Source organism: Pinus tabuliformis, chromosome 3_1 (genome assembly GCF_031772625.1).
Source record: "Pinus tabuliformis cultivar Carrire ecotype Pingquan chromosome 3_1, CPIR1, whole genome shotgun sequence".
NCBI classification, from domain to species: Eukaryota; Viridiplantae; Streptophyta; class Pinopsida; order Pinales; family Pinaceae; genus Pinus; species Pinus tabuliformis.
Genome location: NC_142301.1, coordinates 184,884,712 through 184,956,800, shown reverse-complemented (window position 1 = coordinate 184,956,800; position 72,089 = coordinate 184,884,712). Strand labels below are relative to the sequence as shown.

Sequence of the window (72,089 nt, the reverse complement as noted above, 5' to 3'; positions counted from 1 at the left end):
CAAAGAGAAGAGAAGCCCCTAGGTGCTTGCCAGGTTTGGAAACTAATTCAGTGTGTGTACGGAAAGGACAAATAACAAAGATAGAAGCAAAGAATTGATTGAAAGATACGTATCCGTATTTTATTTCAGTTTTTATTATGCATGGGATCTATGATTCTGATTTATGATGGTTGTGTTTGAGCTAATCAGATATGATATGTTTATACATGATGATTTGATCAAGGAGCTAATTTGATTTGCAAGTGACAGGAAGTGAACAGAATTGTAGGTGTACCTTATTGACGAGCCATCAATGAGGTATGATTTAAATGTACTTCAATTCTTTTTAGTCTAATGGAAATTATGTGCTTGGTACAAGAAAGTAGGGAAATGCATGATTTGGGTGGTTGAAACTGGCTAAAAGAATTAGAAGCAACAACAAAAAGGAATTGGAACAAACAACAATATGTTGGTAAAGCACTTCAGGTGTAGGGCCATTATGGGACACTGGTACCTAATAGTTTCCATTGACTTCCATGAGCATGCTATGACCGATATGATGGTTTTGAGGGAGGGATATGCCTTGTTTTTTGGATCTTATGATGTGAGGAAACCTTGCCAAGGGATGTGTTTGACAGATAATTTCATTATGTGGACAAAAGAAAACTCCTTAGATCTAGTGGCTGGATCTAGAAACAACATGGACAAAAGACTATGCTTTCCTTAGAGAAGTTTAGAATATGGAAGAAAGACTTACCTGGAATGCAATGCAATATATCTTCTTCTTCTCGCTTGTAAGCTCCAAATCCAACTCCAAATGTTATAAATGGAACCTGCAAAACAACTAAAAAAAGCAAGAGAACCAATATATATAAATAACATACACCAACACCTCTAAACAATGAGTCAAGAAGGCATTGTTCTACATATGCATAAATGAAACATAAGTATAGGAAAACAAATCACTTTTTGTATTAATGAATGTAGGAGAAGATACAACCCTTGCAAATCTTGACCTTGTAGATTTCTCCCAACTATCTTATCCTTCCTTTGCCAAAAGCAAGCCTTCAAACACAACTCAAGTGAATGGATGGATAATGGATTCCTAAGAACAAAGCAGCATCATGAAGGCATAACTAAGAGTCTCCAAAATCCAACCCAAACTCTATGGGAGGTAGTGAATTTATAGGGTAAAAGAGGTGGTTTGGGAATTACCATTCTAGGACTTGGATCCACATTAGACGGAGGATAAGTTCTAGGGATAAGAGATAAGACCTCAAGGGTGGGAGTTTAAGATCTGATTGAACACTAAATAGTTAAAACCACTCAGGAAGCTTCCAGAAAGAGAAGATTCGAAATTATTTTTTATTCTTACCGAATTCCAAGGGCCATCACACTTGCAGTGGAGGCAACATGCGCTAGTCAGTGCAGTTCCTCTGTGTACAACTTGCAATAATGTAGTTTGAGTGAAGGCTAAGTGTGATGGGGCCAAAAATTAGGGTTTTGAGTTGTTTAACCCATAATTCTTGGAACTTTTGGAGAGAGGATGCTCTTGGATTTGTAGGGGATGAATACAAAGTGTCAATGGATGTTGATTGATCTGGTTTCAAGGTCATTTGATTGGATGTGACAAAATGACTTGTAATAGATTGCCCCCTAAATTGAAAATCTAGAAGAAGTGGTTGAGGATTGAAGTGCTTTACCATGTGACAAGTCTGGATCAAGAATAGATTCGTTGAGATCATCAATTTTCTATTACAATACATAATCATCATGATATCATTGTTGAGGTAGGCATACCCATACTCAAAATATGAGCTAATTTACATGTATATGTACAATAATCATAATCATGTCCACTGATGACAAATTGTGGACCCATGCTTGGATAGATTTTTGAATGATCATATCCATCATACTTTATAATCTTGTATGAATCCTAAAATCACAACCCGGATGGATGAAACTAGATATGGAGTCTTCTACCTCGTCACTTGATAGTACAAGTCTAACCATGCGAATAAATGTGTTAGAGTCGAACATGGTAGACACCATCTGATTACTAACCAATGATGTAGGTCGTTAACAGATGCGAGAGGAACCACCGATAATGAAAATGGCTCTCAAGGTACTGCAATACAATCTATGCAGTGCAAATAAATGAGTTGAATTCGAACACCACATAGAATCTCCCAATCGAAGGAAAATGATGAGAACATGTCACTGAAGGCAAGGAAACTTTCCATTGACGTATGCAAGCTCCAAGGCATTGAAGGGAGTTTCTAAGTCAACTTCTTAGATAATGTGTTGATGTCGACAAGAAGCGACCCGTTGCAGGAGGGCCTTAAAGTATCCCCCATCAATGACACAAAACATGTATCAATATTTGAGACATAATGTGATGATGTAGAGTTGGTTCGAGAGCAATAGACATGAAGTAAGGATTAAGGGTATTTTAGTAGATGTAAACTGAGGGAGGAATTTATCTTAAACATATCGGTGACACTTTATGGAGTTGGTGGCATTGTCTCAAAGACCCAACATGAAGGATTTCAATGAGGTGTGATCAATAGAGAGGCAAGTGAATTCCCCAACCCAAAGCAGTCACAGAGATGAAGTGAAATAGTGTCATGTTCAAGAGCGACTCACTGCCATTAATAGGTTTGATGCCCTATTTTCCCAATTTCCTAACCATTTCTAGTCAGTACCTCTTTATTTGTGACAAGCTTGAGGAGGATAATGTATGCTTAATTGATAAGTTCATGCTTCAGATGAATCCTTCTGAGTAGTTTTAACGAACCCTGAGAAGGAGTGGTTCAGTCTCATCATGCTTGACAAGTCCAACGCTATTTAATAATTTTACAAGTCCAACGAAGGCATAACTCGACTTCTTTTTCATGTTTAGATAATTTGAAAAAGAGGTGAAAAAGAAAACTCCAAGATGTTCCTTTTCATAAATTTGTCCCTTGGGGCCGAAAAGGCATAAAACAATACCCAGGTAAACCTTTTAGCCATGTTTGACTAAAGTATTCCTTTTTTGTAAATATTCCATCCAATTTGGAAAGGGTTAAACTTATATGGGTAGACATATTTTTATTTACTTTAATGATTTTGAAAAGACAAGTGCTTGACAATCTTTTCATGTTTTCAGAGTATGAAAAGAGCTTAAATAAGACTCCACCTGGAGGAACAAGTGGTATAAAGGAACTACTCAAAACATATAGAGGTCAAGAGGCAAGCTAATAATACCACTCATCACAACAGTTCCTCAAGAAAGGCTAAAACACCAAGTGAAAGCAAATGATCGACCAAGCAGATATGTGATGATGGAAAGAGAAAACACTCATCTTGCAGAAACAGGCTGATAAAAATGGAAATCACAAGGATAGGTTTCATTTTTATAAAAGCTTGAAACAAAGGAAAACTATGCTTGAAAGTGATATATTTCCCCCAACATAAGGGTAGAGGCATGCCCCCCAAGCTTCGTTTCATCCATCAATTGTTCTCATGGACTCAGAAATATTGTTGGTTACTAATAGGGCAATGAAATGAAGGTGCATTTATGAGATCAAGTGAAATATTCGACTCAACATTTATGAGATCTAGTCAAAGACTTGAATCAATTTGAGAAAGATTTGCTTAATTTTTTAACGAGATTGACACAGGAAAAGAACCATGCTCAAAGGTTTGTTTCATTTTTATCCATGCTTAAAACATAGAAGAAAATATGTTGGTAGTGACTTGACACAATAAAAGAACTATGCTCATATCACCTTCATCATAACCTCTAGAAGCCCATGGCTTCCAAGAGGTTCTCATTATATGGGATAACAACGCTCTTCCTATGAGGATTGTAATACTCCAAATATGTGATTGCAGGGAGTAAGTACGCATGACTTAGCCTAATAACAAGTTTAGTCCTCCTAGGTTGCTATTTTTCTTTTTTATTTTAACACTTGAATGAATGCTCCTTGCTCATCATTATTCTAAGAATTTGGAGTTGGCTTAGAAAATGGCGAGAGTTGCATTTTAAAGGAACCTGCTCATAATAAAGTGACTAAAGATGGCTCTAGCCATCTAAGTTAAGTTGTAACGCCTCAAGCAATCCCTTTGCAAAATCCATTTCCACACAAATTCTAGCACATTTGAAAATATTACCCCTAGGCTCTGTATCAGTGATATATTACCCAAACTACCTTTGATAGCTTTGAAAATACCATCACCCATAAAATAATGGGTAGCTACGCAATCTAATCAAATAAGGGCAAACGAAGTTTCCATTTTATGGTTAAATTTTTTGTGTGTTTTTTTCTTCAACGTTTTAATGTTTTTAAATTTTTTGTCCAGGAATTAAACAACTTGAAAAATAGTTAAATAATCAACATTTTAAAAAAATTGTGTCAAAAATATACCTTAAAAAAATGTTGATGCTTTTCAAAATCAACGTGAAAATTACCAAAATTAAAAAAAATATATCCACACTTAATATATTAGAAAATTTAAAGTGTCAAAAATAAGCCTTCTAAAAAACGAGGTTGATGCCTCATCAAGTCTTTTCAAAATTAACATGGAAATCATTAACATTTAAAAAAAATGTTCATACTTGATACATAAGAAAAAGTGTCAAAAATATGTTCCAAAAATAAAAATGTGTATTTTGAATCAACACTTTTCAAAATCAGATGATTTTTTTGCTACCTCAAAAAGATGGATACTCAGTGTAGTTCTCGTTTCAAATTTTACATTGTTTTAGGCTAAAGACCTGTAAACTTACTAACTAAACCTCTTTCCTGGAGATCAATTATGTCGTTTCTTGCCAAAAAGGGCCCCAAATCAAGATTAGGGTTGGATTCATCCGCTTTTTGCAAATCTATCTTTCTCAGGACAAATCTAACCAGTTGAAGAAGAACCATGAGGCAAAGAAGCATAAGCATCCTTATTGGGATCGGGATGACCATCCATTGAGAGGCTTGAAACCAATAAAAGTAGGCAACTAAACAATCCACAAGCAGACATAAAGATCCCACCAGTAGATTGCTTCCTAGAGCACGAACAACTAATAGCAAACCGACAAACAAAATAGTCAAGACGAATTTGTGGAAATGGGTTAAGGAGATTAGTGCACTAAAAATGTACCTCTTGACTCCATCCTCCAAAAACTTTCTATAACTTTCACATTGAGCAAATTTGACCATAAAAAACTCTAAGACATAAGTTTACTATACACTTTAAAATCAAAATAAAATTGATAAAATTCAGAAATTCTCTAAATGATAAACAAAACTTATTAAATTTACAAACCAAAAAATTGTGTTTATAGTAAAAAATTCCATAACCATTATCAATCTCCAACCATTAAATATATCTCTCTATTACATAAATTTCTCCACACCTATTATGAATTATGAATTAAGACAAAGCATATCACAAGCTTCCTCATTAATCTTGCCCATTCAGTGATACAAATATACACGTACAAATATGATATAAAAAAACTATAGAAACAATATAAACATCCTAACTAAAGGGTAAACATAATTGTTTTCCAACACATTATAAAGCTATATGATTTTATACCTACAATATATGGATTTGCATTTCAAAGTGTATAACCTATTTTCAAATCAAAATGTGATAAACCATGCTACAAAGCTTTATAAACATTTGACTTAGATTGTTCATTAAAAAGCTAACACATAATAAAATAACTATATTACAAATATAATGAAAATTCCAAAACTTCACACTATGACTTCCCAAACTTCACTGATTACTAAGCATGACACACTATAGGATGCAATTTTGGAAATAATATCAAGACCTATTTCCACTAACGGAATTGTTTTTGTGTGATTTTTTAGATTTTTTGATGCTAAAATTTAATAAAAAAATTTAAGTAAAATTTTGATTTGTATTATTTAAATTAGTTTTTTTACTATATAGATTCAGCGCCCTAAAAAATCTCTAAAATACTTGGATTATGCAAAAATTAACCATCAAATTTGTTTTTGCCAATTTAGAAAAATTAAAACAAAAAACCACCAAACTTTTTTCAAAAAAAACTCCCCCTAAAAACAATTCTATTTTTAAAAAATGTCTTGTGTAATATTTCCAATCTCTCTTCATATAGCTTTTGCCTTCTGACATCTACCATGACGTATTCCACATCGCACTAGGTCCACAAGGTCATGCTTATTGCGTGTGTATATGATGTCCACGAACAAAGGCCTAACGAAATTAAAATTTAATCCAGAACGCATTAATAAGGCATTACCACAATCATTCATTTTCTTTATGGCATCTATCAATAAGAAGAATAACTTTAATTCCACAACCATAAAGGTGATATAGACATATGGTTGCTTTCTATGGTATTTGGGTGGATACTTCACAATTATGGTATTTGGGTGGATACTTCACGATTATGGTACCCATCATGATTTTTTAGATTTTGTGTGCTTCATTATTTCCTGAATGCTTGAATTACTTTGGTTCACAATTTTTGGGATGCTTTGTGCATGATATATGCTTTAGGGATTTTACAATATTGCATTGATTTATTTATTTTTAAGATATTGACATTTTTTTCATTAAGATTTTTATATTAATTGCATTTTATAGGTAAACAACTTGATTTGTGTTTTGATAGATAAATATTTTTTATTTTTATTATAGGATTGAAAAATATAAATTATGATAAAATTAGTATTTGTTTATTTAATTATATAAATATTAAGCATAGAAGAATATTAATATATAATTTTTAATGTTTATAATTTTAGATTAAGATAAATTTATGTTAATTAATTTTAAATTATATAATTATAATATTTTTAGTGCAGTTTAATTATTTTATGTTTTAGTTGTTTAGTTGAATTTGATGATACATTTTTTACTAAACTATAAAACTTTCCAAAAACAAAAAACAAAAAAAATGTAATGATAAAATAAACTTAAAATTTATAGAGATTCAATTATATCAATATTAATTATGCATTTTGTTATGGTCATGGTGTTTATTAACATGAATTAAATTATTCATGTCATTATCATGTACATTATATTTATTAAAGGTGCAATTTAATTTATAGATAAAATTACCTTTTTAATTAGAATATGGTGATACAATTTCAAGCAAGATTATGATTTTTTTGTTATTTAAAATATATTTTTGAATGCATAAATGGATTTAGCCCCTAGAAAACCCTTGGGGCACTTGAATTCTACAGAGTAAATAATTTAAAATCAAGTTTAAAAATTTTAACTATAATTTTTTTTATTTTTTCTATATATAGATATATATGAGGTTGATCTCAACATAAATTAGTTGACATAGATCTTCAAATAGTTTATTTTAATCTCTTGTTGAAATATTTTTGAAAAGTATAAGATTTAAACATCTCATTCACACTTTTTTTTACTTCTAATTACTTTACAACATATTCACTTCTTTTTTAATTATAGCCGACATTATTTTTCAATTTAGAACGTAATTTTTGTTGTTCCTTCTGCTGCTGTTAAATTTCGAAAATCTCCAATAATCATCAAATTATTGTATTTTTTAGCAAAAGGTTGAGATAGACCTTCGAATAGGACATAAGCCTTAACTTAATTATTTATTGTATTTTTTTAACCCATGCATATAAATCTCTCGACAAAAAATACTCATATATATATATATATATATATATATGACTCAGTCTAACTTTAAACAAAATGATCTTTTCACTGGAATGACATCACGATTTCAAGCAAGATTGTGAATTTTTGTTGTTTAAAATATATTTGAATACATAAATGAATTCAACACCCTAAAAAATCTTAGGGGCACTCAAATTCTACTTAAACAATTTAAATTCATTTTTTTATATCTCTATCAGATTTCGGTGAAAATTAACCAAGAAAAATGTTTAAAAAAAAAACATTTCATGTATTACTTAAACTAGCATAGATCTAGCATATATATATGACTTAGTCTAACTTTAAACAAAATGATATTTTCACTGGAATGACGTCACAATTTCAAGCAAGATTGTGAATTTTTGTTGTTTAAAATATATTTGAATACATAAATGGATTCAACACCCTAAAAAATCTTAGGGGCACTCAAATTCTACTTAAACAATTTAAATTCATTGTTTTATATCTCTATCAGATTTCGGTGAAAATTAACCAAGAAAAATGGTAAAAAAAAAAAACATTTCATGTATACTTAAACTAGCATAGATCCAGCATATATATATATATATATATATATATATATATGACTTAGTCTAACTTTAAACAAAATGATCTTTTCACTGGAATGACGTCACAATTTCAAGCAAGATTGTGAATTTTTGTTGTTTAAAATATATTTGAATACATAAATGGATTCAACACCCTAAAAAATCTTAGGGGCACTCAAATTCTACTTAAACAATTTAAATTCATTTTTTTATATCTCTATCAGATTTCGGTGAAAATTAACCAAGAAAAATGTTAAAAAAAAAAAAACATTTCATGTATTACTTAAACTGGCATAGATCCAGCATATCCGCTGTCAGTTTTCAAGAGTTGTTTGGTCAGTGGCCCTCGGCCCGCTTTGTTGAAAATGCAACTAGAAAAATGCAACTAGAAAATCCTAATTTAATTTTGTCCTTGAAAAATTGTAATTCCAAATCTCATGACAACTTGTAATAGTTAACTAAGTTAAGTTGACTTAGTTGGCTCAGTTAATTCGAGTTGAGGGTCTAACTAGAGTCATGTAGAGTGCCTCCTACTTTTTAGGAGCCCTGGTTGATTTTATTTTGAGTTGTAATTATTTAATTCAGTCTAACTGAGTGAAAGTCAGTTAAACTAGTTCCAACTAATGGAGGAATTAGTGGGAGATCGAGTAGTGGGGTGTAACTAGTAGTGATCAACCAGTAAACTGAATATTCACTCATAATTAACTCATGCATGTTAGATCAGAGAAAGACCTAATTGAGATTGGAGTTCAGGGACAATGTATTATTAGTTGTATAATCGTCTGAATTGTACAGATGGTGCATGCAATTAGAGGAAAGTCTATGAGGATTGTGCAATTCATATTTGTGGAATTTCCCAATTAAAATGGGCTAATTCCCAAGGAATCTACGCAAGGAAATATGAGCTTGACAGGAAACAGAATTGGCTAAGTATTGGCTTCAACTTGTCTGGGAAGTAGTGAGATATATAGAGATAGTGCAAAGGTTGCTCGGGCTTGAGTAAAGCACTATAATCTTCTCATATTTTCTGATTAATGCAATATACAAAGATCAAGGGTTTTTAGTTGTGGCTTTCCCGATAAAATTATTGTGTTATGTGTGATTGAATTCTTACTCTTGTATGCTTCGTGATTTCATCTATTGTTGATTGTTTCCACTAATGAGTAGAGTAGATTCAAGTCAATTGTTTTAGCATATTACAATATGCAATTTGAATCTACAAGGAATTTGTACATGGTATCAGAGCTGAAATCACTATAGAAGAGGAGAATATGAGTATGTCTTTTGCAGGAAAACTCAAATTTGCAGTATCGTACTTCAGACCCAGCAGGATGTCATTCAACAGATTGAGACTCAAATATGTCCTTAAGGGTAGTTCAAACTATATTTTTTGGAAGGACAGGATGGAGGCAGTGTTAGAAGACAATGGGCTTAAGGAATCATAGACAAAGATATTCCTAAGTCAGTTGATGCTCAGGATCTGACAGAGTGGAGAAAATGTGTGGCGAAGGCCAGAAGGATTATCCTAGAAGGAGTTCGAGATCATATTATCTTGAACCTCCACGGTAAGGAAAATCCATTTGCAATGTGGAAGGCCTTGACAAACCTATTTCAAAACAGCAGTGACCACAGGAAGCTGTCACTGAAGGACAAGCTCAGAAAAATCAAGATGGAGAAGGGCAACACAATACCAAAGTACTTGACCAAGTTCACACAATGTCAGGATGAGCTTGGAAGTGTCAATGTTATAGTTACTGAAGACGATCTGGTGAGCCTAGCACTTCTAGGCCTTTCTAAGAGCTGGCACAACTACTGAGACTCAGTTAATGGGAGGCAGAAGCTACCAGAGTGGGAGCGATTGTGGTTTGACTTGGTACAAGAAGAGATTTGGCGGAACACTGGAGATGGATGCTCATCTAAGCATGATGATGAGGAGAAACGTGCCTTAGTTCGAAAGGCAAAGAAAGGGAAGGGGAAGTCATCCCATTCCAAATCAGATTCCAGTCAGGGCAGCAAGAAGAAGGACATGTCAAAGATTAAATGTTTTCACTGTCACGAGTTGGGACACTATGCCACAGAGTGTGCGCATAAGAAGGCCAGTAAAAAGCCCTTAGGAGGAGCGGCAAGTGAAGCTCTTGTTTCACAAATTGAGCTGGATTTCACCTTCACCGCTTCCATGGTGACGTCGGTGATGGGTAGTGTGCGCTACCTGGATAGTAGAACCTCATTCCATATGACTGAAAACAAAGATTTCTTTAGTGACTTTGAGGAGAAGGACCTCCAAATGCACATCGAGATGGGAGATGATGTGAGGTATAGCGCGACCGACATCAGTATTGTTACCTTTCAGAAGGAGTATGGTTCTCCTCTCACATTAAAAGATGTCATGTATGTTCCAATTTTGAAGAAGAATTTGGTTTCAGTTGCCATGTTGGAGGATCGTGGCTACGATGTGATATTTAGCAAGGGAAAGTCTTTCCTTCGTCACATAGCCTCAGGACAGGTGAAGTGGATTGGGGCTTGGGTGAAGAACCTCTACAAATTAGATGTAGAATACTACGCTGCTTTGAGCACAAAAGCAGAGAAGGTGTAAAGCTGAGACATCGGTGAGTTGTGGCATAGAAGATTGGGTCACTTGCACCACAGAAATTTGAAGATCATGCAACAAATTTCTACAGGACTTCCCAAGGGTGCACTGGAGCATAGAGACACACGCAAAGGGTGTACATTGGGGAAGTACACCAAAGCATCCTTTCATGACAAATATAGTCAAGTGCAAGCGATCCTTGATAGAGTTCACTCAGATGTGTGTGGACCGTTCTCGACAGCATCCACGACCAAGCACAAGTATTATGTAATATTTGTTGATGATTTTTCTTGTAATTGCTGGATTTTCTTCATGCAGCAGAAAGATCAGACGTTCACTAAATTTTGTAAATTTAAAGCACCTGTCGAGTAAGATACTGGCAGGGATGTTAAAGCTCTAAGAAGCGATAACGGTGGAGAATATGTGTCGAATGAATTCAATAACTTTTGTGCATCAGAAGACATTTGACGAGAGTTAATAGCACCTCATAACCCACAACAGAATGGGGTGGCTGAAAGGAAGAACAAAAGTATTGTGGGAGCGACACAGGCGATGTTACATGATCAGGGCTTATCGTTGCACTTATGGGCTGAAGCATGCAACACAACTGTTTATTTGCAGAACAAAAGCCCTCATCGAATTCTCAAGATGAGTACACCAGAAGAAGCTTTTTTAGGTAAGAAACCAAATGTGGCACACTTTAGGATATTTGGTTCATCAGTCTACTGTCATGTTACCAAGGATGCACGGAAAAAGCTAGAGCCAACAACTGAGTTGGGTATATTTGTGGAGTACACTGATACACCTCACAACTATCGAGTGTACTTTCCATCCAATAAGATGATAATGGTTCGTAAAGATGTGAAGTTTGATGAAGAGAAGGCCATAATATGTTCCCTTGAGAGGCAGCTTTAGTTACATGCATATGAGGAGATTTTTGCTCCAAAGGAGGAACCTCAAGATGATGTGGAGCAACCACACGCAGAGGAGTCGAGAGTGGAAGCACCCACTCATGCAGAGACTTCCAGAGATGGAAGGAAGCACACAAGAGAGGCTGACAGATTGATGCATTATGACAGAGAGAATGTGGGAGCACCCACATCGCAACACAAACATAGGAGGTCACCAGATTGGTACGCTGGCTACATGGCTCTGATGAGCAGGAGTGTAGAGGTTGATCCATCCTCATTTGAGGAAGCAATGTAACAACCAATATGGGTTGATGCCATGGTTGAGGAGTATGACTCCATTATCAGAAACAATGTTTGGGAAGTGGTCCCAAGACCAACAGACAAGTCAGTGTTGAGTTCCAGATGGCTTTACAAGTTAAAGCAAGAAATAGATGGGAGTGTGGAGAAACACAAGGCCAAATTTGTGGCCAGATGTTTCTCTCAGGTGGAGGGAATTGATTGCGATGAGACCTTTGCTCCAGTAGAAAGGTACTGTTTAATCATATCTATTCTAGCACTGTTAGTGCAGATGGGATGGAAGATACATCAGGTGGATGTGAAGACAACATTCCTCAACGGTGTGATTGAGGAAGAGGTGTATATTGAGTAGCTAGAAAAATTTGAGACCTTCAACAGAGAGTCGCATGTGTGCAAACTCAAGCGAGTGTTGTATGGACTAAAACAAGCCCCATGTGCTTGGGACACCAGGATTGACAATTATTTTATCGGGTTGGGCTTCACCAAAAGTGAAGCAGATGCGAACCTTTACTAGAATTGTAGTTGAAAGTAAATTGTTGATTATAGTATTATATGTTGATGATTTGATTCTAATAGGTGATGAGAAGTTGATAAAATATTGCAAAGAGGATCTTGCAAGAGAATTCGAGATGAAGGACCTGGGGCTCATGCATTACTTTCTTGGTATGGAAATATGACAAGGAGATGATGAATTGTTTGTCTCTCAAGGAAAATATGCTAATGAGATACTGAAGAAGTTCCACATGGAGAGCAACAAACTGATGGAGACTCCTCTAGCAGGTAATTGGAGGAAGGAAGATGCTACTTCAGGTGAAGTAGTGGAGGCTACTATTTATAGACAACTTGTGGGTTCACTTATGTATTTGGTGAACACACGAATGGACATGTGTTTTGTAGTTAACTAGCTTAGTCAAGCCATGATTAAGCCAACCAAACTCTATTGGAAGGCAACTAAACAATGTGTTGAGATACCTTAGAGGCACCACTCAGTTGGTCTTTGGTACAGACAGACAGAGGGAGTGAAGCTTCAAGGCTTCATAGATGCAGATTGGGAAGGGAGTCCATCCAACAGAAAGAGCACATCAGGGGGAATCTTCAGTATTGGGTCAACAACAGTTTCTTGGTACAACAGGAAGCAGAGATCAGTTGCACTCAATTCAACAGAAGCAGAGTACATGACTGCTAGTCAAGTAGCTTGTGAGGCTATCTGGATGAGGAAGATCCTTGTTGGGTTATTTGGTTAGCAGATGGATCCTACAGTGATTTACTGTGACAATCAAATTTGTATCAAACTCTCTGATAATCTAATTTACATGATCGGTCCAAGCATATTGACATTTGGTATCACCATCTACGAGATTGTGTGCAGAGGAGAATCATGTTGCTAGAGTACATTCCTATAGAGGAGTAGGATGCATATATTTTGACAAAGGCATTGTCAAGATGCAAATTCAAGTTTCACAGAGGCAGGATCGGGGTAACAGATAATCCCTTTCTTGTTGAGAGAGAGTGTTGAAAATGTAACAAGAAAATCCTAATTTAATTTTGTCCTTGAATTAAATTGTAATTCCACATCTCATGATAGCTTGTAATAATTAACTAAGTTAATTTGACTTAGTTGGCTCAGTTAATTCGAGTTAAGGGTCTAACTAAAGTCATGTAGAGCATCTCCTACTTTTTAGGAGCCCTCGTTGAGTTTATTTTGAGTTGTAATTATTTAATTCATTCTAATCGAGTTAAATTCAATTAAACTAGTTTCAAATGATGGAGGAATTAGTGGGAGATCTAGTAGTCGGGTATAACCTACAGTAGTGGGGTGTAACCAAAAGTGATCAACCAGTAAACTGAAGATTCACTCATAATTAACTCATGCATGTCATATCGGAGAAGGACCCAGATGAGGTTGGAGTTCAGGGATAATGCACTATCAGTTGTATCATCATCTGAATTGTACAGGTGGTGAATACAATCAGAGGAAGGCCTATGAGGATTGCGTAATTCATATTTGTGGAATTTCCCAATTAAATATGGGCTAATTCCCAAGGAAACTGCGCAAGGAAATAGGAGCTTGGCAGGCAATATAATTGGCTAAGTATTGGCTTGATCTTGCCTGGGAAGCAGTGAGATAGATAGAGATAGTGTGGAGGTTGCTTGGAATTGAGAAAAGCATTAATCTTCTCATATTTTCTGATTAGTGCAATATACATATAGCAGGGGTTTTTAGTTGTGGCTTTCCCCACAAAATTATTGTGTTATGTGTGATTGAATTATTTCTCTTGTATGCTTCTTGATTTCATTGATCGTTGATTGTTTCTGTTGATGAGTATAATAGATTCAAGTCAATTGTTTTAGCATATTACAATATGCAGTTTGAATATATAAGAAATTTCTACACGCTTTTCCTTAGAACTAGGTGGTCTGTTGATCTCCTCCAGTTCTTTGGTTCCTAGCCCAATTTTTATGCGGGCTCCCTTCAGGCTAAAAGCACATCAAAGAGCTCTGGACCGCTCTTCCCAAGTATGTATGCTGGAACATATGGTTATCAAGAAATAAGGCGATCTTCAACACTGCTTGTCCTTCAGCCAAAATCATTGCTCTTAAAGCTCTCTTGTCTTGTTTTGAATTTCACAAACCAGCTATGGAACCCTTTCACGACCCTGATGAATATACTTAGATCTCTCCTTGGGCTTGTCCCCCTCCCTCCTTGTCCCCATCGAAAATACCTCCTCCTCGCCCCTCCTGGATCCTCAGATTAACTCAGGAAGGGCTTGCGAAATGGATGCAAAATTCAAATTCACGGACTCTTCAATTTGATGGTGCCTCAAAAAGAAATTTTGGGGTGGTAGGAGGGGGAGGGATTTTCATTAATCCCGAAGGAATAATTGAAGATAGATATGCCTGGGGTTTGGGCAAGAAGACAAATAACCAAGTGGAGGCTTATGGATTGTTTCTTGGTCTCATCATAGCTCAGCAAAAAGGAATCACATAAATGAGTATCCTAGGGGGTTCCCTCCTGGTCATAAAACATATGAAATATAACTCTGCAGCCTAGAACTACAAACTAAATCAGATACTCAAGAGAGCCAGGGCATGTTTCCTCTCTTTGGGAATCTAAAGTTTTTTCACATCCTAAGAGGTCAAAACAAGGACGCGGATATGCAAGCCAACAAGGCTCACCAAACGGAAAAGGGTGCATCAAGGTCAACAAAATAGACGAACACTTTCCCATTCCCTAATTGCTTGTATGAAAGTCCTAAACTTAATAATTATTCTCAACTCCTATTCAAAAATTTGGAAACATAAGTAAAAAATGATGGATTCAATGGCATTACTTATCCCTATTACCCCTCTTTCTTACATGGTTCATGGATTTAATGGTTTCGCTTGTACTTTCATGGTTCCCACCACCCGTCCACCCCTCTTCCATCTCACATGCCACTTCACCCCCTCACCGAACCCCCTCTCCCAACCACCTCACACTCTATCGCAACTATTCCTCCTTCACCCTCCCTCTCGAGCTCCTTGTCCCCATCACATCCATTCTCGCATTAAGTGCCCCTTCTCCCCTCCCATATGGTGACTTTAGAGCCCTTCCAGTCCTTCTTAATTGCCCTATGGCTACAACCCTCAGCATGACAAACCACTTTGCACAAAGATGTGTATAAGTGTGGGAAATCTACATTACACTCCTCGAATATGGATATGTAACAGGAACATTCAAGAAATTACCATGCGAAATCCCTTTGAACGAGAACCGCATTTAGTCCCTTTGGGTTGGATTAGAGTATTCACGCGAGGGAATGAGAATTTCCACAAGGTGGAAGTTGTTTCAGAAGCCAGGTTAATCATGGTGGAACATTGAGATCCAGGAGGTAAGCCCACACTCTTTCAATTCCTCATAAGACTTAGGTTGAGAAAATTCTATAAATGATGGCATAATGGTTTTAACTTCTGCAAAATGAGAGAGTCAGCCTCTATCCTGATTATCGTTGATGCAATGACCCTTTGGCAGAGCTAGAGTAGCCAGGGGATAATTTTGGTTGTGGAGGGTATACCCTTTACTTAAGCTGAGGAAATTCATTTTCTGGAGAGTGTGTCAATCACCGGTGAGGGTGTCAATTTTGGTTTGGTTGAGCAGGGAGAGTCAATTGTGGGTGAGTGGGAATAATTATGCTTTTGTGTGCTCAATCTGGGTGTTACAGGGTTCTTTGCTCCTTTGGGTCAATTAAATCATTGGTTAATTTCCGCGATGGATCATTCTCTCCATGATGTATCAGTCTCTGGCTCTTGGGGTCGACGATGCCCACGTTCGGGAAGGTTAGCCGACCGTTTAGAAAAGAGGTGGGAGAAGTGATCTCCTCTGGCAACATTCACTCCTCCTGACTACGAGTCCTGTGACAGAGATCACTTTGAGCTACGGGAGGGCATAGAGGATCTTCAGAGACGTCTTTAGCAACAACATGAGGAGTCATATGTAACGCAAGAGAGTAAAATTCAGAAGAACCAAAAGATTCAACAATTGGAAGATGAAATTGATGCTCCGCGCAATCAAATAGAGGACCTCCAAATTAAATTGGAAAGGAAGAACCCCCAGATTGCCGATGAAACAATTGGAATAGACCTTAATCGACCAACTGTCATGGAGGACTAGCCTGCTTCTTGTGTCTGTTTTTTGATGATGAAATATAAATGTATTTTGCTTTTAAGCCAGTTCTGCAAGATATATAGTAGTAATCATGTAATAGCTATGTTGTTTTTTGTAGTTTTGGAAGGGAATTGGGTCTGGATGAATTGTCTGCAAACATTGATGCCCAAGGTTGGCAATATACTTGAACTATAATCCTCCCTGTTTTTGCTGTGAACGGGCGTGAATTAATACCAACTTATTACTCTTTACTGTTAAAAAAAACTATCATAGATCCATATTAACTTCAGATCTACCAAGCACTAAAAGGGATCAAATCTCTTGAGATGCAAACCTCTTTTAGAGTGAAAAGAAAAGAGATTTGATTTCTCTCAACACTTGGTATATTTGAAGTTAAGATGGATCAGATCTCTTGATATGCAAACCTCTTTTAAAGTGAAATGAAAAGAGATTTGATCCCTCTCGGCGCTTGGTAGATCCGAAGTTAAAATGGATCAAATCTCTTGCGATGCAAACCTCTTTTAGAGTGAAAAGAAAAGAGATTTGATCTCTCTTGACACTTGATAGATCCAAAGTTAAGATAGATCTACACTAGTTTAATTTTCCCCTTTAAATAAACCATATCCTACATAAATACCATGAGATATCATAGGTTCTCAAACCATGAGTGAATATCATAAAGTCATTTTTAGTATCATTTATTTTTATTTTTTTAATGTAATTTGACAAAAACAAAATATTTACAAAACTAAAAATTACATCATCTCTTCCAAATGAAAAATACCTCTCATATAACTAAACATATTTTAATTATTAAAATAATAATATATATTTTAAAAATTACTAATATAATATAATAATAATAAGATCGCATACAAGATACCTTATAAGGGTAAAAACTAAGCGGCAAACATAACGACCACAAACTCATGACATTCGAACAAGAAAGCAAAATATCTTATCCAAGTACGACTATGTGTTCTCATTTATATTATTTTACTTTTTATTCGTATAGATTAACTTTTTAATTTATTATACGTGCATTATCATTATTGAGTTATCTTTAATTTCATTATTGAATTTATAATTTTAATTATTTAGTTATCTTTAATTTCATTATTGAATTTATAATTTTAATTATTTAGTTATCTTTAATTTTATTGCTGAATTTATAATTTTAAATATTTATTAATGTTTTTTTTATTTATTTATTGTAATAAATAAATATACTTTATATTTATATATATATATATATATTTTATATTTATTAACAAAATATTGCCCCCATATACCACCACAGAAAAGCTTTTAATTTGTCAATCTATAACCATATACCACCACAGAAAAGCTTTTAATTTGTCAATCTATAACCATATACCACCACAGAAAAGCTTTTAATTTGTCAATCTTTATTTGCTCTAAGGTCACCCATTAAAAACAACCATGTACCGCCACTCATAGAATCAGTAAAGAGCTTTTGATTTGCCCATCTATCTTTATTATGTCTAATTATTTTTGGATTATTTTTAATATTTAATAACGAAATATATCTATAAGTTTATGAGAAAATACTGCAATTTTTTTTTAAGAATATAAGTATAATAGTATGATTAAGGTTAGATTTTAGAATCAATAAAGAGTATTCAATTTGTAAATTTTTATTATGTCTAATTATCTTGGGCTATTTTTAATATTTAATAATGAAATTTATAAGTTTATGAAAAACTACTGTAAAGTTTCTAAGAGCATAATAGCATGATTAAGCTTAGATTTAAAACTAAAGGAGTAAAAGAATTTGTGGTCAAATCTTCATTTGTGTTGTTTAAACTGGTTTTTTCATATATGGATTCAACACCCACAAAAATTTTTGGGCGCTTCGATTCTAAAGAGTTCACACGTCAAACTTGTGATTTCAAATTAGATTGAAAAATAAACAGGAAAGTGAAGAGTTCACCTATCAAACTTGTGATTTCAAATTAGATTGAAAAATAAACCGCAAAGTGAAGAGTTCACCTGTCAAACTTGTGATTTCAAATTAGATTGAAAAATAAATTCACCTATCAAACTTGTGATTTCAAATTAGATTGGAAAATAAATTCACCTATCAAACTTGTGATTTCAAATTAGATTGAAAAATAAACTCGAAAGTGAAGAGTTCACCTGTCAAACTTGTGATTTCAAATTAGATTGAAAAATAAACTGGAAAACTTGTCAAAAAGTCACACTTAAAGACTACTTGAAAACTAAGTTCTAAAAGAACTATATGAATATAATTTATAGAAAATATCATTAACACAATAATTAACACAGTGACAATAGTTGGCATCAAAATATTTTTCTGGTAGTGTTGCTCTTTATAGGATTATGTTGACTCTCAAAATTATAGGACAAAGTGATAAAGATTGATTAGCCAACTTGTGTGCTACCTTGTTTAGGTGTCTTAAAATATGTTTGACTAGAATGCTAAGAATCCAAGGTATTAATCTTAAATTTTGTATGTATAGATGGTGAAGAGTGGAGTCCAAAGGAAAGGTTCCTAAAGCAAGAAGACAAATGGAGTTATTAGAATAATCTATTCTTGTATAAAGATGGTGATGCTGGGGTCCAAAAGAAAGATTCCAAACCAAGATGAGAGATGGAGTAATTAAAATCACCTATTATAATTAGAGAGAGATTTAATTTAACTATGATGCCTTGGAAGAGAGCACACATTTCATGAACATTCCAATTTCATCTGTCACTAAAAACTAAAAGAAAAACTCCACACGGTGCCACCCCTATTTATTTATATCTATATTATTTTTATAAATATAAGATGTTCCAAAATTTTGTTTTTTCAAATTAATATGAAATTTTGTTGTAGTTTAACTAATAAACAAAATGACTTTTTGCCGTGAATACCACAACACAATTTTTGGTAAGATTGCGATTTCTTATTGTTTAAAATGCACTTTTGAATGCATAAATGAATTGAACGCCCTAAAAGAATCCCCAAGGCACTCTATTTTTGTATATTAAATATCTTAAACTTATAATAGATTAAAATCTTTACTATATTTTCACAAAATTACCCAGAAAAAATGTTCCAAAAAATACCATTTCATCTTTTAGTTAAAATAAGCCAATTTTTTTTTTTTTTAATATTGTAATTTTAATCATCAAAATAATTATTTCCAAATAAAAACTAATTCAACATCTTAAATATTTTATTATTATTTAATCCAGTAGTCTTTAAGTGCAAATTTTTTGAAAGTTTTCTAATCTAATTTGTCTAGAATCATTTAAGTGAAATTTTTTGGAAAATTTTCTGATCTAATTTGTTTAGAATCAGTTAGGGATTTATTGAAATCACAAGTTTGGCAAGTGAACTTTTCCAAATAACATATTTTAAATTCATAATTTTTATCATTCAAAATAATATATATAAAAATTTAGTAATTTTATTCGCCCAAAATAATATATTTTAAATTCTTAATTTTTAGTCATTCAAAATTATATATTTAAATTTTTTATATTCTAAAAATAAAATATAATTTAAAGACAATTTTGTCTGAAAATTCAAACATTCTCATTATTTTACTAATTTTAATTGGAAATATATATGCATTTAATAATAAAAAATACCCCTAAACAACCATTTTCACCCTTTACTTCTCCAAAAAAGTATAATCCGACTTGACAAGTGTATCAAATAATATTGATATGTGTCTATATTCAGTGTATCCAATTTACCCTTAACCACGCATTATTATAAGCGCCGATCAGATATTAATCTTAAACACATGTGCCCACTAATTAAACCACTAATGAGTGATGCTGGTCATAAAAGTCGGGAGGATGGAAACATATGAGAATGAGGCCTATTTATAGAAGTCGGAGATGGCTATGATATCCATGCTTAGTGTAGCTTCCACTTCGTCTCTCGCTGTAGCAAAGAATCTGCGCTGCGACTCTCTTGAATCACTGGTTTTGTATCGTAGAGCCTTTAATTGCGGTCTCGTAACCCATCCGTTTGGCGAGAAAGGGGTTAGATCCAGGGTCTTGCTTCAGAGGAGGAAGATTGGCAGTACACGAATTGTGAGCATGGCTGAAGAACTGGAAGTCTGTGTTAAGGCTGCCACAGGTGCACCTGACAAGCTTGGGGACTGTAAGTAATTTTTCCTGTCATTTTCCCCTGTTTTAGCAGGACGATTCAATGTTGCGTTTCCCGTTTTCGTCGGCTTTTATTTCATCCTTTTTTGTCAAACAATTTGTCGTCTATTGGTGCATTTCGGGCATTTTGATGTATGAAGTAAAGCTTAATGTATTGAACACATCTTTGCTCAGGTCCCTCGGGGACTGTAAGTAATTTTCCTGTCATTTTCCCCCTTTTTTAGCAGAACGATTCAATGTTGCATTTCCTAGCTTTTATTTCATCTTTATTTGTCAAACAATTTGTCGTCTATCGGTGCATTTCGGGCATTTTAATGTATGAAGTAAAGCTTAATGTATTGAACACATCTTTGAGCAGGTCCCTTCAGCCAGAGGGTTTTGCTTACTCTCGAGGAAAAACAGGTCCCATACAACATGAAGTTCATTGATACCAGTAACAAACCTGACTGGTAATTTTCTGGTTCCGAGGCCCATATATTATTTTTCGTTTTCATTGTAGGCCATTTCTTTATGGCTATGGTTAAAAACTTGTGAGACTGTGCCTATGTTTATGTGGGAAATTAGGGGGAGCTAAGTTGAAGATGTTGGTGCACAGGTTTTTGCAGATGAACCCTGAAGGAAAAGTTCCTGTCATCAAGATCGATGATAAGTGGATTCCAGACTCCGATGTTATAACCCAGATATTGGAGGAAAAGTACCCGGAACCACCTTTGGCAACCCCACCTGAGAAGGAAACTGTGTATGTATTCTCAACTCTTTTCAATCTTACATTTTTCCATAATCTATAAGTTAATGCTGGAATTATGGATCTATTGCTTCAGAAGTGAAAAAGACGTCACAAACCAATCAGAAAACAACCCAAAAAATCTATGTACTATTTGTTGCTCCATAAAACAACCCAAAAATCTGCATCCATACATCAAAATACAGTTCCAGAGTCCAAAGCTGCAGATAGAGCCTTATTTTGGGTAAGATCACTGCAACGTGATCAATATAACAACCAAGAAATGAAGCAAGTCCGCTCTAATGATTTTGCTTCACAACATTTACTGGGGAGGGCCAACAACCGAGTCCTTTCATATAACTCTTGTGTATTAATTTCTCCCAAGTTTGCTGAAAATGCATCTGCGCCGTCTGGTTTTGCACTTGTTACTGTTGTTCTTACCGGCTGCTCCTTTGGGATGCTTGCGGGTTAGAAGATGTATTGTCAGCTGTGATAGACTGATTAATTGCTCCAAACTGCTCCTTGAACTCTGAGTCTGCAATTTGTCTATTTTTTTACTTTATCCGTCATCTGTGAGGCTGATTAATTGCTACAAACTGCTACTTAAACTTTGGGTCGGCAATTTGTCAATATTTTTTTGGCAGCATAACCAACTCTTCATGCCACTCGAAGTTGGATGTTCATATGATATATGGCTTTAATTCGCTATGCCATACTCTTTATCCAACTGTTACCAACACACACGTTCATGGTGCTCGCTGTCAATCTTTATGAACTATCTATTCGGTATTGCATGAATTACTACCATCAAGATTTCCTCACCTTGATTGCTTTCACAATGCCTTTCCACATAATTTGTCTGTTCAGAGGCAGGCATAGAGTGTGAGCAACTCTTTGTCTATTATTCTTCAATAGCCATTTCAAATCTTAATAGCTGCCTCTATTATTCCTCAATAACCATTTCAAATTTTAACAGCTGGTCGGTAAGGATAGCTGCTTCCAAACAAAGACTTTTTTTTCTCCACAACATTCATTTAGGAGGGCTAAAATTTGCATATACACCCTTGTGTATTAATGTCTCCTTAATTTCCTGAAAATATTTCTACTTCGTTTGGGTTTGTAACTACTACTGTTGTTCCCACCATATGCTATTTTTGGATATTTGTAGCTTCGAAGATGCATCTTCCTATATGATAGATTTATTAATTGCTGCAAATTGCTCCTTAAATTTCTTGATTGGGCAATTTGTCATCGTGTTTTTCCTTCGCTGGTTAAAGGATCTATCTTTCAGCATACCCATCTCGTTTATGTTACTTGAAGGTATAGATCTTATGATATATCTCTAATTCACTTTTCTATTAAATTTCTTTCAACATACGTTGCCAGAACACGGAGCAGAGTGGGAGTGCCATTTACCAAGAAACCTCATAAGTAGAGCGTCACAGGAACATCTATTATATTTATGTGTATTTATATTATATTGCATTTACATTCAAAATAGACATGTAGAATGCTAAATTAGTTGCAGAATAAATGAAAACATGCATATTGTACATTAATGAAGATAGTGCATTAATAATTAATTATTCAAGCATGCTTCTAGTATAACAAAAAACATACAAAATTTTAAGCCATATAATAGAAAGTATACCATTAATTTAGAGAATTAAATACATTATCCAACAATTGTCAAGAATAATATGACCGAATAGTTATGTTTACAAAACAGGCCATTTGTAATAGTGTTGCAAATATCTTGATTTTATTGCAAAAAATATGGAAATTGTGATTTTTGGCCTAGCTAATGTTTGCCGATTTGTATCGATATTTTGGTGGTATATTAATTTTGTCGATGTTTGCTTATTTTTACTGATACTTTTTTGATCTTTATGAGTTTTTGGGTATTTGGACCTTTGCTGATTTTATCTTGATGCTGATGTTCGCAACATTGATTTGTAACCCAAAGTATGAAGATCAAAAAGTCCTAAACAATAAATTGAGCTAATTGCTACATACTATGAATCTATCATCTATGACATATAAAGTAGTGAAAAAGAAGTAGTAGTTATTCTGATATCTATGATTTCATCTACTATTCCTTCCTCTTTGCACCATTGTGATTGCTCTGTGGCCTCCATGTGGTGGTAGTGGAGTTGGAGCAAGGCGTAATTGTGTAGAAGATTTAGGTGGAATTGAAGATGAAGCCCCTATTGTTGTAGCTAGAGTCTTAACATGGTAGTGGATGGGGGTGGCATCTCAACATGATCATAATCTATAAGTCTAATTGCTCTAGCACAAATACTCCATCCTCCAAATTATCCTCCTTTGGATTTGTTGTCCCAAGTCTTCAAGGTTTTATCCGTCTTTGCCTTCCCACAGTGATTGCAAATTGTAATGAACATAAGTTGAGCTCTCTGACTTGTTTACAACCTGTTTCTTTTGATGCTATTGATGAAATTGTAGGTGCTCTAACACCTCTTTGCAGAAGAAATGTTCACACTTCTGAAAGCACTTGTGTTGCTAAACATTGTAGTAGTGGGGTAGCATAGTCATGTAGGTTTCACTACTCAAGAGAAGTTAGATTCCCTCAATCTGTAATTACATGGTTGGTCCCAAAGGTACCATTGCTAAGGATGTAGTGGCTCAATTTTCTTCATATGATATCACACTCCTCATCATGGACCAATTTTTCTAATGCTTTCATATAGCCTGCTTGACCCTTTGGATTTTGGTGTGGTTTTTTCCTTGGACCCATCACCAGGTGTTGGTGATGAAAGCCATGATACATGATAGTATTTAGGTGTAAGCACATCCTCATCATGGACCAATTTTTCTAATGCTTTCATATAGCCTGCTTGACCCTTTGGATTTTGGTGTGGTTTTTTCCTTGGACCCACCACCATGTGTTGGTGATGAAAGCCATGATACATGATAGTATTTAGGTGTAAGCACATATGCTAAGGCATGTAGTGGAATATTGAACATTTTCCACATGTACACGAATATAATTATATAAGGTGACATCTGTAGGTTGGAACAATGTATTTAATATGCCCTAACTTGCTACCCACTTGCTCATACACCTCCCTAATGATTGGCCGATCTAAATTGCAAATTTGATCATCTGATAAATTGGCTTAGTGAATTGCAAAACATATTGAATCTGTGACCAAAATGTTTGTGAAGAGCAATCTCCTTCACAACATTAGTACCATTTGTGTCAATGCTCAATTCATCCCATGTATCACTCATCACCATCTCACCCAAAGTTTGTCTCACCTTCACTAGGTGCTTGAAGGTGAGGAAATAACTAGCAAATCTCCTTTTTTCAATCTTAAGTGAGTGCCTAGTGACAAATTTGACGAGGTGCTTCCCTCTCTTGTACAAAGCCATTAAGCCTCCCACATTCTTTATGCACCAAAAGTTTCAAGGTGTGCACCAAACACCTAGACCAAAACATGTGGATGAACTTGCTTAATAATTTTACTGGCTCCCTTGCAATTTGTTGCATTATTAGTGATTAGTTGGTAGGACCAACATCATTAATGGTTTTTAGTAGGAGTTTTGAAAATTTAGTAAATGCAATGATTTAGAAGGAGTCATGCACTAAAAAAAGCATTGCACCACTATCAGAAACACCAAGAACATTTATGAAATGTTGGTTTCTAATATTTGTCCAACTATCAAATACAATGGATATCCCAAAGTCCCCCTACTCATTTGTAAACTGTGTTAGAGCTCTTTGTTTTTTTGCTCCTTCCCTGTCTCGTAGCACAGTTCTAGCTTTCTCATAGTTGTGACTCTTCTATCCTTTAGGGGATTTGTTAATGGCTTTAAACATATCTTGCCAATATAGGGAGCAAAGCACGTTGAATGGTATACTATAAACATAGAAAAACCGTACCACTTTTGCATCCACATCATTCTTGCCATCAATATCAAGGTAATCTGTTATTGTTCCTCTAGATCTAGAGGTTTGAGAACCATGAGGAGATGGAGATGTGTTGCTACGAAATCTAGATGATGTATTAGATGATTGAAGCTTTTGCCTTTTTACTATGCTTTCTTAGTGCAACTTCCTCTATCATGATGTATTTTTGTCTCTCTTCCTTTGATATCTTAGGGCAAATTGATGCAAATTGAGTGATTGGCATAGTAGAAAGGGGATTCAAAGAAATAGTCATTTGACTAAGCTGTCCACTCAACTAGACAATAGCAGCATGTGAAACAAAGCCTACCATGCAATCAACATGGGGTCCTAGGCTGGGTCAAAGTGAGAGTAGATAAGATATAAATGTCGGCTTGTGCTATCTTGATGTATTCATGTTTTTCTCCCTTTGATATCTTAGCACAAACTGAGATTCCGATAGTACTCGTATTGTCATCATTCTCCATTATCCCACAAAGATGTCTCCTCACACAGGTAAATAAATCAATATAAGGTTTTCCTTGATGACAATCACCACCCTTGCCCCCTTCAAGTTTTGTCACATATCTCCACAAGGGTGTCATTGAAGCTTTGCCACCTTCATTGCGCTCTTCATTGTCAACTTCATCCCCTTAAAACCCTTCATCATCTTTATACATTGGGTTACTATGAGTATGACCACTATCATCTTCTTCCCTTTCTTCCCTTTTATGCCTATGCCCCACCATCACCATGGGAACCAAACATAGAATGATAAACCACAAGAAGACATTTTTTCTGAAGTCTTAGATGAACAACCTGCAGTAAAATGAGGGAGTAGAAGGAAGAGGAGAGCAGGAGAATAGGAAAAACGCAAAAATAAACAACACAATGAAAATAGGGAGTTGTGGTTTGAGCTTACCTCTTTAGCTCTTGAGATCAATGTTGCGAACATCGCGATCATGATTAAATTGGCGAGGGGAAAAAATCGGAAAAATCTGGAAAAAAATGGTAAAAATCGGGAAAAATCGACAAATACAAAAATATTCATTTTTTTCTTTTCAATTTTTTAAATATCTAAAGCATCTACAACATAAAATAAATGCATTGACACATAAATATGATAAAAAAACTAATATATAAGATGTGTAATATCAATTCTAGTGCTACATAACACATAACAATGAATCATGTCCTGAATAGTAAGTTCTGAGTCCCAACTCAGCCTCAAAATATCAACAAAAAATATAATAATGTATCTCATATGATGAGTCATAATCAGTGTTTTACGACTCCGACTTCGACTCGGCCGAGGATCGACTCCGACTCCGACTCCGAAACGGTAATGACTCGGCCGGCTCGATTTCAATGACTCGGTCGTTGTAAAAAATACATTAAATATTTATTTTTTTTTATAAAAAAACATAATTTTAAAGATTTTAAACATAATTTTAAAGAAAACCATTCCTATCTATGTGATATCCTATCTATGTGATGTCCCATTCCTATCTATGTGATATCTGCAGCTATCATGCTATGACAGCATATCCATTGATGGGATTCACTCTACATTAATACTCTCCTAACACAGTTGGCACAGGAATTGCAAGCCTAAACTCCAATTTTGAATCTCAAAAACATGACTGTGACAATAACACTTTAATCCCTTGCTTACTTCTGAGTCTTAATTGTGTAAGGAGCTCAAGCCTCACATGCCTCTGTGGTGGAAGGTATCATAGAAAAATAATTGAGGCCGAGACAGTATTATGCTACAATACCAGTTAAATTAAGTGTGTAGGCCTGTCCAAGTTCCTTTGAGTTTGAAAGGCTTAATAAGTTAATACTATTGAAGACCTAAGTCTTTTAGTTTGGTTCGAGCTTCTTAAAAATTGAAGCCTCCTTCTCTGAGCATTATTTGAATTTTGAAGTATATTGATCACAATTTCATGTGCGAGCATCTCTGTGACATTGAAAGTCCAACCTTAGACATGAAAGTGGCTCAGCACATTGTCAACAGAAGATACCCACAGTCTGTTTAGGGCTGCATACTATTTGTTATTGTCTCACTCATCCAGATTCCAACCTAAAACACCTCCATTCCACTGCGGCTAACCCAGGCATATAAGAAACTGCCCTTCTCTGGTCCAGACTCCACACTGCACAGGGCTGATCTGGATCCAAGATAGGCTATTTGGCTCCTTTATCTATACAAGTGCAGAGTTGCAGCCTTTCCTGAAGCAGCTGATCTGAGGTATGGCGATGCATATGGGGAGAATTTCCATCCCAAAGACTACATATAAAATCGGCCTCATAGACTGTATTTGAATGTGGTCCTGTAATAGCAAATAGACCTATACACGTAGCCCAAAAATTCCCTTAGAACCAAAGGAGCAGCCATCAAAATGCTTCAGATATATAACACAGTGATTTAAAGGAAGGCTTCTGAATACCACTGTAAGATTCCCAAGTAGAATATCTCTGGTATGCTTCCTTTGGGAGATTTAAGCAAACAATTAGAAGACAATGTCCTGTAGGCTGTAGGTGATTTTTATGAATTCTGTTCTCAGGACAGTTTATAAAATGTTCCACATATATGAATAGATTTCTCAAACAGACTCATACATCTCATATCAAACCCAGAAAATTTAGTTATTGCTAGTAAATGACAAAAGTATGATCAGAAGAAGTCTTAAAATATCAGTACTTAGTGAATACAAAAGGAAAATTTCACTTGGAAGAACACTTCAGCAAGGAAACACAGCGAAACAGTGAGGTATAGGAGCAATGGAACCTGATTATACCCTGGAACAAAGCTAAAAATTCCTAGACCAAGACCCTGTAGCCGTCCCCTTGTGACTCGGCCGAGTCATATCAGACCCGGCTGGGTTGACCGAGTCACACATGACTCGGTCCACCGGGCCGGTTACTTGGCCGAGTCACTCCAGCAGGTAATGAACCGGTTCGAAACGGCCGAGTCGGATTCGAAACGGCCGGCTTGTAAAACACTGGTCATAATGTCATATACAATGAAATGAACCAAATAACTAATACTACTGATTTCCTCTGCCCCTCTTGCGAGAAAATGCAATAGCTTTCTCTCTAGATGTAGATGGCGATGGAGTTGGCAGTGGACTTTGCTGTGCTCTAGACGCTGAAGAACTAGGAGCTATAGGAGGTAGATCACGTCCTCTACTGGTGACAGGAGTAGCCTGGGTAGGTGGTGTTGCCTCCTACTATTGCTCCTCGTCCTCGTCCTCCTTTACCCCCTCCACTATCTCCCGCTCTAACCAATCAGCGACCAACTCCATGAGAGGCCTCTTGGCCTCAACCCTCCATGCAACAGTGGTGTCAATCCCATCCAATGAGATGGCCTCAACATCAGGTGTCTTCTCAAGTTGCCTCACCCACAATCGAAGATTGTAGTAGATGTGACCATGTCATTAAGTTGCTGGGACTTTCCCTCTAGATGTAAATGGCGGTGAGTTGGTAGTGGACTCTGCTGCGCTCTAGAAGCTGAAGAACTAGGAGCTATAGGAGGTAGGCCACATCCTCTACTGGTGACAGGGGTAGCCTGGGTAGGTGGTGTCACCTCCTCCTACTATTGCTCTTCCTCCTCCTCCTCCTCTATCCCCTCCACTACCTTTGGCTCTAACCAATCAGCGATCGACTCCATGAGAGGCCTCTTGACCTTAACTCTCCATGCAACAGTGATGTCAATCCCATCAATGAGATGGCCTCCACATCGAGTGTCCTCTCAAGTTGCCTCACCCACAATCGAAGATTGTAGTAGACGTAGACCATGTCATTAAGTCGCTGGGACTCCAACCTGTACAAGGGTCATAAATTAATAAATTATAAATAATAAAATAATAATTATAAAAAAATATTATTTAATGAATTCAAAAAATTAATTGGAAATTTGGAATATTTTAAGTTTTAACCTGTTGCGCTTCTTGGTGTGTATTTTTTCAAATACACTCTAGTTGCACTTGCATCTTGAGGAGCTACATGTTTGGCTGAGCACTCGAATGGCAAGCCTTTGCAGATTGGGTACCTTGCCACCATAGCTTCTCTACCATGCATCTACAACAAATAAGATAAAGTTTAAACATAAGAAAATAAATGAAATTTGAAAGTTGAAGCAAAGTATGAAGTTATGAACTTGAAGAGACAATGAATTTTGAAACAAACTAAAACATACTTGGCATTTTAGTCTTCCTATCAACTACAACCATGTCAAAGCTAAATGTGCCACCTGCCATCTTGTATATTTCCATTTCTTTGGAGATTTCTGCATGTTCTGCTGGAGATGACACCATCCTCTGAACATAAGTGAAGAATCCATCCATGACCTCGATATCAAATAAGAAACCACAAGAGTAAGCAAATGCGGGGTTTAGGTATATCCTTGCAACATGAATGGGACGATGGAGTGTATTGTTCCATCGCTGATCAATCACTTCTTATAGGAGGAGTTGTTTCTGAAACCCCTCATCCCCGTTATCATCATAGTAGGTTCGAATGGATTCTTTGGCCCTATCCATGGCTTCATACAAGTAGCCCATTGTGGGCTTGTCTCCATCAACTAATCGAAGAACCTTTACCAAAGGTTCAGTAATGCTGCACACCTCCTGCACTCCCGCCCAAAAGCTTTCTTGGTATGAAACTAATCTGCGTATGGCCTCTCCTTCTAGTTTGCGGCTAAATGCCAAAGCACACCACTCATCTGAGAGAAACATTCTCTTCACATCCCACATAGAATTCAAGAGGGATTGAAGAGATATGAAACTAGTGGCAAACCGTGTAATGGCAAGGCGTATTAACTCCTTGTTGTTGGTGAATGTTCTCATCAAATGAAGCACAAATGCATGATTATATATAAATTTTGTAATGTTTTTTGATGAGTCAACAATATCCATGACAAAAGGAATTTTTCCTATGTCCTCTAACATCAAATCAATGCAGTGTGCAGCACAAGGTGTCCAAGGTGGTTAGCGACAACATAATTTGCAGCATTGTCCGTTATGATTTGGACAACATGTTTTGGACCCACCTCCAAAATGAACACATCCAACAAATCACATAATAACCGTGCATCTTTCATATGTGCAGATGCATCAACAGATTTCATAAATGTTGTCCCCTTGGACAATTAACCAAGAAGTTTATAAGGCTTCTACCCTTTTGATCGGTCCAACCATCTGACATCACAGTGCATCCTATGTGTGCCCATGATGCCCTAAACTCCTCCAATCTCTTGGTGTAGTCAACCTTTTCATTTTGAAGAATGCGCCCTCTGAAGTCATCATAAGAAGGGACTTTGTACCCTGGGCCAACAACTGCGATAACATCAACTGCGGGTTGGAAAATTGATTGTTCCTTGCACTCCAATAGAAGAAATTTGCCCAACAACTTGTCAGCTTCTTCTTTCTCCTCTTTTTTAATAATTGAAGAGAGAGATGGTCGTGAACCAGGGGTGCTTCTAGGAACAAAATATGATGAGGCAGCTACAGGGTTGGTTGTAGATACTGATGCTGAAGTAGAACCAGTACCACTCTCATGTTCACCTCCCAATCCTAACACTCTACTCCCAGTCCCTGCTAGTTGACTCTTCAGAGCTGCCTTGGACAATTTGGTTTGCTCTATTTCTTCCAATGATTTGAGGGCTCTTCGGATGATTTTTGGATTTGTATTTGTGCAAGGCCCTACCTCATGTCCATGGATTTGTGCAAGGTGATGCCCCACATATGATGTCCAGGGATTCCATCTATATACCCCCCTTGTCATATGATGCCCACATAACTTGCAAGTCAAGTTTGATCTGTCAAACCCTCCATCAGCTTCACCAAATTTCCATAGAGGGTCTAATTTTTTTGGTATGTTTGTAACTTTGTTGAACTCTTGAGTTTTAATGTAAGATGAAGTTTGAAGTTTGAAGTTGAACCTAGGCCACAAGAAGAATTGCAAGTTAAAAAAATAAAATTAAAACTTACATACAACAAATTGAATTTTTGACAAAAAAAAGAACTCAACTCAATGCAATAGTAATGGAAAAAATACACATTCAAACCCAAGCAAAAATGATAGAAAAAACTAGGGCACAAGAAGAAATTAAACTTATAAATCTAGCAATCAAGTTTTTGCATTTTTGACCAAAATAACCCTCTCCACTATATGCAACAAAAATGAAAAAAAAAACACAATCAAATCCAATCGAAAATCCTTGAAAATCAATGGGTGATAGAAACCCAAGGAAAAACAAGAAAAAAACAAAAAATGGCCAAATTTGATGCCCATACCTGAAAACCACGCTTTGCTGAAGAAACTTGGTCCAAACTTGAATTTTTCATGCTTGGGATGCTAATTTCCTTCACTTTTCTCCTCTCTTGGCTTGTAGATGACTTATCCTCCTCCTTCGCTCTCACTCTTGCCCTATGTCTGAAAAAAATGACAAAAAAACTTCAAATTGCACTTAAAAGTCGCTATTTCCACTGCCCGCGATTTTTACCGATTGGATCGCGTGATTTTTTCGTGATATTTTGAAAGTAAAAAAATCGCTGAAAAAATCAGCGATTATATAGTCTTGGCAAAATAATCGCAATTTAATCGCGATGTTCGCAACACTGCATGAGATAGATGGCATCATTTGTTCTTTCTTCCAAGCTCCTCTTTGCTCACTCCTCCAAACTTTCCTTTTTCCTCTCCTCTAAGCTCTCACAAATCTGTCCTCAAAAATCTGTAAGAAGACAGTCACCAAGCTGCCCAATTTATAAGCTCAAGCAAATAAATATGAAAGATTGAGGAAAAGAAAGGGGGACAAGCTCTTTTATTTTCATCCTTATTTTCCCCTAAACCCTAAACCTACCTTAGGTCCCCACCTCCACTTAAAAATTATAAAATGAAAAAAAATGTGTGGGAGTGTCCAAGTGAGCCAAGGGAGCACGCTAGGATAATTGGGGGAGTGTCTAGGGAGCAGTTTGGGAGCACACTCCCTGTGTTTTGGATGTGTGCTCCCTGGCTATGGGAGAATCTCAGGGAGTGCCACATTCTCGAATTGGTAGGCAATGTCTCTAAAATGTTTGGAACACGTTCCCAGGGGTGCTCCCACTCAGAGCGTGGTTTTGGCCCTGGGACGTGCCCCTTGTAACCTTTGCTTTCAATAGTTGCCGACGTAGACGTGCAATGATGTTTACCATCCATCTATATAATCTTTGTAATTGTATTGTTGCTCCGTGATTTACTACCATTAAGATTTTGCATTGATTTACTACTATGCATTGCAGGTGCTTAATGCATAGTTATAGAACTGTTAAGTTTGTACATGCAATAGTTTGTAAATGCAATTTGGTTTCTCTTGTAATACCTTACCACATAACATGGTTGGTTATTTAGGGGTAGGCATACAGTCTAATCACGTCTTTCTCTAATGCTCATTACAAAATCTCTAACAACTGGCGGGTAAGTTTCGCTGCTTCCAATGGCTTTGTATAAATATTAAATCTGAAATAAGATATAGGAGTCATAAAGACAAATGTGTATAGACATAGTAATGGAAGAGGACAACAAACATTTTTTAACAAAATCCAGTGCATTGCTTGTTTTTTTGTGTAAATGCTCGGCTTCCATTACTGCATCAAAGGATTACAAAAGGTTACACCTGTTGTTAAGGGCCTAGGGAGCAGTTTGGGAGCGCACTCCCTGTGTTTTGGATGTGTATCATAATGCCAACAATCTTCCCCTTTGGACTTGATGGCAACTACAACACCAAGACACTCTCCCCCTTTGACATCAAGGGCAAAGGGCGGACCAAGATATTCTTCCCCTTTGACATACATTATGCTGTCCATGCTTCCCCTGAGTACATGCTGAATTCTTTGATTGAGCTTCCCTTTGTACATGCTGAAATGTACTAAAATCGTCCATGCTCCCTCTGAGCACATGCAGAGTCTGCAAAAATATTTTCCAAAAGAATAACATGACTCTATAACTCAACTATGTGAGTATGACCTTCCTATCACCAAAGACTCATACATACATCCATCTCCCAACCAAGTGGGGATATACCAAATTTGACTCATCCACCCAACCAAGTGGCGATATACCAATTGTTTATACATGACAAAAATACAATAAATATTACATCATCCATCCCATGCAAAGTGGGGATACAAATTACATCATTTGTTCAATAGGACTCATTCAAATGTATGAGAAGACATATCACACCCTAGACTTTTACATGACTTAAGCAACAAAAGGTATAAATATCTGAAGCCATAGCTGGACTCAGCAACCATAATGCCAACAATGCAGAATGCGTGTGAAGGCTAATGCTCCCCTTGAAACTGTGCTACCTGTGTATACGCGACTATACTTCATGAAACCCGCGTTTAATAACCTTTTTCTGAAAAACTGGATTTTAACAGCAGGATGATGCAGCGACTACTCCAAGTTTTTCTCTGAGATATTCAAATGTTTCTTTGGGCAGTGGTTTAGTGAATATATCAGCAACCTGTTCTTCGGAGGGAACATACTCCAATTTGACCTTTTGTTCAAGCACTTGTTCTCGTAGAAAATGGTACTTGATGGGTATGTGCTTGGTCTTGGAGTGCATGACTGGATTCTTTGAAACACTGATGGCACTTGTATTATTACATAGAATGGAGATGGGTGGAGTACATGTAATCTGAATGTCTTGCAAAGTTTGCATCATCCAAAGTAGTTGTGTGCAGCAATATGCAGCATCCACATATTCTGCTTCAGTTGTTGATAAAGCAATTGAACTTTGTTTCTTGCTGAACCAAGACACTAACCTGGAACCCATATAGAATGCACCACCACTAGTGTTTTTTTCTACCATCAGCACTTCCTGCCCAATCTGCATCCTGTATATGCATGAAGAGTAAGATCTGCATCTCTAGGATACCAAAAACCAAAGTCCTGAGTTCCTTGAAGATATTTGAAAATTCTTTTCACTGCTTGAAGGTGTGATTTCTTTGGATTTGCTTGGAATCTTCCAACTATTCCTACTACATGCATGATGTTAGGTCGGGTACCTGTTAGATAAAGCACACTGCCAATCATGGATCTATAAGTTGGTTGATGTACTGCTGCTGATTCATCATTTGAGCTGAGACTGCATCCTGTTACCATTGGGGTACATGCAGGTTTAGAATCTTCCACTTCATACCTTTTAAGATCTGTTTGAGATATTTGGTTTGTGAAAGAAAAATACCATCTTTATTTTGTTGAACTTGTAGACCAAGAAAATAGGTAAGTTCACCAAGCAAGGACATTTCAAATTCTTGCTGCATTACTGAAGCAAAATTCTGACTCATGGATTCTTCATTGCTACCAAAAATGATATCATCAACATAAACAATAATAATTAGCAATTTATCAGTTTCAATCTTTGTATATAGATTGCTATCTGCTGAACCTTTTGTAAAACCTTGTTGGTGTAGATATTTGTCAAGGTGGTAATACCAGGCCCTTGGAGCTTGTTTCAGACCATAGAGAGCCTTTTTGAGTCTGCATACAAGTTTTGCATCATTTTCAAGAATGAATCCTTCTGGCTGTTCAATATAAACTTCTTCTTCTAAATCTCCATTAAGGAAAGATGATTTTACATCCATTTGGTATACTTTGAATTTCTGAAAGCTAGAAAGAGCAAGAAACATCCTTATGGCTTCAAGTCTGGCAACAGGTGCAAAAGTTTCTTCAAAATCTATACCTTCTTGTTGAACATACCTTTTGCAAACAAGTCTGGCCTTGTTTCTAATGACTTCTCCATTTTCATTCAGCTTGTTTTTGAATATTTTTTATCATGAGGTCTAGGAACTAATTCCCAAGTATCATTCTTTTCAATTTGCTCAAGTTTTTCATCCATGGCCTTGACCCAACACTCATCTTTGCATGCTTCATTTACATTTTGAGGTTCGGTGGAGGATAGTAATGCTAGATAGCTTGAGGTCCCTGTAATGGTTCTTCTTGTCTGTACACCTGCCTCTTTTTCCCCTAAAATTTGAGTTTCTGGATGATTTTTCTGAACATACTTAGACGGAGTCTTTTCTTCCTCCATTATCTCTTCTTCTGGTGCTTCATTGGTTTTTTCTTCAATATCATTTTGATTTGATGTGGGTAAATAATCCCAATCTTCTTCATTGTCATAATCTTTTGTTTTTATCTGTTTTGGATTTTTGCATGCTTCATCAACTACAACATCAATGCTTTCAACAATTTTCCCAAGTCTTTTATTATAACATTTATATCCTTTACTTCTGGAAGAATAACCAAGAAGAATACCTTCATCTGCTCTGGGTTCAAACTTACCAAGTTTTTCATCAGTTCTTTTGATAAAACATTTGCTTCCAAAGACTTTAAAGTGTTTTATAGTAGGAGTCTTACCATACCAAAGTTCATGTGGTGTTCGAGTGCTATTTACTCGAACATTTGCTTTGTTGAGAATAGTCACGGCAGCGAATGCAGCGTCACCCCAGAAGGTTGCAGGAGTTCCAGATTCATTTTGCTGAGGAGTCCTTGCTATGGAGAATTGCCTTTTTATTCCATGTTGTTCACAAAAGTCAAAGAATTCATCCGATGTAAATTCACCTCCTCGATCAGATCTGAGGCATTTGATTTTTTGATTTGATTCATTTTCAACCAAGGCTTTGAAGGCTTTGAACTTTTCAAATGCTTCATCTTTATGCTTTAGAAGACCTATCCAACACATTCTGGAAAAATCATCAATAAAGTATTCTTCTCCACGAGGTGACTTTTTCCTTGACGGTCCACATAAATCAGTATGGACAAGTTCAAGAGGCTTCAAGAGGCTTACTAGTTGACCTTTCTTTTTCCATGAAGTGAACTCTAGTTTGCTTACCGATTTGACATGGTTTGCATATTGTATTTTATGGGATGCATATTGTATTGTCTTGGCCTCTGCTTCCAAGAGTTGCCCCAAAATAAAGCAGTTTTGCCATCTCTAATCTCCCAAAATATGTGGTCTTGGATGAGGGAGCTATTGTTGCAAGCTGCATTCCAGATGTGAGAGCCAGAAGGAACGTTGGTCATGCGAGCCAAAGAAGAAAGAGGAGCATTGGGGGTGTAATTGTTAAGCCACATCCTGCTCCATAAAGCTGTCAGAGTCTTGAGCCAACACCACCAAGTCTTGGCTGAAAGGGTCTTACTAAGGATTTTTGGATCTCAAAGGCTTAGACCTCCCATTGTTTTAGGCATGCATAGTTTGTCCCAGGCAATGAGCGCCCATTTCTTTTTGAGGTTGGCAGACCTCCCATTGTTTTAGGCATGCATAGTTTGTCCCAGGCAATGAGCGCCCATTTCTTTTTGAGGTTGGCACCCCCCACAAGAATGACCACTGAAGATTGTAGATTTTGTTGAGGACTGCTTTTGGGGTGGTAAGAGCGGAACGCAGATAAGTGGGCACAGATTGAAGCATTGATTTTAGCAGAGTGAAACGACCAACAAAATTTAATGCTCTAAAAGTCCAGCTCGAGAGTTTAGATTCCACTTTTGGGATGAGATTCTTCCAAACAGAGATACAGAGATGGTTAAATGCAAGAGGGGCATCGAGATATTTGGATGGAAGGGAGCTCCTTTGAAAACCCAGGAAATGAGAGATATGCAGTTGAATGGCTAGAGAGGTGTTGAAAAAGGAGACTTGGGATTTGTGTTTATTAGTTTCCAAGCCAGAAGCAACAGAGAAAATTTCAAGAATGTCTTTAAAGGTTTTGGCTTCCTGGAGTGAGGGGTGGCCCGGTGGCCCATCAGGAGAGTGTCCTCCACGAACTGCTGGTGGGAAGATTTTTGTGAAGGAGAACCAATGGGGAGACCTCTTAAGCGTTGGTGGCATAGTTGCGGGGGAGCGCCCCCCCCCTCGATCCCGCTCCCAATCCGCGCTCCGGGCGGGAGCGACTCGGGAGTGCGCTCCCGAAATCGCTCCTGAAAAGGGAGCGATTTCGGGAGCGCGCTCCCTAAAAAAAAATCGCTCCCTGCCTTTTTGGGAGCGTTTTGCCTTTTTTGCAAATTTTTTTTTGCAATGATGTTCCAAATGCAATTGTTTTTCAAAGAAACAAATAAGTTTTTAGTGGGGCAGCTTAATGATCAAGTCTATGGCCCTAGTATTGATATGCGATTCATGGTAATGTTAAATTCTTAAAGTAAAAGTGACATTCTCTTTAATCTTCATTTTCATCCTTTTACTTAAATTTTTAACATTACCATGAAATGACTCAGGATGTTTGAGAGTGGTTCCGACCTCATTGGATTTCATATGCAAAAAGTAGAATTTTAGATTTCATTCAAAATCCAGCAGACTTATCAGTTTTTCAGGATTTCAGGATTGCATTGTTTCCATTGAATTTTGTCATGTATTAGGGTATGGAACTCGTATTTAATCAAGAGCACCAATCCCTCTATGTACCTTGATGTTAGTGACATTGGTTGTTGAACTCCTCTATCATGACCCTCCTAAAAATGTACGCATCACTCAAACAAAATCTTGACTTGACATGCTATGCTTTTTCTATCTTATGTTAATGCTTAGAGGGTGATATTAATGACAAAGATCCCTATACAGATACAGAGGTAATGACAAAGATACCTCTGGATATTAATGCTTAGAGGGTGATATTAATGATAAAGATCCTGATTTTCCAACAAGACTAAAAAATTAGACATTTCTCGTTGTGGCAAGAGGCCCAAGCATAAGCAATAGATAATAGATTTACTTGTCTTTTCTAGTTTCTAGTAGTTTTTATAACTATTGACTCTTTCATATTTATTATGATATTTTTTTAAACAATATATGACAATTTAAGTTTGAAGTTGGCAATTATAACTCAGTAGTAATGAATTATGAATATGATGCTTCATGAAAGTTGAAAGTTGTTTCATTTCATTTTATAACATTTCATTTCATGTTAGATATTATTTGTTGTAATGGTTACACTTAGCTTACAAGTACAACTTTGGTGATCAATGATGATCAATGTTATATATTGAATTTTGAAAGCTTGATGATGAATCATGACTCAATATGTTGTATGTTACTAACTTGTGGACATGGTTGATGAAGATTATAACTTCTAGATGATTGTTGTTATATGGTTCAAACTTCAATCTATGTTTTTTTTTATGTTTTTTATATCTAATTCATCATTCTACATGTTTTTGTTGACATATATGTATCAAAATATAAAAAATATATATATTATATAAAAACGCTCCGGGATTTGCTCCCAAACCGGGAGCTTTTGAAAATGTCGCTCCCGCACCCGTTTTCGCTCCCGCTCCTCGCTTTCGCTCCTGCTCCCAAGTAACACTAGTTGGTGGAGAAGGGCATGATGGATGGTGTGACTGAAGCATTCAACAACCAGAAGGAAAATATACGGAGAGAGTGGATCTCCTTGTCTGATGCTGTGGGAAGCAAAGAAGGTTGATGGGGGGCAACCATTGACAAGCATACAAAAGAAGACGTTGGAGATGAGAGCCATAATCCAGGAGACCCATTTTTTGTGAAAGCCAACAGTGATGAGGATGTGATAGATGAATTGCCAGTGGACTTTATCAAAAGCTTTTGACAAGTAAGTTTGAGGATCATGCCTCGCTATTTCGAGATTTTGAGCGAGTGAAGGTGCTCTTGAATTAAAATGATGCTATCAAGGATTTGCCTTTCTTCCACATAGCTTGTTTGCTCATGAGAAATTAGGCTTGGGAATAATGCTTTAAGACGATTGGTGATAGTTTTGGAGATGATTTTGTAAATGACATTGCAAAGAGCAATGGGGCCGGCGGTAGTAATTGCGGGTGAAGGCTGGAGAGGATTTAGGCAATAGCGAAAGGAATGTGACATTGAGAGTGGAGAGAAGGAAGGCAAAATTCCTAGAATATTCCACTAATTTCCAGACGTCGCACCCTAAAAATCTATGTTGCCAGGAAACGTGGGTTCGGGGACAGGGACGGGGATGACATTTTTTGAAACAGGGTACGTGGGTTCGTCGGGTAATATAATAATATTAAATTTTAATAATTAAATTTTATAAATTATAAATTTATAAATTATAATTAATAATATATATGAAATTTGAATTTGTATATTTTTCAACTTTAAACAAGAAAACTTTAATCATTTAAACATGCACTTCATTGAACATTGAACATTCACATTGAAATTTCAAAATTTATCACCAAAAAATTGTTTAGTGTTTACATATTAATAAGAATCATGAATCATGATATATGTCCATTGTCATACTACATTCAAAATTTGCCTCGAGGCATCTCCAAACATGAACTAGGAAATTTTAAAATACTAAAATAAAAATAGCTAAAGCCTAATGAACAATGGCTTCCTCAAGCCATGTCATCAACATCCATGTCACCAACATCACTTAGATCTTCAGCTAGCATGCTCTCCAGGTAGGAATCACTCTCATCTTGAGGCTCTTGCTCATCCATAGCAATTGGAGGTAGCTCAATAAGGCCATCTGTTTGTATCTCCTCTTCCACACACATAGCATCATCTATGTGTTGGTCTCATCTCTTGAAAGGACCCTCCTTGTACCCTGGGTTTTTTCGAGATATGAGACGAAGTGTGCTATGAATGTGCACTAAGTTCCATGCCTTCTTTGAGCCCAACCTATTTCTCTTTACTAAATGAATAAAGGCATAAGTACTCCAATTCCTCTCACAAGATGAAGAACTAGCTACCTGAAATATTAGAGGAAGCCCATTAAATTAATTAAAAATTTAAAAATAGAAATTAAAACTAAAATGAAAATTTAAAATTTAAAAATAAAAATTAATTTCCTATATGTAATTGAGATTTTTTCAAATTTTGAATAAGATGAGGAACTTCAAACAAGCCACCTATCCAAGTAACCGTATGGCAAATTGCTGCAACTCATGAGCATCAACACCATGAAGCCACCACCAATCAATTGGATCTTTCTTCTTGCGTGTATCTGCCAAAGATGCATGTGAACCAAAGACACCTCGGCCACGTGAAATGGGCAAATAGGTGCATGTGAACCAAAGACACCTCGACCACGTGAAATGGGTAAATCGGAACAGCTCAACCAAAAACAAAAATGAAATTCGATGGTTGTGGGTTAGTAAAAAGTTTAGGTTTTAACTTTTAAGTTTTTGACATTTGTTAATAATAAATATCATATTATTAATTTTTAATTTTTATTTCTTAAATTTCAATAAAAAAATTTACTTGAAAATTAATTTTTTTTATTTTTTTTTTTATTTTTTTATTTTATTTATTATTTATTATTATTTTTATTTTTATTTTTATTTATTATTATTTTAATTTTTAATTTTTAAGAACCCGAAGAATCCAAACTGAAGAACCCAAAGAACCCGTTAAAGGAAAAGAACCCGAAGAACCCAAACTGAAGAACCCAAAGAACCCGTTAAAGGAAAAGAACCCGAAGAACCCAAACTGAAGAACCCAAAGAACCCGTTAAAGGAAAAGAACCCAATTTTTTTTTTGGAGAACCGGGTTCTTCTACCTGGTTCTTCATAGAAGAACCCGGTTCTTACGGGTTCTTCTAAGAAGAACCCGTACCCGAATCCGGTACTTAGGGACGGGTTCGGGAACCCCACCCCCGGGTTCGGGAACCTGTGCAACATAGCTAAAAATTGCCAACAAGCTTGGAAGAATTCAACAGTGAACTCGTTAGGGCCAGGAGCTTTGTTGAGGTGCATGCTCATTACAACATTCTCTACTTCTTCGAAGGAGATCTCCTTGAGGAGTAAGGCATTTTGTTCAGGGGAAACAATTGTCGGGATATGCTGCGTGATTTTGTGGATAGTCTGCCGCCTATCAGGGAGGGGCTTTGTGAGGAGAGCGCTGAGGTGATGAGTGAGGACAACAAACATCTCATTATGATCTTGAACATTAGGATTGTTTGTATCACTGAGTCTAGTGATTTTTTTATTTTTATTTTTATTTATTATTATTTTTATTTTTTTAATTTTTCTTTTTATTTTTATTTTTATTTATTATTATTTTTATTTTTAATTTTTAAGAAGAACCCGAAGAATCCAAACCGAAGAACCCAAAGAACCCGTTAAAGGAAAAGAACCCGAAGAACCCAAACCGAAGAACCCAAAGAACCCGTTAAAGGAAAAGAACCCAATTTTTTTTTTGGAGAACCTGGTTCTTCTTAGAAGAACCCGTAAGAACGGGTTCTTCTAAGAAGAACCCGTACCCGAATCCGGTACTTAGGGACGGGTTCGGGAACCTGTGCAACATAGCTAAAAATTGCCAACAAGCTTGGAAGAATTCAACAGTGAACTCGTTAGGGCCAGGAGCTTTGTTGAGGTGCATGCTCATTACAACATTCTCTACTTCTTCGAAGGAGATCTCCTTGAGGAGTAAGGCATTTTGTTCAGGGGAAACAATTGTCGGGATATGCTGCGTGATTTTGTGGATAGTCTGCCGCCTATCAGGGAGGGGCTTTGTGAGGAGAGCGCTGAAGTGATGAGTGAGGACAACAAACATCTCATTATGATCTTGAACATTAGGATTGTTTGTATCACTGAGTCTAGTGATTTTTTTCATTTGACAATAATTTAGCATTGACCTGTGGAAAAACTTGGAATTGCACTCACCTTCTTGCAACCATTTTATTCTAGATTTTTGTTTGTACAAGATTTCTTCCTGAAGTAGTCTTTCTCTTATTTGTTGTTTGAGGATTCCTTCTTTTCTGTTGAGTATGATCCTTCAGTTATGATAGTTTGTTGGACCTCTTGCATTTGCTGCTCTAGTTTTTTTTTTGTTTTGTTTTTGTTTTTTTGTTTTGTTTTTGTTTTTGTTTTTTTGTTTTGTTTTTGTTTTTGTATTTTTGTTTTGTTTTTGTTTTATCTTTTTCCTTGTCTACTACCTACCCCTCATGAATATTTCCAAAGCTTGCTTGTTCCATTCCTTGAGCTTTTGCTTAATGTATTTTAGGTGTTGTTGAAAGCGATACATAATTGGCCAGAGATGCCTGTCGATTTGTCCCACCAGGATTTGACGTTGGATAGAAAGTTGGGATGACGGATCTAGAATGCTTCAAATCTAAATGGGCGGTATTTTGGAGAAGAAGACCATCCCAATTGAAGAGCAACTGGCCAATGGTTTGAGCCGTGGCTTGGAAGAATAGAAGCATTAATGTTGATACCAGTGAGAAGGATGGACTCCGAAACGAGAAATCTGTCCAATCTAGAGGCGCTTTGCCTCTCCCCTCCCCCTTCTATTGTTCCAGGTGTGCAAGCCATTGGATGTCTGAACATCTACTAACTTGGCATTATCAATAAAGGAGTTGAAGTGTTGGGCATCATCCTCGAGACGTCTTATACCTCCTTGTTTTTCCTGAAGAGAGTGAATGATGTTGAAATCACCTCCTAGTATCCAGTTGGTTGAAGGGATCAAATGGGCTACCGACGAGAGATTGGAGAGGAAGACATGTTTGTCATCTTGGGGCAGAGTTGGGCCATAGATGTTGGAGATATAACAAGGTTGTGAAGAGCCGATTGGATGGAAACAAGCAGAGAGGATTATGGGCAGAGAGGAGGTGTCTTTAAGGACCATAGTGGTGGGGTTCCAAAGTTTAACGATACCTAAAGACCACAGTGGCGGGGTTCCAAAGTATAGCGATACCTCCGGAGGTGTCCCTTGAGCACATTGAGAGAGAAAATCACAGTTTTTCCAAATTGAGGGGATCATTTGGGCCAACTCATGATGAGTACATTTGGTCTCTTGCAATAGTAGTATGTCAAGATTTTCCTTGGAAATTTGGTTTTTAAGGATCCAACGTTTAGATTTGCCGTTTAATCCTCTTATGTTCCAAGTAAGCATTTTCATCATTGGGGTTTAGGGGTCGAGGGAAAAAGAGATGTCATGGGGGGCTACCCTGCTCGAATTAGCCAAAAATTTGCCTAGATCCTGAAGGATTTGGCTATTAGATTTTTGACCCTTTTTCTTGGGTTCCTTGAGTGAATGAGAGGATTCTTGAGGTGCATATCATTTGATGCCTTGCATAGAAAAGGAGGGGAAAGGTTTTTCAGATTTACCTGAGTTTTGAGCCTTGTGAAGAAGCTGATCTTGATGCTACAGGTAAGCCCTGGCTACGATCTGGATCTGTTTCTCTGGGATGGCTGTCTGATCTGTCTCTCCAATCCTCTGCTATTTTCTGCAGATCAACATTGGGAGCTCCAGATCTGAAAGGTCTTCCTCTTCCATTGGGGCTGGAGTATAATTATCGACTTCTTTACTGTTTGAGGTCGACGATTGGGGAGGTATCTGCTGCTTAGGATCTGGGACCACAGGGTCGTGCTGAGTATGGTCAGCACAGCCTGCCGATTGCAGAGTTTTTTCCGTTTCCTCATTCTGGAGGACTGAAAATTTATTCATGTCTTGACTGTGCTACGAGCTTGTGGGATCTGATCGCTTCTCTGCGCTTTCCTGAGACTACTGTGAAACCTTCAATAGCCAGACATGGCTCGGAAGGTGGATCTGGAGGGTTCGAGGGTGGGGGCCTGTTTGGACAATCTTTGAAGAGATGACCATGAGCATGACAATGGCGGCATTGAAATGGAATTTGCTAGTAATTGATGGGTTGCTCCGATACAATATTTTCACAACTGAGGTGAATGCTTACGGCAGGGGTTTTGTTAGATCCATATAAGCACAGAGTTGTGCATATGAGGTATAGCAGCCTGCCTTTGTTGTATCTGAGAGCATTACGAATTGACCAAGTTTATTGTCAATGTGAGCAAGGGTCTCTAGATCCCAATATTCCTGGGGCAGCGAGTACAGAGTACAATCTGATCCATACTGGCAGGAATGAGAAATCTTCTTTTTCTGGATTGAATCTGGGAATCCATGGTTTCATGAACAACCCACCGGAGTTCATGAAGTAAGGACCACCTTGCATAACATTATCCCTATATTCAATGTTATTAAAGATAACTGTGAAGAAACCTCTTGAACCAAGCTTTAGCTCAGCTTCTCCTTTAGTCATTCAGTTTTTCCGGAGCCAGGAGAGAAGGGTTTTTTCTGTAGGCCATGGACCTATGAATTTGCAAATGATTGCATGTTCCTTCATGTGCTCAATTGTGGCTCCTAGTTTCTCTGTGGAGATTTTGAGAAGCGGGATGCCCTGTGCCGAGGGACCATATGGACTCGGTGTTTGCGGGATTTTCTCAGATTGAGTTGGGGTATCATCAGGGGCCTGCTGGTGGTTTGATCCAGTGGCGGCTGTTCCTTTTCCTGCTTGGCCCGAATCAGAGGCGGGGCCGTTCCTTTGTCTGGGTTGACCGCTGATTGGTTGCCCAATTTCTTTTGCTGCTGGAGAGTTGATCGATTTGCCACTGCAGATTTGAAAGAGGGGCCTTTGCCTCCCCCCAGGGGGTGCCATGGAGATGAACAGTTCTGCAGATTACAGAGTATTCCAAACCCTAGCTAGCCATCAGCTCACCTTCGCCTTTTGTATTAATCCAGTGCATTACTTATTATTATAATATTTTGCTAATCAAAATATCGGCTTTTTAAAAGGGGCTAAATTTAAAAAGGATCTCAAATCTTTGTATAAAGAGATATTACAGTCTGGAGAAATTTGAAAAGAGGTGGGATAAAAAACAAAGAGCTTGGATACTGTTCACCTTCAAACATAAAATGTTGGCCTTTGAATCTCTCTTTCCTGGAGTGTGCATGTCTGAGATAAGAATGTTTTGATACAAGTAAATTCAAGGTGAAGATGGTGGGCATGAATCTTCAAATAAGAAAGCTATTACAGTGCACTTTTTTGCAGCCTATATATTTCATTGCAGTTAATGGCTTTCCGTATGCATTGCAGGTGCTTAACCTACAGTTATAAGGCTGTCAAGTTTTATAAATAGAATTTGGTCTGATATGCTATTGAGCTTAATGACAAATTAAAGAATTGTATTTAATTTTGTTATAAATTTACTTTCTTTGGAGGGCGGAAATAATTCAGCCCTGTTTAACACCTTTGTTTTATAAGCATAAAATTAGCATATGCTATTTTAATATTGTGAACCAATGGTTGCTTATTCTCATGTTTTTACCTAATGATACATCGTTTTCATGAGAGTGTTCTCTGTAAGTATCCAGTTTGTCTTGACTCTTTATTGCTTTAAAATTTAAATGTTCGTGTTGGTGCAGAGGGTCAAGGATTTTCTCAACATTCATCGGCTTCTTGAAAAGCAAGGACCCTAATGATGGCACAGAGCAAGCCTTATTGAACGAATTGCGTGCCTTTAACGAATACCTAAAAGACAACGTAAGCAACAAGTGGCTAAAAGATGTTGTTGGTTTCCTTATGGTTTTGAATGATAAGATATTTGTTTATGATTTAGCAATTGAGGTTGGTGTAGGCCTAATCCCTAAAATACTAGTGTGGAAGGTACGGTTAACATCTGATATCTGATACCAAATCTCTATGTTAAAAGAATAAGTTGCTACCACGAGTTCTTTTTGAGAAAAAAATTGCCTATTAAGCAAACAGTGAAACACAGCCTTTGGGAAGTGTGTATTTTAAATTTTATATTTGCCGTTTTTCTTAATAAAAAGAAATAGTGGCCAGATGGTTTGATAGGCAATGAAAAATACGAGCTTATCATAGCAGGCAAGGCGTAATATTAGTCTATCTTATCTCATGATTATTACTAGTATTCTTATTCAATAGCATGATTTATAAGCACCAATGTAATGACAATTGCCACATATTACTTCTCAAAGGAGGTGTAATGGGTTATTTCCCAGGGGTTTCATTTTTAAATTATATGTGCTTACTGGTTTTCACTCAGTTCATTGGATGAATAAGATGTATATGTTGGTCTAAAAAATTTCATCAGTTTCTTGTTTTTTTTCCTCGTAATGACACTGTGATTAGTGTTGTACCCAAAATGACGTTCAACTATATCGGCAGGGGCCATTTATTAATGGAGAGAAAATCTCTGCAGCGGACCTCAGCCTAGCCCCAAAGCTTTATCATTTGAAGGTTGCCCTAGGTCACTTCAAAAAGTGGTCTGTTCCAGAAGAGTTCACTTATGTCCAGAATTATATGAAGGTATGGACATTTTTTTTTTGCATTCACATTTTATAACTTCATTTCTATGCACATAGACAGTTCTGTAAGTTCTTTCTAATCAATTTAGAAAGAGAAAACAAAATTGGAGAGTATAGCAACAGAAAACAAAGTGTTTCATATGTTGGTATTTATTGTTTGGAAGGATGTGTGCATCTATTGTCAATGATGTCGGTGATGACAGGCACTGGCTAGAAGTTTATTAAAAATTTACAGCATTGCTAGTTTTACGGGAAATGCTGTTTGTAAAAGACTTTAGGAACAAAGTTTTAGTAATGCAGCATTGAACTATGGCTTTTAATTGTTAGGTTTGTTGGTAGCTGAACGTGCACATTTGCCCATATTCTGAGTAAGCCACTTACTATGGCCATACAATTTGAAAAAATCAGTCCCAAGTCAGCAGATTAGCTTGATGTCAGCTAGGACATTGGTTAGCTTATTGCAGGAGGGGAAAACATCTTCCTGTACATTTATCCTTCAACATACACATTCAACTTTAAACTTAACAGAATTTTCTTTTCTTTGAGTGGACCTGTCCGGTTTTCCCTCTTAACCTGAAATCAGCGGCATAAGTCTTGTCCTATCGAACACCATATTGTATTTCTATGCATCTATCAGACAGATATAGATCCATTCTGTTTACGCCAATTTTAACATGCTTAAATGATTTAGATAGCTATGTTTATCATAGAAGTGATTCTCTGCAGAAGAAAAGGTTCACGTTTCTGGTTGTTCAAGTACTTCCCTTGTCATACACAGGGTGAAGGAAGACATCTTTTGAAGTTCAATGAATTGAGAACTACAATGCTGGGCTCTTGAATTTCCTTTCCCAAACAATAAATGAAGATCGGATGGATCCAATGTCTGCTAGTTAATTGAATCAGTCTTCAGTTCCCTCATACCACCCTATCATAAATTATCTCGCTTGTCTTGCTGCTGGCTTTCTTTGGTATTTACAAATGAGTACTCAATTTCCTGGTCACGTCATGCATCTTGTGCTTTCCACTAAGGTAGCTTATAAAGTTCCACTTGGGAATCAGTTTCAAATTCAAGTTATCAATCAGTAACTACTTTATAATGTTTTGTAATCTATCGTAGCCTGCAAATAACCAGTTAATATTTTCTGTGATGGAGTTGCAGTCCACCTGGACTTTTTCCTGCGACCTGAGTCTGCCCAAGTCATTCCAGCACCTGCATTAGGCTACCTTGCCTTGCCTTGGCTGCAGTGGCTAGGCCAACCTGCGCCTAATACAACCAGACTATGCCTCGTCACCTAAGTTCTGCCCATAACTTTGCCGTAGGCTACAACATTTTAGATGCCCAGCTAAGTCCAACAAACGTAGTTCATCCACCAACAGACATGCATGCATCCAACCGCAGCCTTAAAACATCCCAGCTATGCTACACAGCCAATACACAACGCTTTAGCCAGTTTCCAAATCAACAGTATGCAAGGAACACAAACATTAACATACAAAGTATACACAAAACAACACTATTCTTAAAACATTCCAGCTGTGCTACACAACCAATACACAACACTTTTGCCAGTTTCCAAATCAACAGTATGCAAGGAACACAAACATAAAATACAAAGTATACACAAAACAACACTATTATGATGAATTATGATGGGTGGCGCCCAGGGCAGGCATCTTAAACGCTAAAAGCTTACTATTAAGCTAGAGGAGTATGATGGGTGACGCCCAAGGCAGGTACCTTAAACACTTAATATTATGAAGTATCGTGTATGTAACCTTAAACACTTAATATTATGAAGTATCTGTGTATGTTTACATGTTACAACAAGGGAGTGTAGCCAACTTCCTGCAGCTTATTTACAGACTACAATTTATCGTGTATAATTTACATGTTACAACAAGGGAGTGTAGCCAACTTCCTGCAGCTCATTTACCGACAACAGTTACAATAATAAGCAGCCAACAGAACCTGAGCCCACTTCCTACAGCTCATATATAGACTACGACGGTAAGCAGCCAAACAGAACATGAGCCCACTTCCTACAGCTCATATATAGACTACAACAGTAAGCAGCCAAACAGAACCTGAGCCCACTTCCTACAGCTCATATATAGACTACAACAGTAAGCAGCCAAAGCCCACTTCTTGCAGCTCATTTACAGGTTATCAGTATAGATCCATCTTAATCACGGATCTAGTAAGAGCCGAGAAGAAATCAAGTATCTTTAGTTTTAAATCCTTTTTAAAATGAAAAAATTGAATAAAAAGTTTGCACATAACAGATTTGATCCCTCTAGAAGCTCACTAAATCTGTAATTAGCACTGACTTATAATGATACCTTAAACACTCAATATTATGAAGTATCGTGTATGTTTACATGTTACAACAAAGGAGTGTAGCCAACTTCCTGCAGCTTATTTACAGACTACAATTTATCGTGTATATTTACATGTTACAACAAGGGAGTGTAGCCAACTTCCTGCAGCTCATTTACCGACAACAATTACAATAATAAGCAGCCAACAGAACCTGAGCCCGCTTCCTACAGCTCATATATAGACTACAACAGTAAGCAGCCAAACAGAACCTGAGCCCACTTCTTGCAGCTCATTTACAGATTACCAGTATAGATCTATCTTAATCACGGATCTAGAAAGAGCCCAGAAGAAATAAAGTATAGATCTATCTTAATCACAGATCTAGAAAGAGCCCAGAAGAAATAAAGTATAGATCTATCTTAATCACAGATCTGGCAAGAGCCCATAAGAAATAAGGTATCTTTAGCTCTAAACCCTTTTTAGAGTGAAAAAGTTTGCACACAACAGATTTGATCCATCTGGAAGCTCACTAAATCTGTAATTAGCATTGACTTATAATGGTTATATATATATACCATGTGTAATTTTTCATTGTTGAAATTGCATTTTTGAATTTATAAAATCGATTCAATGTTTTCAAAAGTTACTTCGGAACATGGATTATGTACACTACACACTTAAACTTGCAATTAACACATCCAATTTAAAAAAGAAAAATTGATAAAAAATATACATAAAAAATGGCCATAATGTAAAATAGTAAAATAGTTAGACTACTTAAAATATTTTAACCATAAAAATTAATTTTTCCAAATGCTTTATATAATGTATATGCAATTTTCTTTAAAAACTTGCAATTAACACATCCAATTTAAAAAAGAAAAATTGATAAAAAAATATACATAAAAAATGGCCATAATGTAAAATAGTAAAATAGTTAGACTACTTAAAAATTAATTTTTCCAAATGCTTTATATAATGTATATGCAATTTTCTTTAATCATATATAATATATACATATTTAAATATTTTATTTATAATATATACACATTTAAATATTTTATTTATAGACTATATTGTCTACATTAAATTGATTTTTCTGTTATTAATATTTCTTAAATATAGTTCAATATTAATTATTCCTCTGTATTAAAATATTTGTTTTATGATTTACATTGAATTTTTTTATTATTAATAATAATTTTTAAATGCTAAATATTAATGATTTTTCTGTTATTAATATATATTTAAATATATTTCAATATTAATTATTCCTCTATATTAAAATATTTTCTGTTATTAATATTTCTTAAATATAGTTCAATATTAATTATTCCTCTGTATTAAAATATTTGTTTTATGATTTACATTGAATTTTTTTATTATTAATAATAATTTTTAAATGCTAAATATTAATGATTTTTCTGTTATTAATATATATTTAAATATATTTAAATATTAATTATTCCTCTATATTAAAATATTTTATTTATAATTGAAATTGAATTTTTTTGAAATTAATAATATTTTTGAAATGCTACATATTAGTATCAAATGAAACATATCTCCTTCTACTATAATTTTTTTTATCAAATGAAACATATCTCCTTCTACTATAATTTTTTTTACATATCTCCTTCTACTATAATTTTTTTTACTTTTAATTAGGCCTCTTACATTGAAATATCTCCTTCTACTATAATTTTTTTTACATATCTCCTTCTACTATAATTTTTTTTACTTTTAATTAGGCCTCTTACATTGAAATATTAAAGTTTTTATTAAAGTCGTGTACTGGAATATTTTTTATACAATTTTCTCAGACTCAAAAGTGAAAATATAATTAATTATATATATATATATATAACTTTTTTTTTTTTCCTTCCTCGAGATAAAGTTGATATTCTACTATAATTTTTTTTACATATCTCCTTCTACTATAATTTTTTTTTACTTTTAATTAGGCCTCTTACATTGAAATATTAAAGTTGTACTGGAATATTTTTTATACAATTTTCTCAGACTCAAAAGTGAAAATATAATTAATTATATATATATATAACTTTTTTTTTTCCTTCCTCAAGATAAAGTTGATATAAGATCATGATATTTTATATAAATATCGAAATATTGAGGGTAAAACATGTATCTTCATATTTTTATTTTATTATAGCTGACATTTTTTTTTTTAAATTTAAAGAACATTATCTTTTTTATTTTTTTATTTTTAAAGAGGCACGGTAACACTTGAGGTTGAACATGGATAGAATTACACACCCTCTCATACTGGGCTGTAGAATGAGCCTTGGCTCAACAATAATAAGCAGCCAACAGAACTTGTGAGAGACACTTAAAATGCTTAATATTATGTATTATGCATGTTTACATGTTACAAGGGAGTGTAGCCCAACTTCCTACAGCTCATTTACAGAGTACACTTACAACAAGGGAGTGTAGCCAACATCTTGCAACTCTTTTACTGACTACAATTACACAATTGCAAGCAGCCATCTGAACCTGTTTTTCCAACCCCTGAACAACCACAGGCTTTATTTGGAAGTGTTTTTTTAGTAAGTTCATCAGTCAATGGTGAGGTTACATCATGGTCATATCCAAAAATAACACTCAAATAGGGCGAAGAATTGAACCAGTGACTTAACATCTAAAAGTGCCTTAACAGCACACTAGATCACAGTCGATCACAATCTACCCGATCACCATATATCCAAGTTAGAAGGATATTTGGATAGACCCTGGACACCTCCAAACAAGGTGTTATTTAAAGTTACAAGGATATTTAGATAGACCCCGTGGACGACTTATTTGGAGGTGCTATTTAAAGTTACAAGGATATTTAGATAGACCCCGTGGACGACTTATTTGGAGGTGCTATTTAGAGGTCTTATTTAAAGTTAAGAGGATATTTGGGTTGTATTTTTAACTTGCGACTTGGACACCTTATTTGGAGGTGTTATTTAAAGTTTGGAGGATATTTAGATAGACCCCGTGGACGACTGATTTGGAGGTGTTATTTAGAGGTCTTATTTAAAGTTAAGAGGATATTTGGGTTGTATTTTTAACTTGCGTAAAAAAAGGTATGCACTTGTTTTTCATGGGAAGATCTAGATGTAACCAATATTTGGAGTTGTTATTTAGAGGTCTTATTTAAAGTTAAGAGGATATTTGGGTTGTATTTTTAACTTGCGTAAAAAAGGGTATGCACTTGTTTTTCATGGGAAGATCTAGATGTAACCAATATAGATCGTGTGTTGCAATAGACCCCACTATTTAGCTACTGTTGTAGGATTTCTAGTAAGTGTTCTTTGCTTTCCTGTATATGCTAATTGCTAGTTTATCATAATTTTCTAGCTTGTTTATTATTCTTCATAGAAGTTTAATGTTTAGTATCAACCCAAAATTTGTGGTGTTGGTCTACTCTATTTGTATGATTGCATAATGGGGTTTTTTTATTGCTTTGCAGGCTCTTTTCTCTCGAGAATCATTTCAGCGTACAAATGCTCCAGATGAGCAATATATTATTGCGGGTTGGTTTCCAAAGGTTAATGGTTAAAATGATTAGATATATGATATAAATGGCCTCACAAAGCATGCAGATATGTTGTAGGTGTAATTCCTAGTAAAACCTGAAATGGCGTAGTTTGATAATGTGTGCAGTTTCCTCCGCTAGACCTATTTGATTGTGGGAATAGGCCCATTTTTACTTCGTAGAGACCTAGGTTGTGTCCAGTGTATTCGTATAGTTGTCTGTAAACAAAAATTAATATTAATATGCTATCAGATGGTATTCAAAATTCAAATAACTTCGGGGAGCAATATTTTTGTGCTTTTATCTGAATACGCTCATCTCTTTTCATCTTTCCTGCGACGTTGTTTTTCATATGATGCTCTAGTACCATAATGGGAATGTAATGGTGATGAGATATATGATATGAATGGCCTCACAAAGCGTGCGGATATGTAGTTCTTGGTAAAACCTAGGCATAGAGTAATAATGCATGTAGTTTCCTTCTCTAGATCTGTTGTAATTGTGGGAAGAGAGGCCCTTTTTGGCTTCACATAATCCTAGGTCGTGTCCAGTGTATACATATGGCTGTCTGTAATAAAAAACCTATATCAACAGGCATTCAGTTGGTGTTCAAATAACTTCGGATAGAAATGTTTTTGTACTTTTTAAAAATAATGCTTTTGTACTTTTAAAAAATAAGCTTATCTCTCCTTTGACATTATTTATTATACAATATACATAAATCTTTACATAATACACAAAAACACTGGATAATACAGAAACCCACAGACATTATTTATTATACACATGCATAAATCTTTACATAATACACAAAACACTGGATAATAGAGAAATACACATGCATAAATATTTACATAATACACAAAAACACTGGATAATAGAGAAACCCTTATGGGGTAGAAAATATGATCTTATTAAACATTTTCAAGCCATGTGGGACACCATTGTGCACTTAGGATCTCTCACGGGAGGATGCGCGACGGTGAGAGCGAACCCCCGACTTCAACATCCGGAGCTCTAGATTAAACCCAATACTATTGCTGGTCTACTTCGCTCAGCAACTCAGCGCACGCTGACCTGCAAATCCGGTCTTTGTAGTCAACTTTTTCATATAGGAATGTTATCTCCTTGACATTATTTTTCATATGAGAATGATATGTATATCATTTGAACATTTGATGGTCTATTACTACAATAAGAATGGAATCATGCCTGAAGCCCTCATGGGGTAAAAAATATGATCTTATTAAACATTTTCAAGCCATGTGGGACACCATTGTGCACTTAGGATCTCTCACGGGAGGATGCGCGAGAGCGAACCCCCGACTTCAACATCTGGAGCTCTAGATTAAACCCAATACTATTGCTGGTCTACTTCGCTCAGCAATTCAGCGCACGCTGACCTGCAAATCCGGTCTTTGTAGTCAACTTTTTCATATAGGAATGTTATCTACTTGACATTATTTTTCATATGAGAATGATATGTATATCATTTGAACATTTGATGGTCTAGTACTATAATAAGAATGGAATCATGCCTGAAGCCCTTATGGTGTAAAAAATATGATCTTATTAAACGTTTTCAAGCTATGTGGGACACCATTGTGCACTTAGGATCTCTCACGGGAAGATGCGCGGCTCTCACCTCATACGGTGAGAGCGAACCCCCGACTTCAACATCCGGAGCTCTAGATTAAACCCAATACTATTGCTGGTCTACTTCGCTCAGCAACTCAACGCACGCTGACCTGCAAATCCGTTCTTTGTAGTCAACTTTTTCATATAGGAATGTTATCTCCTTGACATTATTTTTCATATGAGAATGATATGTATATCATTTGAACATTTGATGGTCTAGTACTACAATAAGAATGGAATCATGCCTGAAGCCCTTATGGGGTAAAAAATATGATCTTATTAAACATTTTCAAGCCATGTGAGACACCATTGTGCACTTAGGATCTCTCACGGGAGGATGCGCGACTCTCACCTCATACGGTGAGAGCGAACCCCCGACTTCAACATCTGGAGCTCTAGATTAAACCCAATACTATTGCTGGTCTACTTCGCTCAGCAATTCAGCGCACGCTGACCTGCAAATCCGGTCTTTGTAGTCAACTTTTTCATATAGGAATGTTACCTACTTGACATTATTTTTCATATGAGAATGATATGTATATCATTTGAACATTTGATGGTCTAGTACTATAATAAGAATGGAATCATGCCTGAAGCCCTTATGGGGTAAAAAATATGATCTTATTAAACATTTTCAAGCTATGTGGGACACCATTGTGCACTTAGGATCTCTCACGGGAGGATGCGCGGCTCTCACCTCATACGGTGAGAGCGAACCCCCGACTTCAACATCCGGAGCTCTAGATTAAACCCAATACTATTGCTGGTCTACTTCTCTCAGCAACTCAGCGCACGCTGACCTGCAAATCCGGTCTTAGTAGTCAACTTTTTCATATAGGAATGTTATCTCCTTGACATTATTTTTCATATGAGAATGATATGTATATCATTTGAACATTTAATGGTCTAGTACTATAATAAGAATGGAATCATGCCTGAAGAAACCTATCGGCCATGCAAATGAATGAATATTGATAAAAAAGCACAATGAAAACTACTTAAAGCAACTGAATGATATGGTTGTCTGTAATAAAAAACCTATATCAATACGCCATCAGTTGGTGTTCAAATAACTTCGGGTAGCAATGTTTTGTTACCTTTTTAAAATAAGTTCATCTCTTTTCATCTTTCCTTTGACTTTATTTTTCATGCTGACCTGCAAATCCGGTCTTTGTAGTCAACTTTTTCATATAGGAATGTTATCTCCTTGACATTATTTTTCATATGAGAATGATATGTATATCATTTGAGCATTTGATGGTCTGGTACTATAATAAGAATGGAATCATGCCTGAAGAAACCTATCGGCCATGCAAATGCATGAATATTGATAAAAAAGCACAATGAAAACTACTTAAAGCAACTGAATGATATGGTTGTCTGTAATAAAAAACCTATATCAATACGCCATCAGTTGGTGTTCAAATAACTTCGGGTAGCAATGCTTTTGTACCTTTTTAAAATAAGCTCATCTCTTTTCATCTTTCCTTTGACCTTATTTTTCATATAAGAATGCTATGTATATCATTTGAGCATTTGATGGTCTAGTACCATAATAAGAATGTAATCATGCCTGAAGAAACCTATCGGACATGCAAATAAATGAATATTGATAAAAAGCAGAATGAAAATTATTTAAAGCAAATGAATGATGAGAAGCAGCAGAAAGAAAACATTTTATAAATTGTTTTCATTTTAGTTGCATAAGCATTGCGTGGATGGTAAAACCTTGAACCAAACACAAACCAAAATGTTTGTGAAGCAATTCTTCTCTCAAGATGGTTAATGAATTGATTAGACTCAACAAATTGTTTTCATTTTAGGTGCATAAGCATTGCGTGGATGGTAAAACCTTGAACCAACCATGATATTGCGTGGGTGGTAAAACCTTGAACCAAACACAAACCAAAATGTTTGTGAAGCAATTCTTCTCTCAAGATGGTTAATGAATTGATTAGACTCAACCATGTTTGCAAGGCAACTTTGCATGATAAAGGTAAAATGTTTGTGAAGCAATTCTTCTCTCAAGATGGTTAATGAATTGATTAGACTCAACCATGTTTGCAAGGCAACTTTGCATGATAAAGGTAAAATACAAGAATATACATATCATGATTCATAATATTCAACTCATTTAAAGGATTTTAAGAGCCATTTTATTACCCGAGTTCTCTACATGTTGGGAAAAATCTTCACAATTTTACATCTATTCCCCCTTTTGGCTTCATAGTCGTAGGTTGTGCCCGGATTATATGGTTGCATGTATACAGACACTAATAACCATTATTAATATGCGATCAGTTAGTGTCCTAACTAAGCAAAGCCTTCGCAATTTTACATCTATTGCCCTTTTGGCTTCATAGTCCTAGGTTGTGCACTAATACACTATTATCAATATGCGATCAGTCGGTGTACAAATAACTTCGGGGAACAATGCCTGTGCTTCATTCTTCATTGGAATGAGCTCGTCTCTTTTTCTTTTTTTTTCAGTGCTCTTCAGTCAGTCTCGGATGTTAGGAGAGATGGGACCAGGGATAAAGAAGAGTCTCGGAAGTTAGGAGAGATGGGACCAGATGTCAGGAGAGATGGGACCAGGGATAAAAAAGAAAACAAAGAAAAATTGCTTTGCCTTGGTTAAGAAAGCTATACATATTTTTTTAGCACAAAGTGTTTTTTTAACTAGTCGCTATTAGTCTAAAGGTTTTATTGGATTCTTAAAGGTTGGTAGGATTCAAGTAATAGCCCAGGCTTTTGATGGGAAGAGCAAACACTTAAGCTTTACATATATTTTAGCTTTACATATATTTTAGCATAAGTGTTTTTTTTTAAACTACTCGCTATTAGTCTAAAGATTTTATTGGATTCTTAAAGGTTGGTAGGATTCAAGTAATAGCCCAGGCTCTTGATGGGAAGCAAACACTTAACACAGGTTCTGCTAGTTCCAAGTTTGATTCCAAGTTTTATGTCTCATTGAAATATTTTCTGTTCTCAAATCCTCAAGGTCGAATGACTGGAATCCATGGTTTTATGTTTTGCTAACTTTCCTTTCTCGACTTATTTAAAGATAATATCAAATGTTTCACTTGTAGATGTTTTATGTTAGGAGGACTTGAGATATGAAAGCAATGTTCACCGCTATACTCCTGAAAGAATTTAAAGAGTAATAACTTATACATTTTCAGAGCCGGCTTTTGCTTTGACTCTTTGAAAATATTTTACTTTTTCCACTTGCTAATTTTATTGTAAATGATATAATGATAAAAAAATAGAATGACTTAGACTCTCATTTGTACAGTCTACTAAATTATGTGTTTTGCATTTGCAATTGTTTAATATGTGAAATATGTTAATAAATTTAATGTGAACTAAAATATATTGGAAAGAACAGATATTTCAAGAAATAGATAAAAAAGGTGAACTAAAATATTTTGGAAAGACTACAGATATTACAAATATTTCTTAATTTGGAAAGGGAATACAATCTATGTAACAGATCAAACTTTTACATAACCCAGATCTGAGGAGAACGATTGGTCAAAACTCACCTGTTGCATGTACACAATAAAATGAGTGCCAATAACAGAGAACGTCTCCGGAATTCTGGTTTCTCACCATGTGTATCATCTCGCCTGAATGGCACGATGAATAAAGCTTCAACACGTGATGGCTCGACTCTGTGACCACACTGTCTTTCTTGTGTCCGGAAAGATATCTTCACGCTGTGTTTCAGTATGGATATTAGGGGAGATCTCCTCTTGCTCTGTTTCGGTATGGATATCTGTAGCCTGCGTTTACCTAGCATGCATTTCAGGAACATTCACCTCTACTTGTCTTTGAGAGGGAGGTAGTGCCACTAAGGATTCCCCCGCTCCCGTGTACAAAGATTGGGCCGCTGAATGTTTTGGGTGTTTTAAGTTAAAAAGAGCTGCAGAGTATGGAAACATTGACATCTTTGGAGGAGTTTGATGCATTTGGATGTGTGAAAGTGGAAAGCGTACGTGGTTTAGAGCAATTTGCAAAGCTTCACCTGTCAAATGCTCATGGGTGTTTCGAGTTAGAGTTGCCAAGCATGGTAACATTAGTTTCACGCCTTTGAATGTGTTAAGCTGAAGAGCATACAGGGCTGGAGCAGTGTACAAAGCTTGGGGAACTTCATGTTTGAAGAGCATATAGGGCTGGAGCAAGCAGTGTACAAACCTTGTGGGAACTTCATGTTTGGAGATGCTCCGAGTTAGAAGAGCTGCCAAGCATGGAAACGTTGATATGGTGGAGTTTCACTCATCTAAATGTGTGAAGCTGGAAAGCATAATGTGAGAAACTGGAAAGCATACGTGGGTTGGAGCAGCGTGCAAAGCTTTAGTTGTTAAATGTGTGTAAAGCTTAAGTTGTTAACTGTTCATGGCAGCTCTCTACTTGTCTTTAAGACAGAGGGCGGTAGGGCGACTTAAGGTTTCCCTCACCTCCGTTTACAAAGATTTAGCCCCTGAATGTTTTGAGTGCTCTAAATTAAAAGAACTGCGCAGCATGGACACATTGACATCTTTGGAGGAATTTGACGCATCTGGATATGTAAAGGTGGAAAGCATACGTGAGATGGAGCAATGTACAAGGCTTCAGCCGTCAAATGTTCATGGGTGCTCTGAGTGAAGAAGAGTTGCCAAGCATGGTAACGTTGGTATCTTTGGAGGACTTTCACGCCTCTGAATGTGTGAAACTGAAGAGCATACAGGGGTTGGAGCAGTGTTCAAAGCTTCATGTTTGGAGTTGCTCCCTGTTAGAAGAGCTGCCAAGCATGGAAACATTGATATCTTTAGAGGAGTTTCACTCACGTGAATGTGTGAAGCTGGAAAGCATAAGTGGGTTGGGCGGTGTGGAAAGCTTTAGTTGTTAAATGTGTAAAGCTCAAGTTGTTAAATGTTCATGGCAGCTCTCCGAGTCAGGAGGGTTGACAAGTATGAAAACATTGGTATCTTTGGAGCTGCGTGCAAAGCTTGAGTTATTAAATCTGTGCAAAGCTTCAACTGTTAAATGTTCATGGCCGTTTTCCAAGTCAGGAGAGATGCAAAATATGAAATCATTGATATCTTTGGAAGAGCTTCACGCATTTGAATGCTTGGAACTGAATAGCATACAGGGCGTAGTGTACAAGTTCGACAGCTGGATGTTTGGGGGATGCTCTTGAGTTAGAAGAGCTGCAAAGTATGGAATGAAGCTGAAGAGCATACAAGGGTTGGAGCAGTGGACAAAGCTTCTAGCTGATTGTTGCGGGGTACTCTGAGTTAGAAGAGATGCCATGTAGGGGAACAATGGTATCTTTGGAGCAAATTTTACTCATCAAATATATCAGGCTACTGCGCTAAAAATAGCGGTCGGCGTCTAAATATAAGTTCCCAGGCTGTGATGGATTTAGGTCTAAACTGAAGTTCCCAGCTAATACGCTAAAGAAACCATGAATGAATGAGCTAAAGCTAACCATGAATGAATGAGCTGCTCAGAAGGCTGGAACTGGAAATCTGTGGCAAGGCCCTGTAAAAATATCAACGGGTCACCAATGTTTGAAAAAACACAGTAAAATGTCAATTTGTACTTAATTTATATTAAAAATTTATAAGAAGTTGTCATCAAAGTAGAGGAATAGCATGGAATTTAAATTCTATGGTTTAGGACAACAAAAACATAGAACCATCCGTCAATTAATTAGTAGGATTAGAAGATTCATTGTTGTTACCAACATTCTATCATAGAACACATCTCCGCGCATCTACTGCTAATATATGCTAGTGATTGATAAAATCCAAGTTTAGGATAAGCTAATCTCAAAGACATAAAAAGTTGATTGCTCTTTGGTTCTCAATTATGTATCAGGATTCAATTGATTTTTTGAAGTTTTTAAAGAGAGCGTTGAAAATTTCTGCAAATATATAGCGTGATAAATCCGAAAGTTTCAAGCGAGGAACCATTAGTGTCTAATTTAATAGTACTGTTGGTAGTTGATAACTAATTAACGTAAATTTGGGTAAATTGTATTAGTTATTGACAAGTTAGTTTCATACCGAATCAGCAATTATGTAATGGAGGCTCATATATAAAACTGATGAATGCCTGAAATATTGTAAGGAAAATCATTTATTGATTGAATAGAGATTCCAATCCCTTGCCCCGTGGATGTTTCCTTGACACTTTGTCAGGGTTTTACCACGTAAATCCTGAGTTATTACTTGTGTGGTTGCATTCAGTTTTCTTTCGGTTTCATTTCTTTCTTGTTGTGTAACCTCCATTAACTACAATTGGTATCAGAGCAAATGAGTTGAGTTGAGTCCTGCGTGATCATTTTTTGGAGGCGTTTGAGTGTTTTCAGTTTATAATTATTTTTTGAAGGCTGCGTCGTTGTTGAAAGAGCCTGCCTGCGTGTGAAGGCAACACTCTGCATTGCTGGACTGCCTGCATGTGGTAAAGACCAGAGTTGCGTGGACCATTGTTGAAGAGCCACTGCTGAGACGCTGCGTGGACCACTGTTTTTCTGCGTAGACTCAGTCATGCTGTGTACCAGAGGCTCATTTCTCTTGGTCTCTGCGTATGCGTGGAGCAAGTGGTCGTTGGCCCTGTCCACCGCTGCTAGAGCTGTTAAGGAGGTTGCTGCCGAGACCGTCAAGGAAGTTCTTGCTACTAGAAGAACCTGTGTCTCTACTCTCTGCGTAGCAAAATCAATACCACGTCTCTGCGTGGACTAGAGCTGTCGTGGAGGCCCAGAACCTAACTGTTGCTCTGTCCAGTCTCTGCGTGCATCGAGGAGAGCCTTGACCTCTGTGTGCTGGAGGGCAACACTGCTGCGGTGTTGCAGAGAGGAAGAGCCATCGAGGAGGGAGCCTGCGTGCTGCCAGATGTGCTGCCAGAGCAGAGCCTGCGTGCTGCCAGAGCCGACAAGGAAGCGTGCTGCCAGACCTGTCGAGGAGGGACCCCAGAGCCTGGCTTGCTTGTTAGAGGAATTTGATCAGCAAAATAAGTTTGGGTACTTAAAAAAACAACAGAAATAAGAATTTTTTGTTGCTAAGACTTCGGTGAAGTTGAATTTTTTTTTGTTTTGGGGTTGAAGTAATTTTTTCTGGAAGTTGAATTGTTTCATGAAGAAATCAATATCTGTAAAAGAAATTCTGGGAAATAAATACAAAATTAAGTTTTTAACCCTAGTTGAAGACAAAAATCAGGGTTTAAAAAGGGGGCAACAAAATTAGGTTTTTTGTTGAAAAGAAAGAAACCCTAGTTGCTAGCAGATTTTGGTGAAATTCAACCCTAGAAGTACAGTTTAGAAGCAAACTAGAAAGAAATGGCCAAGATATTGAATGCAAAGTTCGAGGTGGAGAAATTCACCGACAAGAGCGACTTTGCTATTTGGAAACTGAAAGTTAGGGATTCGCTGGTGCAACAAGGGTTGCACATGGCATTAGACGGGGCAAATAAGAAACCTGCTGCAAGCATGATTGATTCGCACATGGAGGACTTGGATGCCCGGTGTAAGGCCTTCGTGCAGCAGGGCGACGGTGGGCGATCGTGCACGGGCACACGGGCGGGCACGGGCGCACGGCGGGTGAGCGCACACGACGGTGCGACGTTTCTGCGAGTTAGTTGCGACGATACCGTGGAGTCATATGCGACGATAAACGACACAATGCGACAATAATGTAAAATCATAATACGACTAAGTATTATGTGGACGACACATATTATATGTAATATGGAGGTTATATACGCATGGAATAATAAAACAATAAAATATAAAAGGGATATGTGGACATACGAAGGTTTATGATAATTAAATATAATGGAGCATACGACAAAAGGTTATGGGGGTGGTCGGCCATGGATTAACACCCCATGTAACATCACATGTATGCGTATATGAGGACATACGTTATAAGCATTCAACGATGGAATATAATATTATGTGAAGGGCTTCATAATACCATTTAACATGTCGGCTTTGATTTATATCCCAAAGTGTAAGAGCGTATATATACATGAGCATGAGAGCTCATTAAAGCAAGTGACATTCGCTCAAGCCTTCGCATAAAGGGGTAAAGGAGTGCGTAGTCTTAGGTAGGTAAATGCGCATATCTCATGCGCATTAGGCTTGAAGGAAGTGCGCAGTTTATCTTGGGTGAAGGTTGGCAAAGAGTGCCATTGTGAGTGGATTCTTGTACACGGTTTTATGCAGGATTTGGTAGGGAGGTTGAGTGGCTCGGGTGAGCACTCCCTCTTATGCAAGGGTGCATGAAATGTTGTAAAAGGCAGGTGGCCTGTCTTTTGTAAAAATTGGTTAAGTGTGAGACTTGGTTCAGCCAAGACACACTTGTTGTAAAATCTGATATTCTTGACATAATATTATTGTTGGGCAGACTGTTCGGGGAGTTGCCCCTCCCTTTATACTTGTATTGTTCTCGGTTTATTGTTGATGGATAATGAATGAGAATGTTCTTTGTTGAAGTATAAAGGATAACATTTTATTCGGTTATAAGAACACAAGTTAAGTAAGTTTATGTTGAATAGGCGTAGCCCATAAACGTTAGTATTGTTAAAAAGAAAGCGTTCGGTGGTGCCGCACCTTGCTACAAGCGGTTGGAAGATCACCGCAGGTGTAGGGGCGTGACAGTTGGTATCAGAGCTCGGTCGGAGCTGGTGAGCAAAGGTTGCTCATAACATGGCAGATATGGAACTCAAGGAACTTGATGATCTTCAAGAGCTCTTTGATGAAAGAGCCTGGTTGAAAGTTGAAATCAAGTAAGTTGAGGAAGAGATAAAGAAGAAGCTTCTTGGTAAGAAGGCTGTTGTAATTGAGCAGGAGGAGCTTGACTACATTGACAGGTTGGGAACTCACTACCGAGAGAGCATTCGGGAGCTAAGTTCCGTGAACTTGGTCAATGGACACTTGGTTGGTGCACTTGAGCAGAACAAGGTGGAAGAAAAGCTTGAAGCAGGTCAAGCTAGACCGGAACCGAGTTCCCTAGAAAAGCCAAGCAAGGAGGTAAAGTACCTTAAGAGGAATGTCAAGAAGGAACATGAGCCTATTGACACTTCTGAGGCCGAATTCTTGAAGAAGATTGCTGAGGTGAGACACAAGACAAAGCCAACAGAAGGAGGTGATTCCTTGAAGCCAGGTTTTGTGCAGGTAACCGTGAAAGGGAAGAAGTTTGCAACTTTAGTTGATACGGGAGCTACTCATAGCTTCTTGAGTAGGAAAGCAGCAAAGTCCTTTGGGAAGAAGGCGAAGATGGAAAAGGAATGGAGTGCTTTCAAAGCTATCAACTCTACCATTAAAACAGTTGATGGTGTATTGAAGGACACACAGGTGAAAGTAGGACCGTGGTTCGGGAAGTTGGACTTGAGAGTTGTAGACATGGATGATCATTCTATGGTGTTGGGGCTGGACTTCATGGAGCTAGCACAAGCCATGCCAATGGAGGACCGGGACATTCTCTTGATCACAGCTGAAGGAAAAACCACGATGGTGCCTATGAATAGGAGGAGTTGCTTGGGTTATAGACCAAGGGTGAGTTCTATGATCTTGTATCCCAAAGATCCTAATGTGAAGCATGAGGATGTGGAGCAAAGAGGACTTGGGAGTATTGTGCAAACAAAGGAAAAGAAGTTGGAGGGCTTCGTAGCAAAGGCTGGGAAGAAAAATGGAGGAAGTGAGAAGAAGGTCTCACGAACTTGAAGACACTTGATGGGGGCATCTTCTACTAAGGATCTTCACAATGGAGTTGCAAATGAAGAAAACCCAAGTGCTACTTCAAAGGCAGTGGTTGATGAAGGTTATGAGGGTAGAGATTCTGCCGGGATTGTGGACTTTTGCAGGTATGCCATGGGCATATATGACTTTCAGCTGACAAAGGACAAGCTAGGTGAGCTTGGATGTACATGTGAGGAGATTGAGGCTGTGCACAGATACTTGAGGACACAACATCAATCCGATACATGGGTGGATGAGAGTCAGGGAGGGAACTTCCTGGCTTTCCTTTCTCAATGAACAACCTTGGAAGAAGGTTGGTGTGGAGGCCTTGGTAGGGAGGAACCACACCAACTCTATAAGGAGCCTTGAGAGAAGGCTTCCTTGTGATGATGATGAGATGGTAGAGTGACCGAGTTCACTAAACCGAAGTTTGAAGACATGAGACTTGAGGATGGCACATTTCAGATGATGGAGAGAGCTTCATGGACCTGAATGGGGCACATCAAGAGTCGGTTTGATATGGACAACATGTTGCAGATGAGATGGATGGAGCTTCCATGGACCTGAGCATGGATTATGGATAGTGAGCTTGGTGGCAGTGGTCACTAGGCCGAGACATAGTGGAGAAAGAGTCTCTACATATGTTGCAAGGATGTTTGCCTTGTGTAGAAAGGTCGACATCCTGAATGATGATGATCTTGGTGGAGAGCTACCGAGATGATATGTTGTCGAGGACGACAACGATTTCAGGTGGAGGAGAATGTAAGGCCTTCGTGCAGCAGGGTGACGGTGGGCGATCATGCACGGGCACACGGGCGGGCACGGGCGCACGGCGGGTGAGCGCACACGACGGTGCGACGTTTCTGCGAGTTAGTTGCGACGATACCGTGGAGTCATATGCGACGATAAACGACACAATGCGACAATAATGTAAAATCATAATACGACTAAGTATTATGTGGACGACACATATTATATGTAATATGGAGGTTATATACGCATGGAATAATAAAACAATAAAATATAAAAGGGATATGTGGACATACGAAGGTTTATGATAATTAAATATAATGGAGCATACGACAAAAGGTTATGGGGGTGGTCGGCCATGGATTAACACCCCATCACATGTATGCGTATATGAGGACATACGTTATAAGCATTCAACGATGGAATATAATATTATGTGAAGGGCTTCATAATACCATTTAACATGTCGGCTTTGATTTATATCCCAAAGTGTAAGAGCGTATATATACATGAGCATGAGAGCTCATTAAACCAAGTGACATTCGCTCAAACCTTCGCATAAAGGGGTAAAGGAGTGCGTAGTCTTAGGTAGGTAAATGCGCATATCTCATGCGCATTAGGCTTGAAGGAAGTGCGCAGTTTATCTTGGGTGAAGGTTGGCAAAGAGTGCCATTGTGAGTGGATTCTTGTACACGGTTTTATGCATGATTTGGTAGAGAGGTTGAGTGGCTCGGGTGAGCACTCCCTCTTATGCAAGGGTGCATGAAATGTTGTAAAAGGCAGGTGGCCTGTCTTTTGTAAAAATTGGTTAAGTGTGAGACTTGGTTCAACCAAGACACACTTGTTGTAAAATTTGATATTCTTGACATAATATTATTGTTGGGCAGACTGTTCGGGGAGTTGCCCCTCCCTTTATACTTGTATTGTTCTCGGTTTATTGTTGATGGATAATGAATGAGAATGTTCTTTGTTGAAGTATAAAGGATAACATTTTATTCGGTTATAAGAACACAAGTTAAGTAAGTTTATGTTGAATAGGCGTAACCCATAAACGTTAGTATTGTTAAAAGGAAAGTGTTCGGTGGTGCCGCACCTCGCTACAAGCGGTTGGAAGATCACCGCAGGTGTAGGGGCGTGACACCCGGGCTCTCAGTACCATCAGGTTATGCTTGGCGGATGAAGTTCTCTTCAACATTGTTGAAGAGAGTACAACGTCAGGGTTATGGGAAAAACTGGAAAAACTATATATGATAAAGTCGTTAACCAATAGAATTTATGCTTGGTGGATGAAGTTCTCTTCAACATTGTTGAAGAGAGTACAGCGTCAGGTTTATGGGAAAACTAGAAAAACTATATATGACAAAGTTGTTAACCAATAGGATTTATTTGAAAAGACAACTATATAGTCTTTGAATGAAGGAGGGTTCAAAATCTGCAGAACATTTGAATGTTTTTAATACACTTATATGCCAATTAACAGATATGGAAGTTAAAATTCAGGGAGAAGACAAAGCTATAACCTTGCTGTGTTCTTTGCCCGAATCATGGGATCACTTCGTAACTTCAATCAGTTTGAGCACCGCTGATTCTTTGAAATTTGAATTAGTTGTGGGAGCTCTCTTGTCTGAAGAAGTACGAAGGAAATCCAGTACTGAAACAGTTGCATCAGAAGCCATGATAGCTAGAGGACGGTCAAAGGAAAGAGGAGAAAAAACAAGGGGGTCTTCCAGATCTAAATCAAAGGGAAAGAAGTGTAAAGAAAAATGTTGGCACTGCAATAAAATTGGACACTTGAAAAAAAACTGTTGGAAACGAAAAGAATTTGATAACCTGAAGAAGAAAGCAAATAAGGTTGATTCAGGTATGATAGACGAAGTTTTACCTGCTAAAGAATTATGTATGATAGATGAAACTTCACCTGTATGTAATGTTTCTTAGGGTTTAGAAAGCTGGCTGTGAGACTCTGGTGCTTCTCATCACATGTGTCCACACAGAAATTGGTTTACTTCATATGAAGATGTAAATGGTAGTTCTGTGTTTATGGGTAATAATGTATCATGTCAGCCTAATGGGATGGGAAATATCAGGGTTAAAATGTATGATAACACAGTTAGAACATTAACTAGTGTTAGACATGTACCTGATTTGAAGAAAAATTTGATTTCTTCGGGAGTGTTGGATTCGGATGGTTATAAGTTTACAGGTCAGAATGGAGTGCTGAAAGTCTTTAAAGGCGCTCTAGTTATGAAAGCAGAAAAGGTCGGAAATATTTACAGACTCAAAGGAATTACTCAGGTCAGTGAAGCAACGATTGTGTCAGAAAAAGAAGAAGAAGGTACTCGCCTATGGCATCAGCGATTGGGTCACCTGAGCGAGAAAGGTCTTCAGGTACTGATGAAACGTAAATCACTTCCTGATTTGAAATCCTCGAAGTTGGATTTATGTAAATATTGTGTGTATGGAAAACAGTGTAGACAGAGATTTAAAACTGGGAATCATAATAGTAAAAATATTTTAGACTATATTCATTCTGATCTGTGGGGACCATCTCCTGTTGTATCATATGGAGGTGCTCTATATTTTTTAACGTTTATTGATGATTTCTCCCGTAAAGTTTGAATCTTTATGCTAAAAAAAAAGCTAATGTATTCAATATCTTTAAACAATTTAAAGCAATGGTAGAGAAAAGAACAGGGAAATCAATTAAATGTTTAAGAATTGACAATGGTGGTGAATTCACTTCAATAGAATTTGAACAACACTGTAAGGATGAAGGAATTGTTAGACACAAAACTGATGTTTATACTCCTCAACAAAATGGTGTTGCTAAACGTATGAATTAGACTCTTATGGAAAGAGCCAGAAGCATGATCAGAGATGCTAACTTGCAAAAGGAGTTGTGGGTAGAAGCAGTGTCCACTGCTTCTTATTTAGTTAACAGATCACCTTCACTAGCAATTAATTGTAAAATTCCTGAAGAAGTTTGGACAGGTCAGTTTTGTGATTATTCACATTTAAGGATATTTTGCTGTGATGCTTATTCTCTTATTCCTAAAAATCAGCGTTCAAAATTACATCCAAAATCGAAATGTTATGTCTTTGTTGGGTATGACTATGTAGTGAAAGGATACAGGTTGTGGGATCTTACATCTCGGAAGATAGTCATTAGTAGAGATGTAACATTGGATGAATCTTCTCTTTTAAAATCAAATGTTGAAAGAATTGAACAGGAACATGTATCGCCAAATCAACAAGTTCAGTTGGAGGCTAGATTTTTTGGTGACAGTGAAAAGGAAGAAGAGGCATCTGGAGAAAAAGGTGTTGAAGATACAAAGGAAGCTGTTGAAGTTTCTGAACCCATTCAAGTTTCTGAACTAGTTCAGCAACCAATCACTCTAAGAAGGTCTACAAGGGGAAGAAAAACTCCCAAAAGTTATGAAGATTCTGCTTCATCTTTTGCTTTGATTACTGAATATGGAGAACCTTCTTGTTATCAGGTAGCAGTAGACGATACAGATAGCGAAAAGTGGAAAACGGCTATGGAAGAAGAAATGGATTCCTTAGCCAAAAACAATACCTGGGATCTTGTAGAACTTACTGAAGGGAGAAGTGTTGTTGGATGCAAATGGGTCTTCAAACTGAAACATAAAGTTGATGGAAATATCGAAAGGTATAAGGCGACACTGGTAGCAAAGGGATATTCTTAGGTTGAAGGTATCGACTTTTATGAGATTTTTTCACCAGTTGTAAAACTTGTTTCTATTCGTACTGTGTTGGCACTAACTGCATTACTTAACCTTGAGTTAGAACTGTTAGATGTTAAAACAACTTTTCTACATGGTGATTTGAATGAAAAGTTATATATGGAACAACCAGAAGGTTTTGTACAAGGTTGCAGTAGAAGATTAGTTTGCAAGCTCAGGAAATCATTGTATGGTCTGAGGCAGTCTCCCAGAGAATGGTACAAGAAGTTTGACTCTTTCATGGTGAGCCAGAACTTTATTAGAAGTGAGTATGATCATTGTGTATACTTCAAAAGTTTCAATAGCATATTCATTATCTTAGTTTTGTATGTTGACGATATGCTTATTGTAAGCAAAAGCATGGAAGAGATCAATAGGGTAAAGGCTCAGCTCTCTAGGACGTTTGATATGAAGGATCTTGGAGCAGAAAAACATACCTTGGGCATGGAGATACACAGAGATAGGAAAAATGGTAAGCTTTGGTTATCACAGCAGAAGTATGTGGAGAAAGTACTTGAAAAGTTCTGTATGAACAATGTGAAACCTGTTAATGTTCCATTAGCTTCCCATTTTAAGCTTTCTTCGGTTTTGAGTTCTAGAATTGATGAAGAAACGCAATATATGTCTCATGTACCATATGCAAATGTTGTAGGCAACTTAATATATGCGATGGTATCTACAAGACTTGACATTTCACATGTAGTTGGAGTTGTCAGCAGGTTCATGGCAAATCCAGGTGAAGAACATTGGCGAGCAGTGAAATGGGTGCTTTGATATCTAAGAGGCACAAGTGACCATTGCATCATCTTTAATGGTAGTGAAGGATCAGTCTGCGGATATGTAGATGCTGATTATGCAGGTGATTTGGACAAAAGAAGATCTACAACGGGTTATGTTTTTACTCTTGCAGGTGGAGCAATTAGTTGGATGTCAAAGCTTCAAGAAACAATTGCATTGTCCACTACCGAAGTAGAATATATAACTGTTTCAAATGCCAGTAAAGAAGCAATTTGGTTAAAGGGTCTACTTGATGAGATTGGAAGGACGCAAGAGAAAGTGAATGTACTTTGTGACAGTGAAAGTGCTATTCACTTGGCTTCAAATCTTGCTTATCACAACAGAACCAAGCACATTGATGTAAGGTATCATTTTCTGAGACGTGATTGATGGCGGAAAAGTAGCTCTTCAAAAGATCCATACACGAGAGAATTGTGCATACATATTCACAAAACCAGTTACAGTAGAGAAACTGCGATGGTGTTTAGCTTCTCTTGGCTTGCAGAAAAGATGATGAATGGGCATGGGCAAGGATTAGGAAAATTGTTGTCAAAGTGGAGTTTGTTGGTAGTTGACAACTAATTAATGTAAATTTGGGTAAATTGTATTAGTTATTGACAAGTTAGTTTGATACCGAATCAACAGTTATGTAATGGAGGCTCATATATAAAACTGATGAATGCCCGAACTATTGTAAGGAGAATCATTTATTAATTAAATAGAAATTCCAATCCTTTGCCTAGTGGATGTTTCTTTGACACTCTGTCAAGGTTTTATCACTTAAATCCTGAATTATTACTTGTGTGGTTGCATTCAGTTTTCTTATAGTTTCATTTATTTCTTGTTGTGTAACTTCCATTAACTACATAAAAGACATTTACAATTTATAATTTTATTTCAATCTCGTGGAGATATATGTGGAGATCGATGGCGCTTCAACGATAAAAACAGTGGCCTGTACATAAGCATAGAGTTATGTAAAATTGATGAAATTAAATCACACTTTGTCTACTAATATCAACGTCTCTAACAAATTGTTTTAAAGTGACATATAATGGACTATGAAATGAACGTAGAAGATTTGAATTCATACCTCAAAGAACATTCATTAGGGGCGTGTGCAGTTCCGTGTAGTCCGTTTCTAACAGGCATAGCTCATTTGACACTGAGTTAGAGGGCCATGGAAGCTGCATTTTATGGACAGAGAAGAACAGCGCGACAACTAGGCTTCCCTGATGGGAGCTGTGGATCAGGAAGATTGCAGCTAACAGAGCTCTCTAAAACCTAGGTCTTGGAGATTGAAACTACTCATTTCCAAGTGAATTGATTCATTGGGAAATTCCAATTCTTCCAACTGAATTGATTCATTGAAAAACATGCTCGGTAAAATAGCTTGTAATATAATTATATTTTGGGGCTTTCAACAAGTGGTGAAGCCACCGCCACAGTAATAAATTTAGGCATGGGACCGCTGGACACGTAACAGAGATAATGCGGATCGAAGCGGCCTCAGATATGATGTAGGAGGTCAAATAATAAGACCTTACTTTAGGATAAAAATGGAACAACCTGAAGCGATCACCTCTCAAGATTCTATTCATGGATTTTCTAAACACGTAACAATTATGACACGAATGGAAACGGCCTCGATACTTCTTTATACGGGGTTGAATAAAACTGGGTTGTTTTTAGGGTGTCTTTTTGGAAGTTTATTTGGTGGATTTTTTCTGGTATAATTTTTTTAAAATCGGGTTTTTTTGGTCTATTTTCTCTAAAATCCAGCAGGAATTTATTGAAATCACAAGTTTGATGAGTAACTCTGCACAATGGAAGTGCCTTAGGGTGTTTTCACAGTGTTGAATCCATATATACAATGAAAAACTCAGTTTAAATAACACAAATCAAAATGGTAAGTCCAAAAAGTCGGATTGCTTTATTACATACAAAAAAATGTTATCGATAAATATTGGGGGACTATTGAATTCATTTTCGAAGGCTTTTTGGATTTTCTTTGATAATTCACTTTCCATATTATAATTTTTAGCAAATTATATGTCTACCATTATCGCTAATTCAAAGGAGTGTATATGAGTCCAAGAAGAAAGTTGTAATACAAAAATGCAAAATATGTATGGCCACAATTAGGCGAATGTGCTCTCTGAAATTATGATATAACGTGGGAGCACTTGAGGTCTCAATCGATGGTGGCTTAAAGATGACCACCAACACTAGAATGCTCAGTGTAGTTCTTGGAACAATTCTAAATCTAGTTAGAAGCTAAAGTCTTCTGCTAGAGGAAGTGCTCCTTAATGTTGTGAAAAGGGAGACCATTGACGTCTCAACTTGGAACACCTGATGCATTTCCTAAAACAATTCCAAACTTCGACTAGAAGCGGAAGTCTTTTGTTAGAGGAAGTGCTTCTTAATGCTTTGAAAAGGGAGACCATTGAGGTCTCAACCAATGGTGGTTTAAGGCTGACCACCAACTCTAGAATGCTTAGTGCAATTCATGGAATAGTTCCAACTTCTGCTAGTGGAATTGCTAATTTTGGTTTGAAGATGATCATACATTGAATCACGCTCATAACTTTGACTTTAGTTGCAATTTTGATTCTGGTTCATGCTTGAGGCTTTGGTTTTCATTGTTGCCCAGGTTGTGGCTTAGGCTCTTCGAAACTGGGTTTAATCATCAATACCCCCCTATCAAATACAAGGTAAGAAAATGATATCATTGCTTCGTGCTCGCTTGTACATGCTTGATTGATAGGGCTTCAAAACTAGATGCCTCACTTGCAATTCCCTTTTATGAAATGTTCACATGGATGAAATAAAAAAACCATTATCCTCCATGCAAGAAACTCAATAAGGGTTTGCAATTCCCTCTTATAAAATGTTCACATGGATGAAAATAAAAAACCCATTATCCTCCATGCACGAAACTCAATAAGGGTGTTGGTTTCTACCGAAAATGCACCTATTTACTAGTAAACTTAAAAAAAACACCATTTGCAAGTTACCATTACTTTTAATTTGAATGCCCAAGAAGTACAA

At 36.9% G+C, this 72,089-nt stretch overlaps 1 protein-coding gene across 1 annotated transcript; it reads left to right on the top strand.

The window, feature by feature from the left end:
* The first annotated feature begins 20,485 nt into the window (after positions 1 to 20,485).
* Positions 20,486 to 52,706, top strand: LOC149186414 (putative glutathione S-transferase DHAR1, cytosolic). Its single transcript, XM_089410999.1, has 6 exons — positions 20,486 to 20,794; positions 21,158 to 21,248; positions 21,395 to 21,538; positions 45,631 to 45,748; positions 46,397 to 46,537; positions 52,338 to 52,706. The coding sequence occupies exons 1-6, from the start codon at positions 20,527 to 20,529 to the stop codon at positions 52,425 to 52,427; spliced, it is 852 nt and encodes a 283-aa protein (XP_089267125.1). The 5' UTR covers positions 20,486 to 20,526; the 3' UTR covers positions 52,428 to 52,706.
* The last annotated feature ends 19,383 nt before the right edge of the window (positions 52,707 to 72,089 follow it).

What these genes read in the sequence shown, in the direction of transcription:
- LOC149186414 (XM_089410999.1), top strand. Translation starts at nt 20,527, where the DNA reads ATGGCTATGATATCCATGCTTAGTGTAGCTTCCACTTCGTCTCTCGCT. An exon ending in ACGAATACCTAAAAGACAAC is followed by an intron (nt 45,749 to 46,396) that starts GTAAGCAACAAG and finishes CTATATCGGCAG; the next exon opens with GGGCCATTTATTAATGGAGA. An exon ending in ATGTCCAGAATTATATGAAG is followed by an intron (nt 46,538 to 52,337) that starts GTATGGACATTT and finishes ATTGCTTTGCAG; the next exon opens with GCTCTTTTCTCTCGAGAATC.